This window comes from Malaya genurostris, chromosome 3 (assembly GCF_030247185.1).
Source record: "Malaya genurostris strain Urasoe2022 chromosome 3, Malgen_1.1, whole genome shotgun sequence".
Classification (NCBI taxonomy): domain Eukaryota; kingdom Metazoa; phylum Arthropoda; class Insecta; order Diptera; family Culicidae; genus Malaya; species Malaya genurostris.
Genome location: NC_080572.1, coordinates 226,377,606 through 226,429,365, shown reverse-complemented (window position 1 = coordinate 226,429,365; position 51,760 = coordinate 226,377,606). Strand labels below are relative to the sequence as shown.

The 51,760-nt window shown below is 36.1% G+C and overlaps 1 protein-coding gene across 2 annotated transcripts; it reads right to left on the bottom strand.

The window, feature by feature from the left end:
- Positions 1-2,472: 2,472 nt before the first annotated feature.
- On the bottom strand, positions 2,473-42,141 carry LOC131438005 (ras-related protein Rap-2a-like). 2 transcript variants are annotated; one of them, XM_058607743.1, is made up of 3 exons: positions 42,088-42,141; positions 3,264-3,767; positions 2,473-3,197 (listed from the first exon to the last, which is right to left on the bottom strand). In XM_058607743.1, exons 2-3 carry the CDS (start codon positions 3,654-3,656, stop codon positions 2,862-2,864), a joined length of 729 nt encoding a protein of 242 aa, XP_058463726.1. In that variant the 5' UTR covers positions 3,657-3,767; positions 42,088-42,141; the 3' UTR covers positions 2,473-2,861. The 2 variants fall into 2 exon arrangements, with proteins under 2 accessions (XP_058463726.1, XP_058463725.1); XM_058607742.1 differs by having other exon boundaries at positions 41,624-42,135.
- Between the last annotated feature and the right edge of the window lie 9,619 nt (positions 42,142-51,760).

Here is a 51,760-nt window from a genome sequence, read left to right as displayed (position 1 = left end):
TGCCTGGGAGATTTGATCCGCTGTTAAAATATCTCTAGAAAAACGTGATTAATCCACCTAGCAGTGAGATGATACCTTTTTTTTATCAATACGCATGTGTTTTTGCATGGATATTCTTATGTGTTTTAGTTCTCATGACATTATTTTAATTATCGTCGTTTTAAACGGCAAATTGAGATTTTAATCACTCATTACCCTGTAATGTCGAAACTGCAAATCGTATCGAATTTCAATCTTAACGTGTGACATTCGATTGAACATTCCAAGAGATGTCGAAGTAAGTTCCACTTTAGAGTTTTTCGTCATTATTTATGGTACTTCCAGAGCCTGTATTCAGGAATTAGCATAGCCCAAAATGATTCGAATGGCCATAAATTATTACGCCAAACAATTTACATGAAATTTATACACTCATCATCTGTAATTCCAGAATCGGATAAAATTCACCAATTTTGTATGGGATCTTAAGTCCTGTAATATTTCTTTTTGAAGTTCGATTTGGTCTTTTTTGAGAAAATGATTGAGCTTTGAGAATCGATTCGATACTGGAACCGGAATTCTAAAATCGGTGTAGCCGAAATCAGTTAAATTCACCTGAGCAGTGTGTAGACATCTTTGAGAAACTGTAGTGCGAATTAAAATTTGGGGGTACATTCCGAATCCAAAAACGAATACCGCTCAAACTGAAATAAATTTATTTGGTAATCGACTATCCAAATCTGCAAACCCGATAAACCTGATTAATTTATGTGAAATGAACATTTTTATACTAATCACCCTGCATTTTCTAAACCAAAAGTCGGATCTGACTAAAAAGTAAGAGGTTTTATAGGATTTTAAGACCTCTCATTTGAATCATAGATGATTCTTAGATTTCATTTGAATCTTAGATCGGTTCAGCCATCTACGAGAAAAATTAATTGCATTATTTTAATTTCGTTTCACATATCATCCTGTGGTTCCGCAATCAGAAGTCGGATCCAAACGTAATTCAGGAACCTTGTTTGGGAGTATACGACTTTTCATATGAATCTGAGTTTGTAGAAAACGGTTTAACCATCTCCGAGAAAATTGAGTGAAATTATTTGTCACACACGCATTTGCTGATCTCGACGAACTGATTCAAATGGTATATGGTCATGTTCTTCCAGCATTTATTGCTGTAAATAGTTTAAATCAATATAATTATGGAATTACTTCCAACTCGATAATGCTGGTATCATCTGGTTTACATATGCCATATTCGAAAGATTATGTTGCCAAAAATGAACCGTGCTAAAATTGGTCCGAGGCAAATTGTCATAAAAAAGGATGCTGTACACAGTCTTTTTGGTACTTAGAAACAATTATATGTAACAGTATAAAAAATCGTGTTTCATGTTGCTCCCAAGCATTGCTTTTTCATACAGCGCTCAAAATTCCTTCTACTGGAATAAGGCTTACACAAAAATATCGATATCTCCGTTAAAAATGGACGGATTTTAACAATCTATGGCTTGTTGGATAGGTATTACCGAGCGAAATCTAAGTCTAGAAACATATTCTGTTTTCAAGGTCAAATGTGACAGATACTGCCAAAAAACTGAAAATTTTGACATAAAACTTCGTATAACTCAAAAAGTAAACATCCGATCTCAAAACCATTCAATAGCGTTCTGGGTGACGGGGAGACCTTTCATTTGCGACTAGTTTGATCAAAATCGGTCCAGCCATCTCTGAGATCTCGACCTCTTAGTTGACAACACACATACAGACACACACACACACACACACAGACATTTGCTCAGTTCATCGAGCTGAATCGATTGGTATATGACATTCGGCCCTCCGGGCCTCGGAAAATTTTTCGAAAGTTTGAGCGAATTCTATACCTATTTTTTATATATATAAAAAAAGGTAAAAAAAAACCAGAAAATTCTTCATAAACATGTAGCAGATTTCTTGCAAGCTATAAGTCGGTTGATCTTTGTAGTACATAGACGAAGGAAGATGTAGCTCTTTCCTTTGCTCATTAGCGTGCTTCCAGAACGACTTTGGGTTAGATTTAAATTTCCTCTGCACACTTCGCAAATAGTTGGCATAACATCGTTTGGCTGTCTTTTCATAAACTATATTTATTTCCAAATAGTTTTACCTGAGCAAAAAACCACCTTTCTTGGAATATTTCCTTAGAGCTATTCTTTTAAACCTTTTAATTTTCGTAGCTCTGCGGATTACCACGGTGCTTGTGTCTCTACTATGCGAGTTTCTAATAATAAGAGACACGGACGAATTTTGTTCACCACCACCTCACATGAGCAGACAATTTTGATCTCAACAAATTGAGCCGAATTTGAAGTGACCTCTGGCAATTAAAACACTAATTGCAACCGATGTGAAGCTACTCTTGTTTGAATCTGGATTATTTCTTTTATCAATTAACATATACATTTATTTCTATGAATATTTCTTTATTTTTAATATAAGTATTGGTGTAAAATCTTCATAAAAATTCCATGTATCTCATTGTGTTTCAGGTTGCACAGGTAAGAAAATTTGCCTACAGACATTGAATGGAAACAATAATCAACATAAACATTCATCGAATTTGATTCACGTTTACAAAGGTCTTCTAACATGTGACATGATTTGTATGATAATAAAACTGTTCTCAACATTAAACTTTTTTTTACGAATATTCAAGTCAAAAAGTGTTTCATCCAGTCGTTGGTACTTAGAGGTCGCATATTTTCCGGTTATCCAAGCTATCGTTGTTTCGATCTGCCTACGATACAATCAGTTCCATTTATTGTGCATTCTTTAGAACGGCTCCCCTACGCATTCCATCCCAATTATCCTTAAGAAAGGGGAATCACCACAGTCTACTGAACCGAGCAAGAATGCCGCTTAAGGTAGTACTTTGCCGAGTTAACTCCTTTGAAACTCGGACTACCAACACCGTAGCTTGGCAGCGATTTTCTTCTCCTTCGTACAGCTGGACTTAAATTATATTCGATGTTCGCCTGGCGCAGAAGTTGTTTGAAAACAGTCAGTATTCCATCGTTGTTCTTGGCTGAACATTCTGCATAGCCACAGCCCCATTCCAGTGTAGCCTTAGCTTGAGCTGATCTCTGAGAAATTTGACGTTCTTCTTCCAGGACGTCGCACTTGTTGCCAACCACCACGATGGGGACGAACAGACCTCGTGCCTCGACAATCTGACAAGTCAAAGTAACAAATTGAAAGGGAAAACTATACATTGAATAGCATATCTTTTCAGTTACCTGTTCTCTCAATCGTTCCACTTCGTGCCATGTTTCCTCGTCGTCAACCGCGTAGACCAGGATGAACGCATTACTTGTGTTGATAGAAAGAGCTCTCATGGCCGGAAATTGGTACGATCCGGAAGTATCCAGTATGTCTAATGTCAGACAGGACCCGTCCGGCAGTTCGTACTCTCCTCGGTGCATTTCTTCTATCGTTTGCTTGTACCGCGAGAGATACTTTTCGTACAGAAACTGCGAAATGATAGACGATTTTCCCACCCGGGCCGCTCCCAGCATCGTCACCCGGTGACATTCCTTCTTCGGAGTCACCGGTTCGCACTCGTTGGTCCCTTTGGCCGACTTGCTGCTCGCCAGCGAAGGGATGCGGAGCCTGTGGCAGGTTCCGGGCATTGTTTGTGTAAGAGCAATTTTTCTGTCTTTTGTCTCCTCCAGTGAATTGAAATTTAATTCCGATCGGAAAGCTCCTGCTCACTGTCGGTCCCGTTAGGCGTGGTAGATGAACTGGAAGATAACAATAAAAAGTAATATTATTATTACTTTCAATAAGCATTGCTCTCAAGGTTTATTGCCAGCTAAACTTTGTAAAACACAAATGCAATTGACTCTAATAATGAATGTTCTAGAAAGTATCAAATCAACATCGAATTTATTCGGCTTCTGTTTCTTATGATATGCATGAGAAGCACTAACTATCCGTATCGAATTTGATTTGAAATATTATTTTTCAAAGGATGCAAAATGTACTATAAGGCCCAAAGCTCCGTATAGAAAAAGTTGAAGTAAAATAAATTTTACCATGCACACTTGGTGTATTGCCGCATTCATTTCATCCAGCACAATATCTGAATTATCTGTCCTATCTGCTCGCTTTTTATGTAAATTGAATCTGTAAAGAGGAGCTATCTATGAAACGGTTTCAGCAAACGATTTTTTATTACAAAGTTTCAAAATCGAACTTCAAATTCATTCGGAGGTACACCTCGCTCTGTCTTTCTTTTGAAGCGCATTTTCTCTAATTGTAGAGTCCGTTCACATGATAACAAACCTCTTTTTTAATCCACCCAATGCACAGTGGGGACAAAACGATCAAAAACGCGACTTTGTTCAATAATTTTATAAAAACTTGAGCAAATATTTTCAAAATTAATATTTCTTATGCAAAATTTTTCTGTTGAATCGATTTATGGTAATAGTTAGAAGATCCGCAAAATTCACTATCATGCCTTTTTTCTCAGATTCCTCTTTTTTCTGACTTTACTTTGAAAACCAACTGTGAAACTCAGTAAAAAATTCAATTCCACCAATCGGAAGGTATTCCTGACATGCTCATAAGTGAGATAAATGGTTTGTTTTTAATAAGATTGACCGCAAACAACTGTATTCTGTTTTACCCCCTGTTCTACTGATCGGTGTTTCGACCAATTTTGGTTAAACAAGACAGTTCTATGTTTCGCATATAACCTCAAATAATAATTTACAGATAGTGTTCATGATCGCATGCTTCGTGCTACATCGTTTTACCCCAATTTTCCAACAAATATAATTTTATGTTGAATTCAGATTTACAATCCCGAAGCAGATCCAATATGACCTACCAATATTGGTTCATATCACGTGCAAAACATCTGTGATCCAATTAAACACAAAGGGAATGACAGTACTAACCTGTTTAACCCGTTTTACACCAATTTAATTCATAAGTCGTATTTCTGGTGAAACTTTCTTTCGCATACCGAAAGCAGGCTGATTGCGGTTGGTGAAAATCGATTAATATTACGAAGAAAGACCTAAAAATAGGATTACAAATAAATTCAATGACCGCACGAATCTTGTTATACCGTTTTACCCCAATTATCCTTTAACTGAGTCTTAAGATTTTGCTCCACATTGAATTCATTCGTGATCCAATTTTCAGGCCTTTCTTCGTGATATCAATCGATTTTCATCAACCGCAATCAGCCTGCTTTCGGTATGCGAGAGAAAGTTTAACCAGAAATACGACTTTTGATATAAATTGGGGTAAAACGGGTTAAACAGGCTAGTACTGTCATTCACATTATGTTTAATTGGATCACAGATGTTTTGCACGTTATATGAACCATTATTGATAGATCGCATTGGATCTGCTTTTGGATTGTAGATCATATTTCAACTGAATATTATAATTAGAAAAGAAATGGGCTAAAACGGTGCAACGAATTTTCTGCTGTTAATAAAACTATATGCAATCGATTTGTTAAACTTTCTTATATCGGAAACACTCTATTCGCTCTTCTGCAAGTTCTTCGGTTTCATGTTATATAGTTAAGCTTGAATACAATGCAGTATAAAAAGGGAACTTGGGGTAAAATGAACATGATAGCGTTTCGTGCGGTCCTTCTAAATACATGGAATCGATTTTACTGACCTTTTTACACCAAAAAAGTGCTTTGTAGTCAGCTGTATCATGTCTCCAAAAAAATCGTCGCGTTTTTGGTCCATGTTTCACCACTGTGGAATGGTGTAATGATTCATTTCTCATAAACGTTTTATCTTTTTTAAATAAATTTAAAAAAAGTACAGAATTCGCTCAAACTTCAGACAAATTATCTTAGGCCCTGGAGGGCCGAGTGCCATATACCAATCAATTCAGTTCGACGAACTTAACAAATGTCCGTGTATGTGTGTTGTTAACAAAGAGGTCGAGATCTTGGAGATGACTGGACCAATTTTTATCAAATTAGTCGCAAATTAAAGATTGCTTCGTCAGCCTGAACGCTATTGAATATTTTTGAGATCGAATGTTAACTTTTCGAGTTATAAGATTTCACACGGAAATAGTTATCCAACAAAATTGTTAAAATTCGTCAACTTTTATCGTAGATATCATAATTTTTAGGTAAGCGATTTTCCTCCTAGTTTTGAACGTTGTATGAAAAAGCGATGCTTGGGAGCAAAGTGAAACACGATTTTTAATACTGTTGTATGCAATTGTTTTTGAACACAAAATAGGCTGCATACAGCAACTTTTCTCGTGACATTCATTCAGCTCGACGAACTGAGCAAATGACCCTGTGTGTATGTTTGTGTCTGTATGTGTTTTGTCAACAAAGAGGTCAAGATCTCAGATATGACTTGACCGATTTTGATCAAACTAGTCGCAAATGAAGGACCACCTTGTAGGGCTGAAGTCTCTGAAAAGTTCTTGAGATCGGATGCATGCTTTTTGAGTTATGTTTTAGTTAGTTTTATGACAAAATTTTCAGTTTTTTGACAATATCTATTACAATTTCCCTTGTAAACAAAATATGTTTCGAGAATTAAATTTTACACGGTAATAACTATCCAACAAGCCATAGTTTGTTACAATCCGTCTATTTTTAACGGAGATATCGATATTCTTTGTATAATCAACTTTTCCCCCTATTCCAGTTCACAGTGGTCCCGATTACACCAAAACGCGTTTTTGTTAGAGCTTTAGAGGTTGATTTTGAGCCTAAATTCATTCAGAAGAATTTTTGATTGGAATTGCTCCCTACTTTTGATATAATTGAAGTTGTCAGTAATTCTTATAAAAGTGAGGTTAAAGTTATAATTTGTCTTTATAGCGTGATAGGGAATTTATTTCTTCAGGTAAGTTGTAGGTCACATTAAAGATGGATTGGTGTCGAGATATGAAGCATTGTTTATCGGAGGTCCTAAAATGTAGTTTTACCTTTTTACCGTTTCACCATTTTTATAAATATAAGAAAATCGATATAGAGATCGATCAAACTTTGGAAAACGAACTAAGCAAATATCGGTGTGTATGTATGTATGTGCAACATAAAGAGGCATGAATCTCAGAGATGACAGTACCGATTTTGACCAAACTATTTCAACTAGTCTCCCTCTTAAAATCTACACAATCGATTATTTTCCAAGATATAGACATTTTTATGTCAAAATTTGCGTTTTTGCATTGCAATCACAGTAAAAACCGACTTTTTAACTGTTATATATCATTCGACTCAGCTCGACGAAATTGGAAAATGTCTGTGTGTGAACCGATTTTCACAAACTAAGATTCAAATGAAAGGTCTCATAGTCCCATAGCCTGCTATTGAATTTCATCCCGATCTGGCTACCGGCTCCGGAGATATAGGATGATTTGCACAAAAAAAATATGTACTCACTCTTTGCAGAAATGGCTGAGCCGATTTTCACAAACTTAGATTAAAATAAAAGTTCTTATGGTCCCATAGCCTGCTATTGAATTTCATTTGGATCCGACTTCCGGTTACATGGTAATATGTGAAAATTAGAGAAAAAGTGTGCAATCAATTTTCTCTGAAACAGCTCAACCGATTTTCACAAACTAAGATTCTAATGAGATGTCTTACAGATTCCTACAAATTTCTAGAAGATTTTATCCAGATCCGACTTCCGGCTCCGGAACCAAAGCGTGATAAGTGGAAAGTTACGAATTTCATTAGTATTTTTTCACAAACTATGGTCAAAAACAGGTACATATTCCATAAAACTGTCTGATAAATTCTTCTAGTTTGCATAGCTTGTTAGTTTGTGGGCATAAAAGCTTAATTCGACCCTACTGGTCTCCCTTTTCCTGTTCCGGAAGCACCGAAAATGGTGCAGAAAAACATAAAAAAATAGATTTCTCTGCGATTTTTGAGCCGATTTTCACATGTTTTGATTTGAATTAAAGCTCATATTATATTTATAGCTACTGTAAAATTTCATCCGGATCCGACTTCCGGTTCCGCAGTTACAGGGCAATGAGTGTCAACGTTTTCATATCGCCATATAGAATGACAATAAGAACCACACCGAAAGAATAAGAAAACAAAAAACAAACTAAGCGTGCTTAGTTCTATTTCGTACACGCTATGAAGAAATCGAAACGGTTACGGATGTCTGCTTCTAGTGTGTAATATTGGTAAAAGACGGTGCTGCGGTTGATAAAAATTATAGATATTATTTGATCAGTACGACCGAAAAAAATAAACGAATGTCAATGAATTCAATTTTTTTTTGAAAAAATATGAAATATTTACATCCGGTAGTGCAGTGATACATATGTAGAAGTTACAGAAACGCAGGTTCGCTTCGTTTGTTAGATTTCGTTTAATTGATTTATTCGAAATAGAACATGGTTCAAAACTGTTCCAATTTTTAGGTCATATTTGTTGCTGGCAAACAAACCAACTTCAGCTATTCCGGTCATCTGAATCCGGTTCCGGAAGAAGTGAAAAAGTGATTAAAAACTGCAAAAAGAATCTCACTCACTTTTCTTCAAGATGGCCAAATCGATTTTCACAAATTTATAGGTTCAAAGGAAAAGTCTTAGAGTTTCATACGGAATTCCTAAGCTTGTTGTGGATACTACATCCGTTTCCGGAACTACAGAGTAAACAGGGTTTGTTGAGTTTGTTAGATTAGGTTCGAACAAACTTTCCTATTTCTATTAAATGAACAGTTGTTCTAGCGAATTCCAAGCGAATGATGTTATGAGTAATATGAGAAAGGCATCATTACACCACTAGGTGCATTAAAACAGGTTTCTACAATATCTGTCACAATTGACCTTCAAAACTAAATGTGGTTGAAAACAAAATTTAGATATATTGTAAGAATTCGTCAGCTATTCACGGAGATATCGATTTTTTGTGTTATTGAATTTTTGGCACAGTAGTTAGGGTTTTGAACAAAGCACGACAAAACGACACTTGGAATCACAATTAGACACAAATTTCAACACAATCATTTATAAGTGATTGAAAAATTGAATACAGTACTCTTCAGCATACTATTTTGGCTCAATTTGTTTTCAGCATGGCTCCATTTTGGCAACCTAATTGTTGATTGTTCGACTATTACGTGTTAAACCTTGTATTGGAATTTCTGCATTATCTTCGAATTTAAAGTGACCCATACACTTTTATAATTAAATTGATTGTAACTGCCTTCAAACTACAACCACTGAAAAAACGAAATTTTTTTATCACTCAAATATATTTAAAAAATATGTACATGTATTGAAATTTTCCTGATAAATTTGAATAAATTTTAGGTCCTGATTATTTTGATAAAGCAACCGATGAACAGTTTTTCTAGTTACAATTTTTGGGAGACAAACGAATATTGATGCATTTGGATCGATAAAAAGGTATTATGTCACTGTTAGGTGGATTTAACCCGACTATTTTTTATCAGATCCGACTTCTGATTCAGGAAATATAGGGTGATTAGTGTAAAAATGTGAATTTTACATTAATCAATAGGTTTTATCGGTGGCTTATAGATTTTGATAGTCGATGACCAAATAAACTTATTTAAGTTTTATCGGTATATGATTTCTCAAAGATGGCAACACTGATTTTTATAAATTTCGAATGAAATGAAATGATTTGCTATCACTCAGGTGATTTTTACTAACTTCGGCACCGATTTCCGAATTCCGGTTCCGGTAGAAAATGGTCTGATGTCTTGATACTCATTTCTTGAATCAGACACTCAACTCTAGTGTATCATATGTCATTTTCTGATTTGCATTTCAACTTCATTATGAGCATACCATAAATTCTGAGACTGATGGATATTCATTGGTGAATGTCTCTCTCTTACGTTTCTGTGATAGCTTTTTCGATGTTTTTTTATTTCAGTGTTGTTTTCATCAAACTTTTTCCAATCTGTTTTTCTCATCAGATACTGATAAAACCTATTTATTGAATAATATTGATCCGCGAAACTAAAGATGCTCAAGTGGCGGAAACTGAGAATTTACCGCCCTAAAATTCAACGATGTTAACCTGTTAACCGAAGCGCCGTCTGCATGTCATTGTCGGTGTTGACGGATTTCTATGGAATGTGTGAAAGTTTACAAGTTGATCGTGTCATTCAGACAGACGGACCCATTCGCGAGTGTTTTGCCTTTCTCTATAGAAAGGTATTAGAATTGCTGGAAAAACCGACTTTCGAACGGAGCCTCGGAGACCCATAGTGTTATATACCATTTTTATTTTATTCTTTTAGTGGTCTTGTTTCATCTCGCGTTGCTGACAGCAGAACATGCCGGAGAAAAGGGATACTGGTGAGATCTTTCCTTGGAGATATTTTATATTTTTCTTACTTATATTTCTCTTGAGTATCGAAAATCAGGTTTTGTTGAGATCATATTGTTTACAAAAACATATCCGGATCTCTATCCCTCCCTATTAACAAATCTCCCATCCCGTGATGCTCGTGGAGATACAGTGGTATCCGCGAGCTCTAGAAACAACGAGTATCGGACTAACATTCCTTCCTTTCCTTCAGTAGCACAGCCTTTGGTCGTAGCCGGCGTCGTTTTTGATCGTTTATTGAAATGTTAGGAGTGAGTGGGTATGTACAGTGAAAATGATTTGCTTCTCCCAAGCTTCATTTTCTTGGTTCATTGTACATTTCCACTCATTCGGTCAATCACGAAGTGCAACTACGGGCGATCTACTTCAGCTCAGCTCAGATACTGCTAAAACCTTGAACAAGCTGAAGCTGGCTCTAAGTCTTAACCAGGAAAAAATTATCTTTTGCAACGTTCACATGGCTTTAAAAACAATCTTTACCATTTGTTCCGAGTTGCAAGGTTTCGATATTTCTATAATGAAATTGTTTAAAAAAATCGGAACATCTTTAGTTTCGTCTAACGATATGAATGTAGATTCAATTACCCTGTTTATTACATTTATCGGTCCAGTCATCTCTGTCTGTCTGTCGGCAACCATGGTACTGTGCTTCAACTGTCCTTCAATATAATCGATTTTCTCAGATGGATTTGTTTGCAGTAAGTCTTTGCCTTCACCCACTTTTATCGTTGTTATCTTCTACTCTTGTAAGATGACAATTCAATTCAAAGTATGAGTATCACTTTAGAGGGTAAGTGTATTCGGTTTTCAAATTAGGTAGGGATAATTTTCAATAGAACTAAAGAGAAAAATATTGTGTTGCATATTTTAAATTTGCTTGAAAATTTTTGAAGAAAAAACAATCGAATTGACTTTCTCACAGAAAAACTGAGTACAATGACGATGTAGTCGTTGAAACCGTCCTACCCGCAAATATATAAAAAAAAGTATTTTTCTGAAGGTTCGCCTATTGCTAATCCCTTAATCCGGAAAATTGCAGAATGGTAAGGGATTATTATAAAAACATCCACCATAATCAGTACATGGTGCGTCGAAAAATGTACATACATACTTCGGTGATACTCGTCAAGCAAGCCAGAAATAGATTAAACTTGAGCAATCATGGGAAAAAACGCTCAAAGCTCGATTTGTTTGATCATACATAGAGTGCCATGTAGAAAGCTGAATTAAAATGTGTTTCTGTTTGTTGAAACCATATATCTCATTTGCAGACAAGACAGATGATATACGTAAGAACCTCAATTTTGCCCAAAATCAAAAATGATTTTCTTTCGTTAAAATACAGCTGTTTTGTCTTCGACAAACTTTGCAGAGCTACATAGTTTAATAAAACTATACTCCAGCAAAACATTTATTGCAGAAAAATGTTTTTACAATTACCATTGTCCATTTCAAAACGACTGTATTTAATGTCATCTTTTTTTAATGTTGGAATACACAGAGAGGATTTAATTTGTCATTAGCATCATAGCAGCTAAAACCTGTTCAACTCACTTAGTGAAGTCATGATGTTTTTTCCTGAACGGATCCGGATAAAATTCAATAACAGACCCATGAGACCTTAAGAACTTTCATTTGAAGCTTATACAGTTCGTGGAAAGGGGTTCAGTGTGATAGTCGGCCCTGTGGTTCCCATTTCAAAAATCAATTTTTATAATGATTGCCTACCCTTTCTATAAAGGAAATACAAGTAGACTAAAACAATAAATGAATGAAAATAAACATAACGAATGTTTTTTTTTGTAATTGCGTCGGGGTAGGACTCAAACCCAAATTGTACATAATTTTTGACATAAGCTTCAACCGTAAACCGACAGTTATTGTGAGACAATCGATCCAAAATTATCGTGCAATAAACAAGGCAAACCATAAAACGATTGCATTTTGCATTACTGACTGTTAATTTACGTAGCCATCAGTTGATTTTGAAGTTCCGATTTAGATATCAACAAGATGGCGTCGTGATAGAGGGCCGTAACTAGCTTCCACGCGCGACTCGACGCTTCACGTTCCACGCTCACTCTGACAGAAACCTTAGGGTGCTGTCAGAGTGAGCGCGATCTGCGAAGCGTCGACGCGCGCCTGTGAGCCTGCTACATTCAATAAAAATATCAAATATATCACAGTGAACGCGATGCGATACCAGTGCGTCACATCAAGACACTTCGTATCGCTTAACAAATTGCATTCTTTCTGACAGCTACCTAAGGTTGATGTCAGAGTAAGCGCGGAAGCGAAGCGAATCAATGCGATGTGATGTCGCATAGCATTCACTCTGACAGGTTTGCTTTGATCAAATGCATCTGGTTCGCACGCGCGCCTAAACGCTTCGCGTAACGCTTTCAATCTGACAGCAACCTAAGGCCCAGTAAATCCGAACATCGGACGCATCGTGCAAGAAAGCTTTTGATTGCGTTTCGAGCTTACATAGTGTATCGGTAGAACAAAAGATTGAAGATATACTAAAGCAGAGAGCGGATGTCTGATACTCAGGGGATGGGATATATCGGGGCTGGATTTCCAACCCCGAACATAGAGCCAGAGTTTTTCTGGCCCTAAGAGGCGAATGACCTTAAAGTTATCAAAACAAAAGAATGTTTAACACTCTTTCACACAACCTATCGGTGAGACGCCGGCTCGAAAATGCCTTGTTTGATATTCCTTCGCTCTGTTTCTCTAGCAATACATAATGTAAACATAAAGCTTTTTTTGATCGACGCGGTTGATGCAAATGGTGCAGAATTGTCCGATGACGGGCCGACCGAAGCTCTACGATCGGCCCCATATCGTGCTCAATCGGTCCGATAATCGGGCCAATGATCGGACTTATGCGGGTCGACAAATTTCACTGGGGGGTGAAGCCAGAGAGAAAGCGACACGCGAATGTCAGAGAGAACTCGATGCGTTGCGAAGTGACTAGTGACTGTTCGCATCGCGTTCGCTTGGACATACATGTCATTATTCTGCTGAACTTAAATGAACGGAGGTCGGTCGCGCGACTCCTTGAGATCTCTCTCGTTTTGTTTCGCGTCGCGTGTCACTTTCTCTCTGGCTTCACCCCTAGAGTACAGGATTATTGTCTGTTGACAGAAAGAGACTGTTCAGGGCGGGGCGCGAACTTATGACTTATGAAACTTATGAATTGTAAATCTAGTGTTTTATATCTTGAACTAACAAATCGAATCTTTACTTAGTAGTTTTAGTTTAATCGAATCATTTATTTATAACTCAAAAATATCACATAGTGAAATTATTTCGTATAGTATTTTTGCATTTTTTTTCTTGTACAAGAGTATCACTACAGTACCGCTATTCAAAGTATTGTGCATCATTTACGATTACTTGTTTGCCATCTTTTTGGTAAAGCTCATTAAAAGAAATTCTTTTTCGTTAGTTTCGATGAATGAATCGATTCAATTTCTGGGCATTCCGTAGTATTCGAAGTACCGCTCTGACTCTGCCATAGATCGGAACAGAAGATAATCGGATGGAGTAGTGTCCGCTGAACATGGCGAGTCGGGCAGTACTTCCCATTTCGGTTTTCTTTAAATAAGTTTTCAAAATAAGGTTTTTATTACATCATTGTGTTCATATGTCAGTTTTTCAATCTGTTTCCCTGTTAGATACTGATCATATTAAAGTTTTTACTACTTTAGAAACCTGCATTGTCATGAAGCAAATTTCCTTTGTCGTCACAATCTTTATATTGTAGCCGTTTTTTTCACAATGTCATATCCAAACGCATCAATTGTCGTCTGTATTCGTCACCAGTGATGATTCTACCCGGTTGAGGCAGCTCATAATAAATAACACTCAGTTGATCTTATCAAATACACTTTTACGATTGTCAGGGACAATCCATGTCTTTCAAGTCAGGAACATTTCCATTTTTGAGTCGTGCAAATCACTTTCTGCATATTTTCTCAGCAAGAGCATGTTCACTGTATTCTTCCACTACAATTCGGTGACTTTCCGCGGAACTTTTCATCATTGCGAAGTAAAAACAAGACAAGTCAATGATGATTATACAATTAAAGAAATGTAATGTGATATAAATATTAATAATATAGCGTAATTCCTCTGCAAACGAGATTTTTTTGAAATTTTATTTTTGTATTTTTTATTTGGCTCAAATTTGGCATAAGCCTTATTTATGGCAAAACGAAACAACTTGCATCATCAGTTTGCCTTTTTCATTTTAGCCTTACTTTGAGAAAGGACTAAAAAGAAATCCCTGGAAAATTTTCAATAATATTTATTCCAGAAACGGTATTCGATTAGGTATCCTATGTAATGTTTTAGGACTTTGTAAAAAAATTTAGCAGTGTTGAAAACATGTTTTTGTTTTTATTTTTTATTTAATAACAACACTTAAAATTCTAATATCTCAAGAAACGACGTATTTTTGACGACGTAAAAGTGTGTCTCATTTCTCGGAAGGACAATGTATGGAACACTTGTAGAAATAATTTGATACTATCATTTTGCCGAAGGAAATATGTTGATACATTAAGACGTTTAAAAGTTATGCAATGTTTTTGAGTTTTTTGAAGGTATTTTTAAAATTAATTTAAATAAGTTATAAAAATAACACCCTTCCAATTTTCTCTTAAACGTTTACTTATATTATGACCTTTCAGTAACCGCATAGGATACATTTTTATCGATCTGGCATCTAATGAATATTGATATTTGAAACTTGACAAGTTTTTGATAAAAAAATAATCATAACTTTTTACTGGTAGCTCATATGAAAAAGCTTGGTTAAGTAAAATTGTGCGCAATGATTAGTACAACAACTCTTTTGAAGATAACTTTTCCGTAGAACGTTTCACAAAAAGTTAGAACAACATAAGTGAATTTTCAGGAGCCACCCTACTTTTATTCGGGAAAATTCATGTAACTCTATCAAATGGAAAGCTAGAGAGGTGCTTTCTTCAGCATAGTTGCTCAAAATAAAATTTCTTACAACTTTATGGTACAACAAAATCATTTTTGAGTTAAATTAAGAAAGTTAGATTTCAGATTTCTATCTAAATGAGAACCACCCAAGCAACATTTTTCATCAAAAGGAGCGATGATTACAAACAACTTTTGTGAAGGCACCAATTACAAAAAGCTAATATTTGATAGTTAAAATATTTTTGCCACTCTAATTTCCCGTTTCAGACCTTAGTGCAGTGGTGTACCGAGGAAATTTGGCGCCCGGGGCAAAATAAAAGATTTGCCCCATCCATCGTTAGTTTAGTGAGCTTAACTCCATCTCCGGAAAGATGACTTGGGCGAGCAAAACCTACAATATATCGAAAAATAAAAACAAATCCAAATATTTTGGGATATTTGAATTTCTAATGATATTTATAAAATAAAAAAATCTGAACGTTTTTTTTCTACGGTTCCATATTATTTTCATATAGTCCTTATAATTACCTAAAACATTGCAGAGGATACCAAATCGATCGGACCCACTGTTTCTGAGATATATATTATTGAAAATTTTCACGCGATTTTTTCTTAGTCTCTTAGGTTTAACACTAGAATCCCCAAAACTGATTTCATTTGCAGCTAACAATAATGTTAATTATTAATGATTCACTGATAGTTTCGTGTTCAAAGATACTTAGCTTCTTTTCACCATCCAGACACATGAATATTTTTAAAGATTTCCGCTTGTAGTGAAATGCTTGAAAATGAACATTTATACAAGTGAAGTTGAAAACTTCACTAGAAATCCGAAATCCGAATTTCGCTCCGAGAACGAGTAGCAAAAAAAATGTAGACCTGAGCATGTCGAGTAACGAGAAAACCTCCCCCCCAGTACCAGGGTGTGGTACTGATGGATTTTGAGTTTCTATGGGAACTACATGACTTTTCTCTAGTGCGAGTCATTGTTATTTGATGACTTACGCGACGTTGAATTTAAGCCAGTGAACAGAATCTCCGGTCGCCGGAACTCGTCAAAATCGCATTCATATTGATTCGTCTGCTGATGAAAGAGAAGAGCAACAATCCGAAATGCTACAACTTTAACAAGCTCATTTTACGCTCCCGCTGCGATTTGTGGAACAGTATGAAGTTTTGACGGAGGATTATTGATTTAGCCGGCGTGATATCGATTCGACCGGCAGTTTATTTGGTTGAATTTTGTGTTTCTCAACTACATATAATTATCGACAAACAAGTTCTCGATGGCTTACAAGCTATGGTTTTGATCCGATACGAAATTTAATATGGTGGACCGCATCATTGTTAGCCTCGTGAAAGAATGGGTAAAACATGATCAGAAATATCTCTTGCTTTAGCAAATACCATAACAGTTTTCTTGCTTCATTATTTGAAAAGTATTCCCTGTTATTTGTGCTCATGTTTTGAATATTATATTTTGATTTGCATGGCTTTACTACTATCAGTCAATTGAAAACCATCAAATTTCTCTTCCTTTTTATTGTATATGAGGAAATATTATAAGTCTGTTTATCTATTTATTTATTTCGTGAAGCAATTTACAATGTTAAAATAAATTCTACACATTGGCCCATCAGTCCTTCAACACTTTGATGACCTTTGAAAAAAAAAAAAGATTTGTCAAGGCCTTCAAAATAGGCTTCCGTTTCCGTGCAATGACTTCAGCATACGACGAAATTTTTTTTTCCTGGATAAACCTTTTCAGGTTTGGAAATAGTTAATAGTCACTGGAGGGCAGGTCTGGAGAATACGGGGGATGCTGTATCAATCCGTACCGCAAATCATTCAATTTTTCAGTTCCTTTCATTCATAAATGCGCTGGTGCGTCTTTTCCATAGCTTGATGAAAACTTGAACTCGTCTGACTGATGAATTGTCATGAATCTTGGTATTGGGCCATCTAGAGACTTGTTCTCAACAAAAATTCACGTCTTTTCTGTGAGAGTCCCGGGACTTTTCATTCCATGTAGTACATATATAAAAATTTAATTGCGATCATAAAGAAGGTGATCGAATGCGTTGAGAAATAATGTCACTGATAAAATAAAGCATTGCTACCATTGTGATATTTCATTATGCACGAAATTACTCCAACTACGAACACGGTGCGAAGAACTGTTACTGCGAAATTCAGTAACTGTAACGATTCAGTTACATTGTAGTTGCATTCAATTTTTAAGAGATGCTAATCCGTCATACCAAGACTTTCGTTTTCATTATACAAAATAATAGAAAAAACCATCTAGCGGATGTGTATTTTGCATAAATATTCTCCGGTGATTTTAGTTTTCATGATTTGATTTTTTTGGCGTTCGTCTCAAATAACATAACACCATCGGATTGAAAAGAGAATTTTTATGAAACCATAAAATTATTCCTTTGAATCTCAACGTGTTACAATCAACTGAGCATTCCACGAGATATCCGCTTTAGCATTTTTGGTCATTATTTACGGTACTCCCAGTACCGGTATTCAGGAATAAGGCATAACTTTGTAATTCCAGAATCTGAAGTCGGAATCGGATTAAACTCATCAATATTGTATGTGACCTTAAGTCTTTTAATTTGAATTTCCAGATCGGACGGAACAGAGAGCCTTGTCCCGCCTTAGGGTGGGCCACACCCGCCTTACACATGCCCATTGCATCGCTCGTGGCAGCCCTCCCTCCTGCCAACACTGTGGAGTCAGGCTCTCAGTAGAGCACATCCTCACCTACTGTCCCGAATTCCAAAACCTTAGATCCCAATACAACATTAGCTCCTCTATCCGCAACGCTCTCTCCAACGATCCCGTCTCCGAAACTACCCTAATCCTAAACCAAATTTAGTATCTTCCCCTCCCAACTAAATCCCCCTCAACTACCCCATCCCTCCTCCTCCTCCTTCTCTCTCAGAATCTCGGCGAAGACTCAGCATCCACTGCACGGACCACCCGGACCACCCGGCCGCTGCCGCACACCCAGTCGAGAAATTACACTGCTCCATGGGCGATCCGCGGAGGGGGGGGGGGCGGAATGTCGACCACAGCCCCCTTCTCTTTCAACCACTACACGAACCCCACCTAGATCCAACTTCTACCACCACCGACCACCAGAGCACTGTTTCACTACTATCCGAGGCACGACTCCGCCACCGCGAGAGGCGACCTCTAGAAAGCAATCCGCCACAGATCCAGCACCTAAGCGGCCATCCGCCGGGGGCGCTGCCCTCGGGGATGTTACCCGCGGCCCGAAGCTGTAATGAAGTATGAAGTTTTGACGGAGGATTATTGATTTAGCCGGCGTGATATCGATTCGACCGGCAGTTTATTTGGTTGAATTTTGTGTTTCTCAACTACATATAATTATCGACAAACAAGTTCTCGATGGCTTACAAGCTATGGTTTTGATCCGATACGAAATTTAATATGGTGGACCGCATCATTGTTAGCCTCGTGAAAGAATGGGTAAAACATGATCAGAAATATCTCTTGCTTTAGCAAATACCATAACAGTTTTCTTGCTTCATTATTTGAAAAGTATTCCCTGTTATTTGTGCTCATGTTTTGAATATTATATTTTGATTTGCATGGCTTTACTACTATCAGTCAATTGAAAACCATCAAATTTCTCTTCCTTTTTATTGTATATGAGGAAATATTATAAGTCTGTTTATCTATTTATTTATTTCGTGAAGCAATTTACAATGTTAAAATAAATTCTACACATTGGCCCATCAGTCCTTCAACACTTTGATGACCTTTGAAAAAAAAAAAGATTTGTCAAGGCCTTCAAAATAGGCTTCCGTTTCCGTGCAATGACTTCAGCATACGACGAAATTTTTTTTTCCTGGATAAACCTTTTCAGGTTTGGAAATAGTTAATAGTCACTGGAGGGCAGGTCTGGAGAATACGGGGGATGCTGTATCAATCCGTACCGCAAATCATTCAATTTTTCAGTTCCTTTCATTCATAAATGCGCTGGTGCGTCTTTTCCATAGCTTGATGAAAACTTGAACTCGTCTGACTGATGAATTGTCATGAATCTTGGTATTGGGCCATCTAGAGACTTGTTCTCAACAAAAATTCACGTCTTTTCTGTGAGAGTCCCGGGACTTTTCATTCCATGTAGTACATATATAAAAATTTAATTGCGATCATAAAGAAGGTGATCGAATGCGTTGAGAAATAATGTCACTGATAAAATAAAGCATTGCTACCATTGTGATATTTCATTATGCACGAAATTACTCCAACTACGAACACGGTGCGAAGAACTGTTACTGCGAAATTCAGTAACTGTAACGATTCAGTTACATTGTAGTTGCATTCAATTTTTAAGAGATGCTAATCCGTCATACCAAGACTTTCGTTTTCATTATACAAAATAATAGAAAAAACCATCTAGCGGATGTGTATTTTGCATAAATATTCTCCGGTGATTTTAGTTTTCATGATTTGATTTTTTTGGCGTTCGTCTCAAATAACATAACACCATCGGATTGAAAAGAGAATTTTTATGAAACCATAAAATTATTCCTTTGAATCTCAACGTGTTACAATCAACTGAGCATTCCACGAGATATCCGCTTTAGCATTTTTGGTCATTATTTACGGTACTCCCAGTACCGGTATTCAGGAATAAGGCATAACTTTGTAATTCCAGAATCTGAAGTCGGAATCGGATTAAACTCATCAATATTGTATGTGACCTTAAGTCTTTTAATTTGAATTTCCAGATCGGACGGAACAGAGAGCCTTGTCCCGCCTTAGGGTGGGCCACACCCGCCTTACACATGCCCATTGCATCGCTCGTGGCAGCCCTCCCTCCTGCCAACACTGTGGAGTCAGGCTCTCAGTAGAGCACATCCTCACCTACTGTCCCGAATTCCAAAACCTTAGATCCCAATACAACATTAGCTCCTCTATCCGCAACGCTCTCTCCAACGATCCCGTCTCCGAAACTACCCTAATCCTAAACCAAATTTAGTATCTTCCCCTCCCAACTAAATCCCCCTCAACTACCCCATCCCTCCTCCTCCTCCTTCTCTCTCAGAATCTCGGCGAAGACTCAGCATCCACTGCACGGACCACCCGGACCACCCGGCCGCTGCCGCACACCCAGTCGAGAAATTACACTGCTCCATGGGCGATCCGCGGAGGGGGGGGGGGGGCGGAATGTCGACCACAGCCCCCTTCTCTTTCAACCACTACACGAACCCCACCTAGATCCAACTTCTACCACCACCGACCACCAGAGCACTGTTTCACTACTATCCGAGGCACGACTCCGCCACCGCGAGAGGCGACCTCTAGAAAGCAATCCGCCACAGATCCAGCACCTAAGCGGCCATCCGCCGGGGGCGCTGCCCTCGGGGATGTTACCCGCGGCCCGAAGCTGTAACATCAAACCCAGACCAGCACAGAAAAATAGTCTTTAACGTAGTCTTAAGCTTATCCCTATCTTCTCTCTTTCTCTATCTCTATCCCCTCACAATCTAAGACATATGAACCGATACCATGAATTGTAACCATTATTACTGACTCTATGTAAAAACTCCCCCCCTTTCCCCGAAATGCCCCACCTTATATCTCCCAGCCACCCCCAAACCCCTACCCCAATCTGATACATACCCGGCGAACGACTATTATTAGGTTAAAACCGGGGGTAAATAAACGATATAAAAAAAAAATAATTTGAATTTTTGTTTATGAAATTCGTTTTGGACTTCTTTGAGAAAACAATTGAGCTCCTGTATTACTGATACTTTCAGAATCGGAAATTGGTGTAGCTGAAGTCAGTGAAGTTAACCTAAGAGATTGCAAACCATCTCATTTTATTCGAAATTTTTGAAAGTCAGCGTAACCATCTTTGAGAAATAGTGGTGTGTTCCAAATAAAATTTTTGGATACCTTCCGAATACCGGTAAAACTGAAATAAGTTTATTTAATCATCGACTTTAAAAATCTGTATACCCGAAAACCCCGATTAATTTGTGCGGAACTGACCTTTTTACACTAACTATAGTTCCGGAACCAGAAGTTGGATTCAAATGAAATTCAGGAACTTTGTATAAGAGCATAGGACTTTTAATATGAATCTTAGTTTGTAGAAATCAATCAAGCTATCTTCGAAATCTAATTCGAATGGTATATGGGTGTCATGGTCTTCCAACTATTATTATTCTAAGCATTTTAAATCAATATAAATATGGAATTGTTTTAAATTCGAAAATACTGCTATCTTCCAAACACATATGCCGTATTCGAACAAATATTTTCCCAAATCGAATCGTGCTATAATTGAAATGAGGCAAAATGTCACGAAGTAGGTACACAATTTTTTTTTGTTTAGAAACAATTGCAGACAACCAATGATGGCTTTTATCGTATCAAAGAACGCTCACTGGCAACTCTTCAACGATTGAATCAGTGCCATCAAAGAGAGACGGATATCATCGCAACAACAAAAACCCGGCATGGCTCGTTTGACATAGTATCGATACCAGTGCGAGAGCGAATTTCTCTCGATGACATTTCTGAAATTCAAAGGTTAGCACGCTGCTGTTGGGATCCTCTCGGAAGCAATAAACGGTCGCTTATTCTCGTTTCGCGATCCGATTCTATACAGGCAGTTGATAATTGCGATAAAATCATTTTACTATTGCCGTTTATTTTAACTATGTGCATATAACCTTTGTATAAGTTGTGTCTATGAAAATGTCTGTGAATGCTCCACACAAGGGTTTTGAAATACTGCAACCGAGTACGAGAATCATCAAGTTGTATCATCGATTCGATTTTGTGCGATAATTGTCAACTTGCGATTCTCTCTTGGGAAATTCCACACAGCCACAATCGTTATCAGACTGTAAATTTGTTTCAAGGGCGTGAAATACTCAGAGTATGAAGTGAAGCGAAGAAATGTAGCAAAATTCTCTCACGGTTCATGCATTGAGAGACACGAGTTCTTGTAGCATCTTCTACCGATTTGAAAATGTATACAATATAGATAGCAATATAGCAGCTTCTGTCAAATTTTCGGCAATCACCAACACTGCAGACAACAGTATTTAAAATCGTGTTTTGCTTTGCTCCCAAGCATCGCTTTATCATACAGGGCACAAAACTCCTACTGCTGGAATAGGGGGAAAAGTCGCTTACACAAAAATATCGATATCTCCGTTAAAAAGGACGGACCACAACAATCTATGGCTTGTTGGATAGCTATTATCGTGCGAAATCTAAGGCTCAAAACATATTTTGATTACACACACAGAAATTGTCGAAATTTTGAAAATTTCGTCATAAAACTTCGCAGAACTCGAAAACTAAACATCCTTTCTCAAACACATGTAATAGTATTCTGGCCGCCGAAGAGACCTTTTTTTGCGACTAGTTTGATCCAAATCAGTACAGTCATTTCAGAGATCTCGATCTATGTGAACAACACACGTAAAGACACACACAGCTAGCCACACACGGACATTTGCTCAGTTTGTCAAACTGAATCGATAAAATACTTTGTTTAAATTAAATTTTTCATCCTTATCAGTCTGTAATCCCGACGATATATCCGGATGAAATTCGATAGGGAATTGTAAAGTCTTTCATTTGAACCTGAGCTTATGAAAATTGGTCGAGCGGTCCTTGAGAAAATTGGGTTTACTTTTTTACATTTTTTTTGCGCATTTTATCCCTTTACTCCAAAACCGCAAGTCGGATCTGGATAAAATTCAATGGCAGGATATAAGAATTTCAATCGAATGTAATCTTTTAAGCGGTAAAAATGGACGGATTCCAACAATCTATGGCTTGTTTGATAGATATTACAACGAGGTTTCTGAATTTTGGAATCAATTTTGTTTTTGAGGTTAGTTGAGCCAGATGTTGTTGAAAAATAGCAAATTTAAACATAAAACTTTGTATAACTCAAAAAAATAGGCCTAGCCACCTCTGAGATCTGCGTCTCTTCGTTCTGTACACACACAGACTCACAAACAGACTCACACACATACACACAGACGTTTACTCAGTTCGTCGAGCTGAATCGATTGGTATATGATACTCGGAAATATGATCATCAATTTATGATAACATTTTAGTTGTATGACATAATCACATAATTTAAAATTAAAGTTTTCTGAAATGTTTGGTATCAACGAGTATCAAAAAGGTAAACTCATGACGCGTTTATTTTCAGTCTTCAGACTTTGAGAGCTCATAGCTCAATGATCCGTAGAAGGATTTTTATAATCAATAAATTCGAAATAATTCAACTTAAACGTGTATTGCAACAGGATTGAAGTGTTTCAATAGTACACTATTGAAAAACCTGTCTGATTTGATCCCTGTCAGCACCAGCTAATCAGAACGCGTTCTGATGAAAAGAACAATATATCTGCTGCAGTACAACTGTATCGGTAAAAAAGATGAACATTCAACTTTTCCCATTTTTCTCTGTGCAGCGTTTGTCGAAGAAAAACATAAGATAGATCAAAATCGAAGACCTCGCGCTTTTGGAATGAAGCGAGCAGCAGAATGGTGTAAAGAAACTTCATTGGGAGCACACTTGTTAACAGCGATTTGCGTTTCCATTATGCAGCAAGTTCATGGGAGCGCTGTGTTTGAAAACACCGCTGCTTAGTAACGTTGTCCGGAATTTGAGTTGGAATTCATTGTACGTTCCAAATGACCTACTGATTCCGCCTGCAATCGATTGTTTCATCTTATTTGGGTTCTAATTGGAAATCACAAGAGCCATCTCAGTTCTGCTTAAATGCAGAACTCGCAGGTCAAGGTAAAAAAAAAGTATTTTTCAGTTACACAGATCATCATAAACAGTTATTTGGATTTTCTCCATTTCTTACCAAAAGCATCGGATTCTTCAAAATGGAAGTTGAAAAAAATTTTCACCGTCACTAACACATTCAATTATGACGGGTATTGATGTGGAACACATTTTTATACTAGTATGGGAGTCGTTTCGAATCAACGATAAAATCTTTAAACCTGCGTTTATATGGAGCCGGAACAGGAGCGGCAGATGTTTATTTCTAATCTGTATAATTCGAAAATTAAGACTGACGCCACCTAGTACCTTCGGTGATAGTGATAAGGTTCCCTAGTAACCTATCATTCATTTTCACTATTAGTACTGTTGTTGTACCGTTGAATTCCACTATGTCACGTCATTACACTCTCACAAAGTCACTATTTTCACAGTCACTATTTTTCCGAAAGTGTATCAAACGTTATAATACAGATACGTACTTCGGAATGTTATTTACATCCTTCTTCAGTGTATCGATTTTAATAAACTTATAAAACCGATACACTGAAGACTCTACACTCTACTAACAACTCAAACAGAAATTTAGCAATCATTCATTGCAAGATGGGCACACTCAAGGAAAAGAAATTTCTAAAAAAATTATTTCTTGTTCGAGGTGAACTTTTTATCCAGTGTATTTTTTTTTTATCAAAAATTGAATTAAACTGAAAATCATAATCAGCCAAGATTCCAATGAATCTCAATTTGTGGGAAAATTGCGCCGAATACCCTGTTGCTAGCTGCCCGATTATAGCAGAAAGAATCAGTGCGGCATAAGAAAAAAATTTTGTTAGTGAAACTTTTTTCTCTTCAAAACGCCTACAATATATGGAAGGTTGGCTGGAAACATAATTATCTACGTTGGGACAAAATTGCATTGAAATAAAGAATGGCGTTTTTTTGTAATTAGACTTCAAATTTTAAAGATCGATTTTTTCAGTGTAAAATTCGATTAGTAATTTTTTCAGTATTTTCATTTCAAAATTAGACTTATTTTGAGAACATCACCAGAACAACAATTTTTTTGTAGGATTTGTCATTTTTCTAATCTAATTAATGAAGTCTATATGCTACCAACTACGATTTTGAACGAAATTCGTCTATTCGAATTCTACACTAAAAAAATCGTTTTAAAACTTAAGGTGACCATGGAAGCGAGCCACAAATGGCAACCAAGAAACCGCCTACCCTCCCACTCCACCTACCGCTATTTTGCCCTGCTCTTGATGTAAACAAACCATGAAACACATTTTTTCTACGCGTAGGGGTAAATATATTGCGTAGAATTGCTACTGCAGTTTGGTGACATAATCATTCATCGTATTGATATATGTTTATGATAAACTATCAACTCTGAAGAATGATTTGTGCAAAACTTTTTCGGACCTTTATTATAAGGGTTCTTCTTAGAATGTTATTATTTTTGACTCACCTCAAGATTTCAGCTGCTGATTATAGCTCTGTGACATAAGTAAGCTTTATGAAACACTTTTGAGTTGTTCTTCACCGGTAAACTTATCCTCTGATCTAAACATTTTATTATAAAACCTTTGAATAACTCACAGTTCTGGTTTTGAAAATTTTCGAAAAATCCACGATAATAAGTTTGTCGGCCTGCTTCAGTATTGGTAATACCACCCTTTTGTATTGGCAGTGATGCCATACATAATTAGAGAAAAAAACCTTACAATGCACTAAAAATGGCAATACTTTCAATTCCATTCAATTTTAGAAAAACAAAGTACACTAAAGTCTTTTTTTATGCGGTCTTTTTTATGCGTTTTTTTATGCGGTGTCTTGATGAAACAAAACTTTTTTCTTCTTCAAATGAGGCCGTTTTTATGAAATTTCGTCCTTCAAACGCTCTAATCGCTATATTATAGTCACTGTTGATGGTTTTTCCCTTTTCAAGGTAGTCGATGAAAATTATACCATGCAAATCTCAAAATACAGACGCCATAACCTTACCGGCCGATTGTTGAGTCTTTCCACGCTTTGGGTTGGGTTCATCGCGTGCAGTCTACTCAGCTGACTGTCGATTGGACTCCGGAGTGAAGTGATGGAGCCATGTTTCGTCCATTGTTATATATCGACGAAAAAAATCGGTTTTATTTCGATATAACAGCTCCAAACACTGCTCAGAATCATCAATTAGTTGTTGTTTTTGATCGATTGTGAGCTCACGCGGCACCCATTTTGCACAAAGCTTTCTCATATCCAAATATTCGTGAATAATATGTCCAACACGTTCCTTTGATATCTTTAGGGTGCCAGCTATCTCGATCAACTTCACTTTACGGTCATTGAAAATCATTTTGTGGATTTTTTTTCACATTTTCATCGGTAACAGCCTCTTTTGGACGTCCACTGCGTTCATCGTCTTCGGTGCTCATATGACCAGTACGAAATTTTGCAAACCACTTACGAATTGTTGCTTCGCCCGGTGCAGAGTCTGGATAACACTCATCAAGCCATTTTTTGGTATCGGCGGCACTTTTTTTTATCAAAAAGTAGTGTTTCATCAACACACGAAATTCCTTTTTTTCCATTTTTTCACAATAACAAAAGTTGCTTCACTCAAAATGCAATATCTCACAAACTAATAATCAGACAGCTGTCAAATTTATACACGTATCTTTTGAAGGTTGGTACTAACTGAAAATGGTATGGATTTAATTCTAGTGGCGCCCTCTCATAGAAACGATACGAACTTTTCAGCCGATCTGTTAAGTTAATTATAGAATTAAATATTTTCAGCAAACGACAAGTAATCAATAGGTGTTCAATAGCAAATGAGAAAGATTTCAATACCCTGTTATAATTAAAGTAAAGAGCGTATTTTTTTTCTTTCCAAGAGAATTGCTCTCTGAACTCCCTAGAAATTGGTGGCATGTTTCTTTTCGCTCGGGTGCTGTCAGTAACAATCGAAGATGGCGTCTTCTTCTTCTTCTTCTTCTTCTTCTTCTTTTCTGGTTGGCGTCACCTCACTTGAGATGACGTCGAATTGATGGCACAGCAACTAAGGCTATATTGCCAGTTAATTTTCGTTTATAGTCCAATGGACTTTATTTTCACTTGACTACAAGCGAAAATCTCGCTGTGTGGCTGCGTCGAATCGTCAAAGTACGGCTGAAAATCCTTTCTTTCTTGCGAAATACTCGAATTTTCTCCGGACTAACACGATGCAACGTGCTCACCCGTTGAGAGTTTCACCGGAAGTCAAGATGGCGTCTAAACAGCAAGCACTCTGCGAGCGTGTTGTACGGTATAACCGACTATAACGAAACGCACTGTCATTGTCATCGCGATGTAAATTAATTACTATGTTCTGAAACCCCTCCGAAAAAATTTTCTGTGTACGCGCCTGTCTGTATTACATTAACTTTTGAGCTAGGTTCTGGCAACTATTTGGGAAGTAACAAATTTTTATACATTTGCACATCCACAAGAATTCTTTGAAAATGCATATATTGTTAAATTTGACTACTTCATGCTAAGTCACAGATACACGGATAAAAATTCATTCCCGGTACAATGATTAGGAAAGGATGGGAATTATGAAACATATTTTCCTCATGAGAAATCATTTTTCATGATTTTCATGATTTCCTAATAATGCAACAGGCGATTGATTTGTATCTGTGTACCATTTTAAGCTACCATACCCTACTTGACGAAAAATATTTTTGGTCTGTTTTGAAGACGGTGAAATAAACTTCCAAAATGTTGATTAGCAACACTTTCCAACGGGCCTACGCTTGTTGAAATCGGATAAGCCGAGAAAAGAGAGTGTATTGAAAAAAGTGCGGTTTATCAGTTACGTCACTTTTACGATCTATCTCCGGAACCGGAAGTGTCACCCACTGGATCTTCGAACTTGATGCAAAATTCAACAGTAGCTTTCAAACGAGTTTAAGCTTTTTGAAATCGGTTGGAAATTGGGCATATAGATAAAAAGTGCGGTTTGTCGGTTACGTCACTTCTACGATCGTATCTCCGGAACCGAAAGTGTCAGCCACTTGATCTTCGAATTTAATCTACAATTAAATTGTAGCTTTCAAATAAATCAAAGCTTGTAGAAATCGGTTCAGCCATCTTCGAGAAAATTGAGCGTATATAATAAATCTTCAAATGGTGCACACACAGATATTTTCCGATCTCGTCGATTTGAGTTGAATTGTATTCAATACTAGGGTTCTCCGAGACGCAATTCTGTTAGCTTTCTATAGAGACAGGTGGAAAGAGCTCGAATACTTTTTTATTAATTAAAAAAATTAATTGAAAAATCCATTATAAAAAAGCAAAGCTGGCAAAACGCCGGATGAAATTCAAATCCTTTGTAGATAATAAGCCCATTCTGCCAAGAGACACAAAAGTGAAAATGTGGCCTTTATTTACGAAAAAGTAACGCAGCTTTGATGTTTTCCAACACAGTGCATTGTGACCGTGGTGGGGTGCAGCTTCTGGACGGAATGTGAAGACAAAGTTATAACAGCCTTCAGAGAACCACCAATCGTACAACCAGTAAAGCTGAACGACTAAGTTGGGCTATGCAGGTTTGGGGTAGATAAGGTTAAACGCACTTCTGATGATTGTTGGACCTATTGCTTTTCCCAAAACTTTTATACGCACTCAACAAGAAATCAGTCTGGAAAAAGACTGATAATTTTAATAGCAGAAATGAATATTTGCGAAAGAATTGTCACAGAAACGTGGCTCAAACTACGCTACCACACAGCTTTGTTTGTAATTAGGTTAAACAATATTGGCAAAATGTAGAAATCAATAAAATTTTAACGAATGTCAACCTACAGTTATAAGCTACAGCGATATTTCCTTATTGCAAAATACTCACATTAACCTCGTTAATAAAAAATGGAAAAAAAGATTTTAAAATTTTCATGTTTGAACTCTAATTTTGAATAATTAAAGCTCTCTAAAACTTAGTAGGATGATTCCATAGTTCTGTTCTCAGTAGTAGGTTCTGGAAGCAGATACGAAGCGTATCATCCTGACTGAGTGCTTTATGCATTTGCACCCGGTCGCTTTTGCAAGCACCTGCGGCACCTGAACGGTCACCCGTTTCAAACCTTCAATAAGCTCTACTTCTATTATACGTGCCACAAATGTTACGGCTCGCCGCAACCCTGAACTGGATGCAAATATTGCGAATTGCAACTTTACATACTGTTCGAGCTATCCTTAGCACAAGGCTGTCAACGTATGTCAGTCACGTTAGCATAGCTGGACTGACATGTGATTTCTAACAATAGAGTATGCTGATGCTTGCACAGTTTGATCACAAAAATTCTGCATGGGATTATAAATCACCTAATTGGGAACTTGTCACCGTTCCTGCGGAATAACGTACTCATAATATAAATGCGTAGAAGGCATGATACAACAGAACATTGAACAGACGATACTTTGTTGGGACAGGATTGATGATAGGTTTGTTCGAATCATGTGCATGTTTGATGTACTTATGATTATTTGTAACTGTAGGTGGCTTGCTCCAGGCAACGAATAGCATCAATCCGAGTTTCATATGACGAAACAAGACTTTACAATAAGTCACCCTGAATGTATTGATCGAGTTGGTGTATTGTATGGATGACTTCTGTTGTTAGTAGACGAAACGTTGGAGGCGTTTTTATAGAATGTCCTGTCTTACCACCGATTTATCAAACAGTGCTATTACAAACTATGCTCGAATGTTCATTTTATATAATATAGCCACAATTTGAGAAGGCGAAGAGTATTTCAAGCATGTAATCCGATTGTTATAACAAAGACCAAAAAAGCATAATCTTTTTGCTATGTATTTTTAATTGTAATATAAATTAAATTTAAATTTTTAAGATTTAAGATGATTTGGTTATTGTCATTTGAATATCATTTACTTCCAGATATATATATATATATATATATATATATATATATATATATATATATATATATATATATATATATATATATATATATATATATATATATATATATATATATATAATATATATATATATAATATATATATATGGGGGTATGGTGATTTTTCAAGATATTTGAAAATTTCACTTAGTGGACTAAGAAGGGTTTTTGCCTTTCTCATATAGAAAGGTTATGCAATCACTTTTGAACCGAGGCCCGGAGGGCCGAGTGTCATATACCATTCGACTCAGTTCGTCGCGTACGCAAAATGTCTGTGTGTGTATGTGTGTGTGTCTGTATGTGTGTATGTGCGTATGTATGTATGTAAAGTTTTTTTTGCACTAACTTTTCTCGGAGATGGCTGAACCGATTTTCACAAACTCAGATTCAAATGAAATATCCTATGACTTCATGCAATTTTCTTGAATTCCATTTAGATCCGACTTCCGGTTCCGGAATTACAAGGAAATATGTTTCTTACCCGATTTTCACAAACTAAGAAGAAAATAAAAGGTCTTGGAATTCTTTAAAAAGTCCCCGAAAACTTGATCCAGATCCGACTTCCGGTTCCGGTATTACAGTGCGATTAGTGAAAATTTTCAATTTCATGAGTATTTTTTCATAAACGATGGCGAAACGAGGTGCACATTTTTTTAAAACTCTCGGATAAATTCTTCTAGTTGGCAGATCTTGTTTGGTATGTCGTTTTCGCTTGATACCAAACCTAACCCAGTTTCCGCCGTAACTGCTGTCAAACCGTTTGTTTGAAGCTAGTTTCAACGTTGTTGAACTAGTTTCAACGTTGTTGAACTAGTTTCAACGTTGTTGAACTAGTTTCAACATGGTTGAACTGAAAATCGAGTCGGTTTCAAACCTGTTTTTTATATCAGGTTTGCTCAAACCCTCGTTGCTAAGTGCGAAGCCAACACAGTTTCGTGAAAAGTGTTTGTTTGATGACACTACCCTGGGGCAATTTTAAGTTTTCTCAAACGAAAACGACATTGGTGAATATGTAAAACTACTTTAGGGCTAGTAGTCCCCGGTTTTCGCTTCCGAAAGCATATAGTGGATAGTAATAGATAATAGTTAAGAAAAACTCCAAAAACGGAACTTACTTCGATTTTTCAACCGATTTTCACAAATCATGATTCAAATTAAAGCTCTCATTGTTTTTTAATATACTGTGCAATTTCATCCTGATCCGACTTCCGGTTCCGAAATTATAGAACGATGAGTGTCAAAACATTCAAATCATCATTCAAAATGACGATGCAAAACTAGTACGCGACGGTACGTGCGGCTTTGCTCCGTTCGCAGCGTGCTTTATTCAATTTCGTATAGCGTGCGGAGTTGCAACATTGAATTTATATTTTTCAGGTGAAAAAAATGTAAATTTCTAATTTTTTTATTCAATTTGTACCTACATGTTGGTGTTATTACAAGATCATTATAACGATGCTTTTCTAAAAAAGTACACTTATTGCCTTTCTCATATAGAAATTTTATGCAATCACTTGAAAAATTGACTAGTGAAAATTGGCCAAGAGGGCTAAGTGTTCTATATCATTCGACACAGTTCATATGTGTCTGTGTGTGTATGTGTCAAATAATGTCACTCATAAAATAGAAATTCGCGTAGTCCCATAGGTTGCTATTAAAATTTCACACCGTCATTTAGACGATGTAAAAAAGGGTAAAATTCTTCTAGATTTGGCTTAAAACTGAATCCATTTTTAAGCTATACTAGTTACTTACTGAACGTATCGACCTCGACTAAACTGGTTCTAAGTTCCCGATTCCAGAAGTAGTGGTCAAAAACGAAAATAGTGGTCAAAAACTCTAAAACAGAGACTCACTCAATTTTCTTAAAGATGATTTGATCGATTTCCATAAACAGGCTCAAATGAAAGTTCCTATAGTGTTTAATTTCATCCGGGTCCGACTTCCAGTTCCAGAACTATAGAGTAAAGTGGGTTTAATAATTTAGTGCAACGATGCAAAATTAATGAAAAATTCAACTAAATCCATTTTGATTGGTTCTTTTCGGCAAGCATTAACTGAGAGAGACGAAAGATATGAAATGAAAAGACGGATAGGTATTCTAGCAGGCTCATAAAGGCATGATCAGAAGAAAGGAATGAATTCTATTTTACCTTCTACTTGAGGGGGTCGAATACTAAATTCGAGTCCCCAAGTATGGTCGTGTAACAAGTGTAGTTCTTCACCACACTATGCTACTGACAGCCGGTGTCAGTCTCAGATTCTTTACACCTCTAGATGGATTAAAAAAGGTTTTCAATATGAATTACTCTATTGTCTGAAAGCCGTTTTGACAGTGTAAAGTCACGTCTCTACCCAGTATTGTTTGGCAAATCATCATAAATAGGTTAACTCCAGAACCACGCTTCCTAATCGTGGAAATATATTTTTTTCAAATTCTCTTCAGTAATGAGGCGCATTTTTGGCTGAATAGATAAATTCAGCCAAAAATCCGCCTTTGAGCAAAGATAATCCACACGCCGTTCAAGAATTGCCGATGCATTCCTATAAATGTACTGTTTGGTGCGGAGTATGGGCTGGTGGAATCATCGGTCATTATTTCTTTAAAACTAAGGAAGAACGACATGTTACCGTGAATGGAAATCGATACAGAACCATGATCAATGAATTTTTGTTGCTAAATCTTCAAGATATGGATGTGAACGAAATGTGGTTTCAACAGGATGGTGCCACTTTTCATACAGCGGTTAAAATAATTGACTTATTGAAAGAACACTCCAACGGTAACATTAGTGAATTGGTTTTTTCGTTCGTGTGATTTGACGCCACTCGATTATTTTTGTTGAGATACGTGAAGTCATTGGTTTATGTGGCTTAACCAGCAACGTTTGATGCTTCGGAAACCAATATTCAACGTGTCATAGCTGAAATACGCGCTCAAATGCTTGAAAAAGTGGTCGAATATTTACCAAATAAAAACAATTTGACCATATCATAATTTGACATGTGTTCTATTTAAATTTCAAATCAGTTAGCTCTTAAAAAACACCCTTTAGTAGTTAAAGATGGCTAGATATATAGCTTTCCGGCAATTTAATAGAACTTTGACATCATCTATATCTATCTATCTATCTATCTATATATATAAAAATGCAGAGATCATTCTTTGTAATCGCATCACGTAAGAACGGATGGACGGATTTACATGGATCTTTTTTTGTTTGATCAGTTTTTACCCCCACCGGGTTCGTACATAAAAAAATAGGAAAATTTTCCGGAAAAGAGGGAAAAATCCATAAAGTTTTTTTTGTATGGGCAATGGAATTTTCCACTGAAAAAGTCGCCAATGATTGCTAGATCTACGATTGATGTTTGGCGCGCAACGAGTTGCATAAGTGTTTGGCCGTCGAAGGAAAGAATACTAGATCGTTGAAAAAATTGTTTGGCGCGCAACGAATAGTTTTGTGTGGACATTTCACATGCATGCTTGATCTGAGAAATTCTGATATAAAAACCTGGTTCGAAACTAACTCGATTTTCAGTTCAACAATGTAGAAACTAGGTTCGAAACTAGCTTCAAACAAACGATTTGACAGCAGTTAGGGTGGAAACTGTGTTGGGTTTGGCATCAATCGAAAACGACATAAATGACTGGCGAAATGCGTATGACTGTTCTAGAAATACCACTATAAGCAAAAGATATCGTTCTGATATCGTTCATCAGTTGATGGATTGTGTGTAATGGAGTCAGATGAATAATATTGGTCATTGTGAATCAATGAAAAGTTTGTGCTGTAGGAGCGCTAAGACCAAACTAAGAGATTTTCCTTGCATTTTGCTTTCGAATGATTTAGATTACACAAAGTGCACATAATAAGTGGCAATTAGATGGAACTCGCAGTCTCAAAATGCATGAACCATGAGGGAGTTTTTCTACATTTCTTTGCTCCACCTCATACTTTGAGTCTTTCACGGCCCTTACCAAAATAGATACAGTTTTGCAATGATCGGTACTGTGTGGAATTTACCAAGAGAGAATCACAATTCGACAATTATCGCATAAAATCTAATCGATGATTCGACATGATGATTTCCATGGTGTTGATCATTCACAGACGTTTTCATAGACACAGCTTATACAAAGGTTATATGCACATAGTTAGAATAATCGGCAATAGTAAAATGATTCTATCAATTATCCACTGCCCGTATAGAATCGGATCGTAAACGAGAGTTGCTTCAGAGCGAATCCCTACAGCAGCGTGCTTACCCGTGATGCTCAGACAGGTCATCGAGAGAAATTCGCTTTCGCACTGATGTACTTTCTATGTAAAATGAATCATGTCGGTTTTTTGTTGCTGAGATGATGTCCGTCTTCCTTTGATGGCATCGTGTGAAGAGTTGCTAGAGAGCGTTCTTTGATACGATAAAAGCCATTCTTGCTGAGAAGAATGTTCAAATTGGTCAAATCAATATCAACTCATAATGTAAGCGGCGCCGTCTCTCCAAGTCACCAAAAGTTGCTTCGCACCTTAAAAATATCCACTTTACTAGAGCTCTAAAGTACGTATGGCAACTTGAACGTACAGAACAAGTTCTGAGAAAACTATATCGATGCTTAAAAGCTGTACACATTTTCACATTAATTTTGGGTGATGTTTCTTTTTTTGAGCTAAAGCGAATGTGTGTCGAATTCTGTTCATTGTAGGTTAAGTAACCAGAAAAAAATATTGGAGAGAAACGTTAACCACTCAGTCGTTTGACAAATCTGCTATTCGAATACACATAAATACTTTTTAGGCGAGACGAAGTTCGACGGGTCAGCTAGTATGAAATAATATTCTCACCAACGCATGGAATGTCGTCGTAACTAGTAAGGTAGGAACCCATCCACAAATAGAAGACTAATCAATCTAAATGCTAGTATTGTAAAAACATACATCTAAATTAACAGTTCATCGAACGGTTCCATGAGGAGCAATCGTTCTACTCAAGCTTTTGATCATTATTTCATGCTTCGGAATATCAACCATAACCCATTAGCTGCGTAAAATGTTTACAATTTGCGCATACGAACCAAAATACATACAAGGTAATTAAACCAGCCATACACACCCCGCAGGGTACCCTCCGAGAAGATGATTAGTTTGGATTTTATTTCTCAATATTTTCATCACTCGGGGACTTGTGCTACTTTACGGTCCCCCACAAACAAATGGAAACATTCAGGCTGGGTTTCTGACAGGCTTCGCTCGTGTGGTTGTACAAGCAAAAGGGTGTTCCGAGGAGTGATAAATGTTCTTACGGATTGATTACACATAACAAACCATATCGTCTGGCTTGTGCTGAAAAACGATCACCGAGGGACTCCATCCACCCCAGTTCAACCCCACTGAAATTCATCACGATGGAAGGCTGGCACCAAGTTTGTAGTAGTAGAAATTTACATTATCGTCCTCGTGTTTTTTGCCACTCCAACAGCTTCGCTGTGGTGCAGCATCCTATCGGTTTCCTAAGCGACATGAATTTGCAATCAAAGCGTGTTGTTAGTCGAAGTGGCCTGACTGGTCATGTCCGCTGTCCTGCTGCTATCGATATACAGTTGTGCTGTTCAAGAAGGTGAGAATATTGAAGACGAAGCAAGCTGTTATAATGCGAAAATGAAGTGCATTGCAAGTTAGTGGTCAATCAGCCAATTATCCGATGTAAAGCATCTTAGATTTTCAAGATGAAATGTTTTCAATTAGTAAGATTTAAAATTTATTTGCTTTCAATTCGAAGAAATCGTAAAGCTCTTCGCTACCCTACTTTATTGAGGCCAGCAAATTTCATTTTTCCTCATGTTTACGTGAGCCAGGCTGGTTTAATTTCTTATTTTATGATCGGTAGTATTCAAAGTTACTGTCATATCAATATTTCAAGCTTTTGTTTCTAGTCAGTTCGTAAACGAAATATTTTGCCAACAATGTTTTCACTGTTTCACTGTTTACGAAATATGGCTACTCTAAATATTAGTTTAAATATTAATAATTTGTTCTTAAGGCACAGGTAGGAAATCTTGTTATTTGAAGGATACAAATATTTGATATAATTGTAACCCTTCATTTGGATTCTTTCCAAGCTAACCTTGAACCTAGACCACTTACTACTTCCGTAACCAAAATATGTGTATCATCACAGAATAGAGATTTCAGACAATCAACGGGTAGATTTAGGAGATCAGAAGTAAAAACATTGTATTGGTTATGCCCTAATCCTTCGCTTCGCAAATCGCGTTCACTCTGACAACAACCTAAGAAAGGTGAAAGCACGATTGGTTCAAAAATCGCACAATTTTTTCCAAAATAAGTGTCATTTTTTCGACCAATATCGTACCGCAACCACGGGATTCGCCTAATTTAGCTCCATATGACTTCTGGCTATTTAGCAAACTCAAACAACCGCTTCCTGGAAACCGTTTTGAGTCAATTGAAGACATCAAACGTGAATCACTTCGCGCATTGAAGGCTATTCCGGAAATGAGTTTAACAACTGTTTCGAGGATTGGAAAAAACATTGGCACAAGTATACTGGAACCGGAGGGGACTACTATGTTTTGCCCACAGTAGTATGAATTTCACCTTAATGCTCGTTCATACCAAACATTTTCGAAAAGTTCCATTTTGAGTTAGTTGTGATTATCTCACTCCACTAAAAAGGTTATCATAAATTGCTGAGCACATGGTTTAGAGAAATATATTCACAATTAAGTTCTGCTCATTTTTGCATAGAGTGAATTTTGAAAAGGCAGGTAAGTAAGGTATTCACGTCAAAAACTCTAAAAGCAAAAAAACCGGATAAATATACTTATACTTTTCTAGGTGCCAGCATTTTGCAGCCGCTATAGACCTATAAAAAGTCATCGTTACTGACTTTTTTTTTATAAATAAACAAGATGACTGGCTTGAGAAACCAGCGTATTATATTCTGAACCATCGACCCAGGGCCTTTTATGAATAAATAACGAAAAAATTTTACCAAGTTAAAAATTATAAAAAATATTCGCCAAAGGCAGTGCTCGAACCTGCCATCAATATGCCATTTAAATTTTATCCCGATCTGACTTCCGGTTCCGGAAATACAGGGTGGAAACTTTGTCTCTTACATTTCTCAGAGATGGCGGAACCGATTTTTCCGGCAATTTTCGGATCCCGGCTCGAAAAAAGGAGTCCTCTTTTGATGCTATCCGTGAAGCAATCCATTTTTCCAACTCTTCGAAGGATTGAAAATGTTGATCTGCCAAGCCGTGTTCCATTGAACGGAATAGGTGGAAGTCAGAAGGGACGACATCTGGGGAATACGGCGGGTGGGGCAAGACTTCCCATTTCAGCGTTTCCAGGTACTTTTCGACCACTTTTGCGACGTGAGGCCGAGCATTGGCGTGTTGGAGGATGACTTTGTCATGTCGCTCTTGATATTGTGGCCGCTTTTCTTTTAGCGCGCGACTAAGGCGCATCAGTTGCATTCGGTAGCGATCTCCTGTGATGGTTTCACCCGGTTTTAAGAGCTCGTAGTAGATCACACAGAGCTGATCCCACCAAATTGAAGTTTTTATCTCTTCCACCACCATGTTTCTCTTAGACATCGATATCACCATTATTAAAACGTTGAAACCACTCCCGACACCTTCTTTTACTCAGGGTAGCATCACCGTAAGTTTCTGAGAGCTTTCGATGCGCTTCAGCTGCATTTTTTTCGAATTGTAACAGAAAAGTAAAACTTCCCGCGAATGGCGAGAATTGGGCACATAACCAGACATTTTCGAGCGTGAATAATACGAAAACAAGAACAACTGTCACTGAAACAGTGAGGACAACTCGTTAGGCACTGTACACACTCACTTTAAAGGCATCTATGTATTTTGACCAGCCTCAGCCGGTACAGCCATCTATCGGAAAACGGAGGAAGCAAAGTTGTACACCTGATAGATCAAAACGAAAGGCCTTATGGTTTTATATCTTGCTATTGAATATCACTTCCGATTCCAAAAATTCGTAATATATGCAAATCTATTGAGAAAATACTCACTCAATTTTCTCGAAAATATCTCAACCGAATTTCACAAACTAAGATGCAAATACAGGGTCTAAATATTTTTCAAAAAGTACCCGAGAAATTTATCCAGATCCGACTTCCAGCTCCAGAATTCCAGCGCGATAAGTGGAAGTTTTATTTCCCGAACGATGGCGATAAGTTATTCTCAAACGATGGCGACACGAGGTGCGAAATTTATAAAGCTTACTGGTAAATTAATCTAGTTAAATGTTGGATAAATAAAGCTACTTTGGACCAACTAGTCCCCGGTTTTCGGTTTCGAAAGCACCGATAATAGTGAAGCAAAACTCCAAAATAAAACGGAACTCATGTTGATTTCTCAGCAACGGTTAAACCGATTTTGACAAATATTGATTCAATTCCACTATATCACGTCATTACACTCTCACAAAGTCACTATTTTCACAGGCCTATTTGCGTACAAGCTTTACGTGGCCGATTGAACCGATTTTTTAAATAATGTTTTTTTTTACTTGGATCTCGTTGTCACCCTTTTTCTAGGGGGAGAGGAGCTTCCATTTCCCTCCTGCGAGGATTGAGGGGCAATTCGTTCGTGGTTCGTCTCGTCATCCATTACCGCATCGATGGTATTGTTGTCGATTTCCGTCTTCTTTTCGTTGCTGTAGATGCGCCTTGTTGTACATTGTTTGCAGTTGCTGGTTGGTTGGAGGGTAAGTTGTTGACTGCAGCTGGTGTACTTTGTTCTATAGGGGATACTGATGGTATCGTTGAAGGGGATGCTTCATTGTTGTTGGTGGCTGTCACAGGTGTACTGGAGTTGCTTGGGGTTGGTGTGAAGGAAGCACCGTTGTCCTTTGGTGTAGTTGTCTCCTTGTCCAGTTTATCACATGGCTTACGGTAGTGACAGCTTTTTGGCAATATTGACATGTGGCCATCTGATTGTCATAGGTAACAAGTGATTTGCACGGAATTCTTGTATCTTGGCCGAAAATCACATAAGAATGTATAGGCCTCTTCAAGCGCATGCATAATAAACGTACGCCATTTAGAATACCGGGGAAAAAATTCTTCCACTTTTCTTTTTCGATAGAGAGAATCTCTCCGTATTGGGACATAGTTTTGCGAATATATGAATCGGTGACGCTTGAGGGAAGATCATGCACACGCACTTCTATAGCACTATCTTCCATATATACTTGAATGTTGTACTTAATGTTCTCGTGCTCCACATAGTGCACATTGTTATTGTCTTTTGCGAAATGAATTGCATCCAACTCTTTTTAAAACTTGATGTAAACGACATTATTTGTCTTATTGCATTGAAGTAAATGCACACGTTAAATGTCAAGATGCATTTGTTCCTCAAGCAAACCTTCAAGTTCTCGTATCGAAGGTCGAATTTTGCACTGCCTGAAGTCAACAACAATTGTATTCTTTCGTGTCGGCGGTAGCTTTTGTTCGTTTGGTTCACTCATTTCGAGGTCGTTCTATTGTTCACTACACAATACTGTACTTGGTTTCTTCTGTCCAGAACGTAAGCGGTTTTGTTTTATCGACTGACTTGGATGAGATGTGAAAGCGAACTCCCAGATGGGACCATTTAAAGTGTTTACCATCCTTGATATTCTCTTTAATTCAAATTGTACCCACTTGTTAGTATTATCAAAAAATCATGATAATGTGTGTGTGAGTATGTGTCAAATATTGTAACTCATTTTTCTCAGAGATGGTTCACAACCTTAGGCTCAAATAAAAAATCTCATAATCCCATGAATTGCTATTGAATTTCATCATGCTTGCATAGGGTAAAACTGATTTAATTGGTAGGCTATATTAATTACTTACTTAACGAACCGACTTTGGCTATACCAGGTCCCAGCTCCCGGTTCCGAAAGTACCGGAAACAGTTGTCAAAAACTCTAAAACAAAACTCACTCGATTTTCTTAGAGATGATTTGATCGATTTTCACAAACCTAGGCTCAAATGAAAGTTCCTATAGTCTCATAAGTTGCTGTAGAATTTCATCCGGGTCCAACTTTCGGTTCCGGAACTATAGGGTAAAGTGTGTTTAAAATTTTCAATCGTCATTTAGAGCGACTAAAGATGCAAACTAAAGAAACATTCTTATTAACTTCACATAACTGTTTATCAATTGAAAAGGTTATGTTAGTTCATCCCCGAAGAAAGTTTGTAATTTTATTCAAGTTTGAAAAGAGAAATTTCATGACAAAATCGTATAGTGATATTTTTGAAAATATAAGTAATATGAGTAATATTCTCTCAATAAATTACAAGGTAGTAGATTTTTTTTGCCAGATCGGGGGCTCAAAGTATAAACTGATAGTTTCCAAAGCCAGTTGTAGTAAACTCGAGTCTCGATCTAAATGAATTTTTAGTTTCAATACTACTTTGTAATTAGTCTCGCTATTACCCTCTACATACTCTGGTGAATTGACGACAAAGTTTGTTGCAAAATAAAACCATGTTTCGCTTCGGAATTGAGAACTCTGACCTTGACTTGAATATTTTGATAATATGAAATATTTTGTTTGTGAAAAGTTTTGAAAGTTGCCTTGTTTCCATAAACAAAGTTATGCGACAGCTGTTATGTATAGAAGTTGAGATTTTTTTTTCAAGTTGCAAACCATTCATCAAATTATTTGGAATCTTTGTCTTAGTTTAAATCTGATAGATCAGCAGCGATTATTCATGCAAACGGCCAATTTTCCGCCGGCTAAAAATGCTCTTTCGCCGCTGATATTGATATTTTGGATAGACGCATAACTCTAATTTAAGAAACATATTTGTACCAAATGTGCAGATGTTGCATTAGGTTTTGACATGTGTATCGATACGAAAGACTAAATACTTCCTGTTAGTAAAATGTTTTCAATTTATTTTAAACTAAGAAAAATGTTTTCGATTGGCACAAATAACTGCCATTCAAAGGCTTCTGGTTTCACAAGGGTAACCGGTTTTTTTCGAAGTGCTCATGCACTGACAAGTCGAAGATAAAACGTTAGAATATTTATAAAAAATTTAAATTGTACATTTGTAAAAAAGCATTGCTTCAATGATAAAATAATTTAAAAAAATTGTCAGTTTCCGAAATCAGCAAAAGCAAACTTGTTTTAATATGAGATATTCTCTTAATTTATTTTTAATTATTATTTAAAACTATTATTAAATCATTTTATAATAAATTTTCCAAAACATTCTTTTGTAACAGAAATAGTTGTTTATCCATTCCTAGTGTTTCGTACAACTCGAAAACGTTACAATAAAAAGACGTCAAAAATGTATTATAAAATTGAATACATCGTGATAACCGAGGAAGTCAGACTACTACTGTTAAGAATCTCAAAAAATCTATTCAGCCGACTGGATGATTATTTCTACCTTGAGATCTGTCCTGAAATTAAAGATTTCTACTTACGTGCCGTTTAATTTCAAACTAAATGATTAGGCTCTTTGGATTCTCCGAAGCAATTATCACCGACTATTCCTGTTTTCGCTATCCCAGTATATGGCGAATATTTCCAACACTCTCACAACACAATGTCGTCTGATTAAACTTCGTTCTTGGTACAAATCGCCTGAAGCTCACCGAATCCGGCTTCCTTGTACTGGCTGACACTCATTTAATCATAAAATGCACGTAATTTTCCGTTTACAAACACAAGCACTAATCAACCGTCTTCGTTAGCATGTGGATGCTTCAAACGCTGGCTAGTAATTTTTGCCAGCTGTTACTCCCTACCATCTAACTGTGGATAATTCAAGTTAAACAATCGTGCCAAAGATTGTGTCAAAATGCACTTGAAATCTGTTGAATTCTACACCAAATGGATGTGCTAGAGGCAGATTTTTAGGTATCACGTTACATCCAAGATCACTCACCAGCTCGTTTATTGTGGCGCAAAATGTGTCATCAACCCGAGAGGATGTCTGTCTCGCAACGAAATGATAACAATCTGGTTATCGGCATCCCAATTTATAGAAAAGAGAAATAATTTCCCGCTCGCAAGTGGAGCAAAACAGAGAACATTTTGCTCTCCCATAATGGCGGAGAAAAATCGTTTCCTGGAAAGGATCCACGTTGAACTAAACGGGTGACGACCGCACACACGAGCAGATTGTTCCGAAAGTCCATCCGTTGAGTAGACCAATAAAAAAGGAAAACGATTGAATTACACGTGATGGATTCAAACATGATGACGTGCTGCGTAACACATGAATATGACGTGCCTCTTTCAATAGCATAGTGAGATTTTTGGATTGGTTGACCATGTCGATAAAAAGAGATCACATCTTCACGTAATCTTACTCCTTTGGTAAGTGGATAGTACTCGATGAAGATTATATTTGTTCTTCAACACAAATTCAATGATTCACTAAATTCACTAAAACAAACGCAAATTTTCTAACTTTTGCGTATTGATGAAGATTGTAAATCACATATTTTATAGAAACATAGAGAATATAAAACGACGAGCGAAAAAAAAATCAATCAGAGGAAAAGCTAGCAAGTAAATTCAGCACTTTGAATCGTCCATCACTGGACTTCAAAAGCCATAAAATCCTTCATGCTTTGATCTTCACTACTGCGTCCAATCAAGGCGTGTTCAAAGTTGGGTGAAAGGTAAGCGCATTCCATTTTGTCCTTCCGGCAGAATACAGATATTGCTGTTTGTGCCTATATTGATTCGGTTGAGCGTTAATTGCCAAGTACAATTGATTGTGAAATGCTTCCATTGCCCCCTAGTCATATTTTATATCTATTGGTGTGAAATTCAAAGTATTATTATCTGTAGCTGTATAGCTGCAAGGGTGTGGTTTTCAATCATTTTGGGGTTTATTAGTCTTCGACTCGACAGTGCGTTTATTTCGAACAGCTATGCTAGTTAGCAGTTCAACATCAATTTACGTAGATTGCCATACAGTCATCATTAGCTTTCGTAAGAGACATCAGGGGTGGCATTATGTATCTCGATTCGACTAAAATTTTATCGAATCGACCATTAAAGATCTTGATTCGAACTTGATCATCGAGCTTCGTTTGACTTCACTCGAAGAAGTATTAGATTATCGAGAAGTTTTGGAATTATGGAACCAGAACAATCGAGCTCGTAAACGACTGAACTCGATAAGAAAAACTCGTTTCTTTTTATTTAAAGGTAATTATTGAAAGCATCAAAGATTTTCATAAACATATTAGTATTGATAATCTTTATTCTAATGCATTGTTTTCTATATTTTGTGCGTTTGGCATATTATATATGACTCGGGTTGCTTAAAAGTGATAAAAACTATAAGCCGCATGGTATTTATTTAATATACCAAAAGTAAATCGAAACGGAAAGCTGAAAATAGTAAAAAAGTAGATTGATTCAACAATTTTGTTTCATTCTAGTTACATTTACTGTATGGCTTGATAATTTTTGGTTTAGACCTAATTCAATTGAATCTAATAATTTCAATGTTTTTGTGATTTTCCGCGGTATATTTGATTAATATGAATCAATTAATCAATATTATTTAAATGAAATATCAATTTAGAAGAATTGATATTGTGTGCTGTTCACACTTCTTGAAAATTCTAAGTTTATAGGGTTGGATTTAGAGATTATTTGGTAAATTATTGTCAAAATTGATCATATTTGTCAGTTTGCACATGTCGTATTATCCAAATAAAATTTTTATGTGTCCAAACAATATCAAATTTAATCCGAAATTTTCAAATATATTGGGCAGTTTTCAATCATACGCTTGATGACAATACGCAAAAAATGTTTTTTACCCATATTTGTAAGTTCTAAAGTTATCAATCGTTTACAATCAGGTAAATTGAATAATTTTCCAAACACCCTCAAAGTATATGGAATATTTCAAAATCTTCACTACCTCGCTCTCTCATGACAAACACGCTAATTTGACTCTTCAATAGTATCTAGGTTATAAATACTAAAATGAATGGACTGCTCCTTGCATTTTAGAGCTAAATTAATATGTCCTAATAAATATATTCTGAAAACCCTTCTTAATCCACCTAGTGGTGTGATAATGCCTTTCTCTTCTTTCATAACAGTCTCATGAAAATATATTTCATACTTTTATTAAATAATTTCGGATACTAATTTTGACACCAATTGATTCATATTGATTCGAGTAGTTCACAAAAGCATGCTTCAGTGTTTATGTCACACAGTCAGCATCATTTTTCCAAACTAGTGCTTGACATTTGCGTTGCCTATTTGTATGAGAACAGTGATGCTAATCTAAAAAAAGCCTTCCTAGTCCACTTAGTGAAATTTTCATATATCTTGAAAAATCACCATAGGGGGGAGTACATGAAATTTTCGAAATCGAAAAAAAATTTTGATGCCAAAAGGCTTAGAATTGCATGAAACGTCGAGATTTAGTGTCATCTCTAAAAAAAATTTTTTTTTGAAAAAATCGACTTTTTGGGAAAAATATGAAAATTTTTCTAAGTCCCAGAAAGTTGATTTTTTCAAAAAATGTTTTTTTGAGATGACACTAAATTTCGATGTTTTATGCAGTTTTAAGAGTTTTGGCATCAAAAAAAATTTTCGATTTTGGAAATTTCATGTACTCCCCCCTATGGTGCTTTTTCAAGATCGAAAATTGTCAAACCTTTACCACCGGGCAGCACCCCTTAAGCATGTCCGATTTAGGTCAAATTTTGCATGAAGGCTTTTTTCGAGGTGCTTAAACTTTTGAGCACTAGAACTTTACGAAAATAGAGTTGATCCCAAAATTTTGGCACCCTTATATATATAAGAGCGGTAAAAATCAACGTGTTTTGTCGGTTACGTCACTTATACCATCATATATCTGGAACCAAAAGTCACAACCATTTGATCTTCGAACCAGATCAACGGCCCAACAGTAGCTTTCAAACGTGCCCAAGTTTGTTAAAATCGGATCAGCCATCTCTGAGAAAATTGAGCGCGTTCAAATACAACGCTTTTTGTCGGTTACGTCACTGATACAATCATATCTCCGGAACCAAAAGTCACAGCCATTTGATCTTCGAACTTGATCAATGGCCCGACAGTAGCTTTCAAACGAGCCCAAGTTTGTTCAAATCGGTTCAGCCATCTCTGAGAAAATTGAGCGCGTTCAAATATCTTCGAAAAGTGCACATACATACATACACACACACACATACACACACACACACACACACACACACACACACACACACACACACACACACATTTTCCGATCTTGACGAACTGAGTCGAATGGTATATAACACTATGGGTCTCCGAGGCTCCGTTCGAAAGTCGGTTTTTCCAGCAATTCTAATACCTTTCTATAGAGAAAGGCAAAAATACTACAATGAAGGATAAAAACTACACATATGGACGACGTAAATTGTATTAGATTTGCAACAATACATGAAAAACCCAGAGATTTTTTTTACTATAGTTTCAAAAGTTTACCTATAGATTGTGTTTAAGCATATGCTGGAAGAATTTCTTTACTATTTTAATGGATTGAAAACGGATCGGTTTCCTAATTGATTTAAATTTCAATTTCAAAAGTGTGGTCAGCCGGCTACCGAGAAAAATATTAATTTATTGTTTGAAATATCAATATCAAGTGTTTTTTACTATGTATTCAATATACCGATATATGTTATCTCTGTTGTTAACTTTGTTATATCAACGGATTTGCGCAATAGTTGATTTTTATCATTCAATTCATAATTATGAAAGACAATCAATACATGGAAGAAGAAAACATTCCAAATAAAACTTTTCTCCGAAGCAAGACGGAAATTGATAGGTTGAATGAAGAGATAATTTAGTAAAATAGAGTAATCAGAAGTGAAACATTGAAAATATCTGATAACTGAATGGAAAAAGAAATTCCTTTTACGACATGGAAGCAGGAACCCAGTGGATATATTCTTGGCTCATTTTTTTCCACCGGATTCCACACGGCATCTAGGTATCTGGTACTGTCCGGAGAGAGCTAATAGGTACTGTCAATCTCCTAGTGGACCCCAGCCCCTTGTTCCTTTTTCAGTACCTTGAACCAAATTAGTGTAATCGACAATATCAAAACAACAGGTAATTGACAGTTTCATTATTTTCATGATTGCAGTGTTTGCGGTGTTTGTTTACTTTTATTTGACAATTCGAACCGCGCCTGTCGAAATCTAGTACCACATTGTTAGAATCTCAATCACGTGGCCGAAAGCGATACGTTATGCCACTAGTCTGGTAAATCTACTTCAAAAATAATCGTTTTGAAAAAACTCAGTTCGAGATGCATAATGACAGCCCAGGATTGACTTTCGACGCATTCAGTATTGTTACGCTGTATTTAGCGTCTGTTCAGCGGCGTATGTTGAAATACTAAGTGATATAGCAAAGCAATACGAACTGCTATGCAATGACGAAACGTGGAGAAAATGATTTTTTTTATTTGTTCATTGATTTTTTTATAACTTATTTATTTATTTATACATTATTTTGCAAATTTATCTATTTTTCTAATTGTATACTTATTTATTCACTTGTTCATTAATTTATTTTTTCATTTATTTGTTTATTTATTCATTTACTTATTTATTGATTCATTTCTTTCAATATTAATTTATTAATTTGATTACCTATTCATTTATTAAATCATTTGTTTATTATAAACTCTTAGCTTAAATTAAAATTAAAAAATTCAATTGTTTATTATTTTTTTTGTTTCTATAATAATTTATTTTGTTATTTTGGTTATTTATTCACTAATTTATTATTTTTTTTTAGATTTATACCTTTATTAATTAATTGAATGATTTATTTACTTAAATACATTTACTCATTCATTCATTCGTCTATTTTTTATCAATTCATTTATTAATCTACTTATCCATTTTTCAATTTATTTATTCAATTACTTTATTTATTTCTTCATATATTCTATTTTTTTATTACTTTTTTTTAAATTTATTTATTTGTTCATATATTTATTTATTTATCAATTCATCTATTATTATTTATTTATCTATTCACTGATTGCCTCTATGATATTAAAAACAAGAAAAAAAGACAAAGTTTCGAAAATTCATAATATTTGAACCTTGCCTGTCATATCCGAAAGTGTGCGAAAACCAAAATCTTTTCAAGCAGGAATTGAGCCATGTTCGTAAAAATACATCTCAAATCTAGTTTCATCTACTAACTTGAATACACAGATAAAAATATTTTTTGAACTTACATCAGTTTTCATGCACATATTTGGAGCAGGCAATTGAATGGCAAGTTACTTTACAGTTCTAAGCGTTTTTTTTTAATATACAGTTTTATTCATTGGAAAAACTATGCAATACAATTAAATTTTACTTCGATCATAGTTTTAAATCAAACTAATGTCTATTTCATCATACTATTGATTTACATGTCATGTAAATTTCATTTTTTTTGTGTGTATCTTTTGCACAAATTCGAAATAAGTATTTGATAATACTCTCAAAGACCAACAGGTCGTTTATCATAGCGACTAGCTGATTTATCTCACTCAAATATTTCACAATAGCGATTGTTAGAATGCGGCGATCGGTTCATTATATATAAAAAGAGTTTTGTGTAATCTGAAGTAGGGTTACAGTTCGCAAGCTCCGTAGTCCGAAAATTCATTTATTCACTTCTAAGCGTTATTCTGCAGCAACAATCTCCTGGTTATTCAATTTTATGACGATTAATGCGATAATGCGATTTTTAGAGCCTCATGAGACAATCCATCAAAGCTTGATATGGAAACAGCAAAATACACAAAATTCGGCGAATTGGGACCATGTAGCATTTTTCAACAATAATGAGATGTTCTTTTTCATATCAACAGTTAACAAAAATTGTAGACAATCCTCCGTAGTACGAGGTATGGTAAATATGACAAATATTTATTTATTTTTTTATTTTGTTTATATAATAACCAATTATGTTATATCGTTTATCCATTTACATTAGTAATTTGTTTCTAAATTCATACCATCATTATTGAATAAATTTATCTATTCATTTAAAATTAATTCATTTTATTTATTTATTTGATTATTCATATATTCATTTATTTAATATTTATTTATTTTATATATTATTTTTCTGTATATTTAATTAGTTATCATTTCATTGTTTATTTATTTTATTATATTTTTTATTTGCTATTTTAATCATTCGTATATTTATTTAATTGCTTTTTTCTTACTTTACTTATTCATTTATCTGTCAATTTTTGCCTTTCTCATATAGAAAGGCTATGCAATCACTGTGAAAAGCGACTTTTTAACCGAGACCCGGAGGGCCAAATGTCATATCGACGAACTGAGCAAATGTCTGTGTGTGTGTGTGTGTCCGTGTGTGTATGTAACAAAAATATGCACTCACTTTTCTCAGAGATGGCTGAAACGAAATTCACAAACAAAGATTCAAATGAAAGGTCTTATAGTCCCATAGCCTGCTATTGAATTTTATTCCTATCCGACTTCCGGTTCCGGAGATATAGGATGATATGTACCAAAAAAATGAAAAAAATATGCACTCACTTTTTCAGAGATGGCTGAACCGATTTTCACAAACTAAGATTCAAATAAAAGGTATTATGGTCCCATAGTTTGCTATTGAATTTCATTTGAATGTGACATCCGGTTCCGGAGTTATATGGTATTATGTGAAAATTTGAGAAAAAGTTTACACTCAATTATCTCTAGAACAACTCAACCGATTTTCACAAACTAAGATTCAAATGAAAGGTCTTATAATATTCTAAAAATTTGTAGAACATTTTATCTAGATCCGACTTCCGGTTCCGGAACTGAAGCGTGATAAGTGGAAAATTACCAATTTTATTAGTATTTTTCCCTGAACGATGGTTAAAAACAGGTGCAAATCTCATAAAACTGTCTGATAAATTCTTCTAGTTAGCAGAGTTTGTTAGTTTGTGGGTATGAAAACATAATTCGGCACTACTGGTCCCCTCTTTTCCTGTTCGGAGAGCACCGAAAGTGGAGAAGAAAAACTCCTAAAACTAAATTCACCTCGATTTCTCTGCGATGTTTGAACCGATTTTCACCAATCTTGATTTGAATTAAAGTTCATACTGTCTTTAAAGCTACTGTGAAATTTCATCCAGATCCGACTTCCGGTTTCGCAGTTACAGGGCGATGAGTGTCAGTAAAGTTTTCAAATCACCATATAGAGTGACAATATGTACATGGAAATAGTGATTAAAAACTGCAAAAAGGATCTCACTCACTTTTCTTGGAGATGGCCAAATCGATTTTCACAAACTTATAGGTTCAAAAGAGAAGTCTTACAGTTTCATACGGAATTCCTTAGTTTGTTGTGGATAATACTTTCGGTTCCGAAACTACAGGTTAAACAGGATTTGTAGAGTTTGTGAGATTAGGTCCGAACAAATTTTCCTATTTCTATTCTATAAACAAATGTTTTTAGCGAATTTCACGGTTATATTTATGATGTTATGAGTAATATAAGAAAGAGTAATATAAGAAAGTAATATAAGAAAGCCACTAGGTGGATTAAAATAGGTTTTCATTCATTTATTCATTCTTTTCCTCTAGGATATTAGAAATCAGAAAAATAGACAAAGTTTCAAAAATCCATATGATTTGAATCAGGAATCAAACAATATTCGTTGAAATACAGCTAAAATGTAGTTTCATATACTACCTTGAATATCATGCACAAACTCGAAATGAGTATTTCATAATACTATCAAAGACCAACAGGTCGTTTATCATAGCCACTAGCTAACTTGTCTTACTCAAAGATTTCCCAATAGCGATTGTTAGATTGCGGCTATCGGTTCATTATATCTAAAAATAAGTCTGTCTAATCTGAAGCAGGGTTACAGCTTGCAAGTTCCGAAGTCCGAGAATTCATTTATTTACTTCGAAAGTTATTCTGCAGCAACAATCTCCATGTTAAAAAATTTTGTGACGATTAATACTTTTTTTAACGTCAAACGGTCAATCCGTCAAAGCTTGATATGGAAACAATATCAAAGAAATTATCTTAAAAATAGAGCGAATATTTCCAAAATATATCTGCGACAATGTACCAACAATGTTCTAGTTGAATTTAATAGGGTACATAAAATCTGGTGAATCAGAACAATGTCGCATTTTTTAACAATAATGAGATGTAAATTTTCACATCAATAATCTACAAAAAATGGCTAACAATCCTCCGTATTACGAGGTATGAAGTATGGACTATTAAAACAATCGTTAATAATATGAACATCAAGAGATTCAATGCTCACCATTATGGAATTGATTTTTTGGAAAATTAAGATGATATTAACCTACTTTACTCGTACTACCCTTTGATAGACATACGAGCTCGACCAGGGTTATGTGCTATGCAGAATTCTTATGCTTTAGGGAAAAAAATCCGGTTTGGCACTAGGGTTGAAATTAGTAAATAATTGGAAAGCATATTCAAGAATTTGTTCTCCCGACCAACAGATCATAATCGATTTCTTTCAAAAAGTCATCTCTCTTTGATACTTGATTGACCGTTTTGTTATTTTCATTACTAATAAAATCTTACTCATATTTCACATAAATTTTCGTTAGTGTCATCAAGAAACGGAAAATCTCTCGCTCTCTGAAAGAGGAATTCACTTACAGTCGATTTCATTCATCTCGCCACACAGTGCGCAGTTACTGCCATCCTAGACCACCGTGCTATCGAAACGTGCCGAAGAATGTGCCTTAGGGCCGAGCACACGTTCAGCACTTCCGCGGAAAAAATAGTTAATATTATATTGTACAAGTGGCAGAATGCGTGTCTTTCACCTCCGTCAATAGCGCGCAAAACCGCGAAGCGAAGGATAAAAGTGATGCTGAGTATCACATTCCAATCGCCTGTAAGCAATCGTACCGTATGCCAGGACATGTGACTCAATCTGCTGTGCTTCGGTTGTCCTGTCTGGGTGTCAACATCAGTCGATATTGCATCCATAGTCTTGCATAGAGAAATGGCACCTATGATTAGGGTCTCGAGGAATGGTGATTTGAATTTTTGTTTTTGATAAGCAAGCTTTAACCTTAAATTTCCCTTCCCACCTGATAAAACTGTTTCTCATTGAGATACTAGACTTACTGAATTCAGGTATATATACCGTGACCAGTGTCCTAAGCCGTTTCCTTGAGCTTATTGTTAGGAAGGATTACTAAAACCCAAGACACAAGGATGGCGATATTACCATAAATTACTAGAACTTGAAATTTATATAAGGAGGTTCCCACAATTCATACTGATGGACAATGTATGTCAAAATGAACTTTGGGCTGTTTCCCGGGAAAAAGTTTTAAGCGGCTATGTCTCGCGAACATTTCATCGCCAGAAGTTTCTAATTTGACACGCAGTTTGCAACTGCAGGCAGAAGCTCAAACTTTCGTTACACATGAGTCCATCAACTCAATGCTCTACACTAGCAAAGAGGAGAAATCGAAAAAAATTCTTTCTTTTATTCACCAAAGTACACAGAAGCCTTAAAAAGTTTTTTTTTATTTGAC

Coding starts and splice junctions, on each gene's coding strand:
- LOC131438005 (XM_058607743.1), bottom strand. CDS start 3,656: ATGCCCGGAACCTGCCACAGGCTCCGCATCCCTTCGCTGGCGAGCAGC. Junction 3,198..3,263: donor TGGAACGATTGAGAGAACAG/GTAACTGAAAAG, acceptor TTGACTTGTCAG/ATTGTCGAGGCACGAGGTCT.